Genomic DNA, 72,089 nt, shown 5'->3' with positions numbered 1-72,089 from the left:
TTTAACCTTTGTTTTCCTCCTAGAATAGGATAAAACACCTAAATTTCAAAATTTTCTACAGAATGGAAAGTCCAAAAAGTTTGTTTGGAAATAGCTAAACAAAACTTTCAACATTTTCAATCAAAATTAAACATTCCAACACTCCTGAAATCCAAATAATCAGTTTTGATTTGCTGACACGACCCAAAATGCCTTGTTTTGAGTAATTTCTACATTAAATTGCATTTTCTTATGGCGGTGCATTGTGAGTTGTAGTTCAAAAGCCTGGTACACCCATTTTACCCTATCAACCAGGCTCCCTGGCTGGACTACATCTCCCATAATGCTTTGATTCACATGACTCCCATGATGCATCCCACTGTTTGGTCTATATGAAATCACAGAACTACAACTTCCATCAGGCAATATACCACCAGGATAGGAAAATACAGTTTTTAATATTCTGTTGAACTGATTCTAAATTAAATTATCTGAAATATAATAGTTCATTTTAATGTTCCTAATGGAAAATCATAACTTTTTGGCAAAAATCAAAATTTTACCTCCAAAAATTTCAATTTTGTGGAAACTACATTTTCTATTTGGAAATTTTCCATCTGAATGATTTTTTAACCAGCTCTAGCTTTAAGGTGGTCATCTCAGCCTATAAAACCTTGCATACTCTGTTTAAAAACTACCACATCTTTCCAATTTATAAATCTACTTATATCTTCACAGAGATCATCACTATGTAGATATGCTATACTGGATGACTATTAGCACCTGCTTTAGAATTTCACACCCTTAAATATCAGGATACTTCAATCTGAAATGAGAATGAAAGGTTCTTTTCTAGTCCCTTACTTAGCATGAGTCGCAAGGTTGTAATGAATTATGGATCATTTGCTAAACATCTTGAGATGTGTTTGCATGAGAACACACCATAGCAATTGAAGTGATGGGGCCAAATTCTGCACTGCACTTACCATCCATTGATGACTTACTAAGGAAAAGCCCGAATGACCGCATGTAAATGAGCACAGAACAGAGCCTAAACTATTCTCAGTGGAATATGAGACAGAATGTGTATGCAATGTGAACTTTAATCTAGTTCTATATGGGAACAGATGCATAATGATAGCATATAAATGTTATGTTTTTTAAAAGGTCACTTTCATTAATACTGAAATGAACTGCATATAAAACTTCATATTCTTGAAGGAGTTCACAATAGTTTTCCTAAAGGTGTTAGCAAAAAGAAAAGGAGGACTTGTGGCACCTTAGAGACTAACAAATTTATTTGAGCATAAGCTTTTGTGAGCTACAGCTAGCTCATGAAAGCTTATGCTCAAATAAATTTGTCTCTAAGGTGCCACAAGTCCTCCTTTTCTTTTTGAGAATACAGACTAACACGGCTGCTACTCTGAAACCTAATGGTGTTAGTCACACTTTAAAGATTTGGATGCTGATAAATGAAACTTTTTACTTGTCTTCTCAAATTTCTGCAAGTAGGGAATGCACCTAGGTGTCCCCCAAAGCTGGGGAACAAAACATAAGATATAGAATTTCATTCGGTCACTCATTCTCTTTGGTGCTGTAATTCACTGCTGGAAAACTAGCATCTGTCTTTTGGGCATTTATTTTTCATACTAAAAGCTGTAAGTCCTATTTATAATAAAACTTCTAAAAGCATCACAGAAGGAACATAAAGGATAAGAATGGCAGTGCCATTCAAAACCCCTGTTGCAGTTGCTTATATTAAGGGACAGTCAAAATCCTGGACATGGAAATTGTATAAAATCCAGGAATTTAGATTCTGGAGAGAGAGGAATATCCATCTTCTATGGGAAGATGCTAAACTTTCATTTTAAAAACTTGGGGCCAGTTCCTCAGCTGTTGTGAATTGGCATAACTGCTTAGAGCTGTACTGACTTGAGCCAGCAGAGGCTCTGGCCCTAGAATTTTAGCTAGTTTGAAGATAACCTTCACAATATAGATCTAGACTTGCCCTTGTGTTGCTAGGAGCCACATCCATTGAAATAACTGCACTGGAGGCCTGATCCTGCAAGCTGTATGTGTACAGATCTCTCACTGAATTCCATGGGTGAAGCACTTACAGGATCAGGCCATAAAAGGATTGAGAAGTGCCCCTTTTTAATTAGTGTTAACTCTGATGCCAAATTATGACACTTTAAATGTTAATTTTGTTAAACATTTAATTGATTATCCAAGGAAAATTAAAAAGGAATAAGGCTGCAAGTTTAAATATGCCAAAAGCTTTCAGGTGTTTCTTTCTTTTTTTGGGGTATTCAATGGAGGACAGGCTCCCGCCCCCCCCTCCCGGCCGCCATCTTTACTGGAAACAGTCTATCAAAATACATGAAGGCAGACTTAAAGGTTGCTAAGGGAACCCCAACTTTTGTGACATTAAAACCTCAATCATATCATTTATGTGGCACCAACTGTGTTCCAAGCACTTTTCAGAACAAGTTATAAACATAGTCCTTGGCCCAAGGAGTTTACAATCTATGGGGGTAAGGCAGCCACTAATGCAGCACTCGCAGATTCCATCCCTGCAATGGAGCTGTCATATGGAAAAGAACACAGAGCTCCACTGAGTTTAAGATCCTTCCCCAGGGAAATCAAAGATGGGGGCTCTTTCATTGACTCCCATCTCTCACTCTGAGGTGGTAACTTGTTTCTTTAAAATTGTGTGATCCACTCCCCAATCTCACTCCAGAGGCAACTGTGTGGTGGTTACTGCAGACCTATGGTTCTAGGCCACAGAGTGCTGCAGTGAGGGGAGAAAAGGGTCTGGAAGTTGTGGACAGCTGCATGACTTCCCCATCTTCTCAATTAGCTTCACACCTTGCTCCTCAGTATGGACACAATGCTGCATCCTTCACCCTGAACTGATTGTCCTTGGCATCTGTCAGCCTAGTGTGGAGCTGTATTACATGGTGGTAAGAAACAGAGCTGTGCGAATAACTGAGTGTTTTTGTTTGCTGCCTGTAGGGGTGCCAGGTGTCCGGTTTTTGACTGAATACCCGGTCAAAAAGGGACCCTGGCGGCTCTGGTCAGCAGTGCTGACCAGGCCATTAAAAGTCTGGTTAGCAGCACAGCAGGGCTAAGGCAGGCTCCCTGCCTGCCCTGGTTCTGCGCAGCTCCCGGAAGCTGCTGGCATGTCCCTGCAGCCCCTAGGTGCAGGGGCGGCCCGGGAGGCTCCGTGCACTGTCTCCACCTCAAGCACTGGCTCCGCAGCTCCCATTGGTCAGAAACCCTGGCCAATGAGAGCTACGGGGGCAGCACGCAGAGCCACCTGGCTGCTCCTCCGCCTAGGGGCCCAGGGACATGCCAGCTGCTTTCGGGAGCTGCCTGAGGTAAGCGCTGCCCAGAGCCTACACCCCCACACACGCACCCTAGCCCAGAGTCCCCTCCTGCACCCTGAACCCCTCACTTCTGGCCCCACCCTGGAGTGCACACCCCCAGCTGGAGCCTTGACCCCCCCATACCCCTGCCCCAGCCCAGTGAAAGTGTGTGAGGGTGGGGGAGAGTGAGGGATGGAGGGATGGCGGATGGAGTGAGCGGGGATGGGGCCGTGGAATAGGGGCAGGCTCTTGGGGAAGGGGACAGGGCAAAGGTGTTCAGTTCTCTGCAATCAGAAAGTTGACAACCTTCGCTGCCTATACCGGGGAAAGTAGGGGGAGTAAAAAATTAATTTAGGTCAAACAATGTTTTATTTGACCTGAAACGAATCTTTTTGTTTGAGCTTTTTAAAATGTTTTCATTTAGAAATTTACTTCAGTTTTATTAAAAAGTCCTATTGAATTGAAAAATAGAAATGTTCTGATTTTTCTCCAATTTTGTTTTTTTTTGTTTTTAACCAAAACAATTTGTGGAAATTGACGCAAATACATGAAATGTTTCAGCTGATCTGAATTTTTTTATTGCAAAACATTTCCGCCAAAAAATTTTGCTCCTCTCTAGTAAGGCACTCCCATACCTCTTATTGTCATGTAAACAGGGGAGAGAATTTGACCTTAATGAATGTGATTTCCTCTGCTTTTTGAGATACTGTCAGTTTGCAATATTGTTTCTACCTCTTGCCATCCAAGAAATATTTTACAGTAGATTTATACTTGCGTATGTGAAATCAAAGAATGAGGCAAACAGTGGTTCCAACAGATAATTATTTTCAACACTTTAAAACGTAACGAATTCAAGTATACAGAGTACTGTACAGTCTACATGAGGGGCCAGGATGACCGAAAAAACTGTAGCCCAACAGTTAAGAACGAAGCCAGCATGCTACAGATTACAAGGAAACTGAAGTGTCTGAGTGAGTAATATACAGCCTGATCCAGCCCCTATTGAAGTCCCATTGAGGGCCTGATCCCAGTGAAGTCAACAAAGACTTCTGCTGATTTTCAGGAGGAGCTGGCTCAAGCCTTCAATGCATAAACATTTCTGAGTATTTGGATTCTTGTACACACTCTCTGAGCTTTAAGGGAAATAGAGTTGTTTAGAGCCTGCAGTTTACAAGTACAGAAAGCATATTCTTACATTTTCTTCTTTGGCATCAGGGTTATGATATCTAATCCCTCTTCTCGCGAGGTGGGTCATGGAACTAATCTATAAATCAGGTTTTAAGCCTTTCATTTCAGCAGCCCTTTTACATGGCACCTTGACTCTGTTTATGCTTTTTATCTGAGCTTAATCACTGCTTATTTAATCTTGTTCTGTGTATTTAGTAATTTTGGACCTTATTCTGTAGTGCAGAGGATGCTCAGAAAGTTTTAAAGATTTTTTTAAACAAATTATTCTATAATACCATGTTTTACAGCCCAGTGGGTATTGATGACTCTTTACAGAGCAAATAAAAAAGCCTTGAAGAGCTTGCAGTGTAAGAGCCTGATTGCATAATCACGTACTATTAAGCATATTACTCATCTCTCCATGAGAGCAGCTCTGCTTTGAGTCTCACCAGAAGCCAGTGTATTATTTATGTCTAGACACTATTGTCTGGGTCTGAACTGATCTGCAAATTCCTCAGAATGGGGACTGTATATTAATATACATTTGTACAGTGTCAAGTGTACTGCTGATGCTAAATAAAATATAAGTCGGGGGGCTCCAGCCATTTTTCAACTCTGGTAATTTACACTCTGCTCCTAGAGGCCTTGATTCAAGAAATTTCTTAAGTATGTGCTTAAGTCCCACTAACTTCAACAGGAGTTGAGCATGTGCTTGACTTTAAATTCATGCTTAACTGCTTTCTGGAATAAGTAGTATTTCCTTAATCCGTTCCAGAGTGCTAGCCCTGTAGTAAAAGTGCTAAGCACCTCTTGAAATGTGCTGTTTGCCTCAGATACCTTTGATGTCAGTGGAACTGAGGCGGTGGAGGGGTGAGCACCTTGCAGTATTAGAACAGCTGCATTAAAAATATTGCAATAGGAATGTCCAGAATAAGATTTATGACATTAACAAAACTTGACATTAATTTTTCAGATGGAAATACCAAACAAGATGAAATAAGCACCTAGCAGATTTAAATGATCAGGCATCAATTTTAATACTTGCCTTTATGATACCAAATAACATTTTTTGAGAACTCAGTGTAGAAAGGTCAGTTAACTTTTACAGGCTTATTCTCCAAGTACTTATTAGAACTCCAATTATGGTTGTGATTTTTTTATTTATTTGGATTAGAAGACCTTATTATTTATATTTACATAATTTATATAAACATGGACATAAATATTGTTAAAGTAAATACTTTAAAAAAAATCAAAGTAAATAATAGAAAGGACAAATGTAGCACATATCAAAAATAAAAACAATTGTTGTAAATATAATGGCCTTCAATGTTTGCTTTTATGTGACAGATGTTTTTAAACAAAATTTCTGAGTTGGCAGTTTGAGTACACTTATGATTTGCATTTATGTAATATTCGCTTTTAGTATTGATGTCTATTTACAACATCTGTGAGCGGTCTGTAACCTGAATTTGACAGGGGAAAGCTAACATACTGCTATTGGAATCTTCCCATGGATTCCATGTAACAGACTGTTACCAAAACTCTTAAATAACTATTCTAATCATCAACAGGGTTCTTACGCAAATTATATTAGACCCAAAGGGCCCGATTTACTTTAAAACGCCTTACAGACATGAAACATAAATTTAGCTTTCCCCGCCTTTAGAATAGGAATCGGATCATAGAGTGTATGCCCATTGCATGCACACACACAAATCAGTATGCAAGTCAGTCTTATATCAAGTAGGCAGGATTCCATTTTCATAACTGAGAAACCAAACTTGTGAGTACAAAATAAATTTAGCCCCTTTTTTCCCCAAGAAATGTAAACAAAGATTTACAACCAGAATTTGGAACTACACAACTCTTTAATCAGCTGGAGGGCAGACACATTCATAGCAAAAGGAAGTATTAATATATCAACTGGCATTGATATTAAAATTATATAGGTAGAGTCAGGATTTCTGCTGGAGTAGAGCTAAGTCCCACTGATCAAGAAGCATTGTATGAACATAGCTTACAATTATCGAAGCATGAATGAGTGAACATGAGCTCTCCTTTGCTATTCATTAGTTAATGTTTATATTGATCTTTGAATTGCTAAGTATCTATCTCCCAGAGGCCCTATCCAGAGAAGAGAGTCCTTGGCTATTTGCTTGCACTGTTCAGGGGTCATCATTTACCCTACCATATGCCACTTAGCCCTCCTTCTTCCCCCCTTGCCCCCACACATACTTTGTTTGATCCCATCTATACTATTAAAAACTAACAGTTGTTAGTCCTACTTAGGACTGCCTCCCTTGTACTTCCTGCTCTTTGACTCTGACCTTGTGGTATCCTGACCCAGCCTACCAACTGAATCTTGCTCTGCCCTCTGGCCTGAACTGGACTCTGATTTCTTGGTAACCTGCCCCTGCCTGCCGCGTCACACCTGGTTCTCAGTCTGCCCTCTGGCACTATAACAAATGATAATCCCCTGGTATCTTGCCCAGCCTGACTCTTGCTCTGACCACAAGTCAGACCGCCCACATCCTTGTTGTGACAAAAAGTGAGTTCCCACTAAACCAATTTTTTTGGTCAGGGATCAATCTCTTTGGCTAGAGTGAATACATTTCACACAAGTGGGTACTTAACAGTCAGCTACCTTCTATTGTTCTTTCGCCACCAGCCTTTGGAATTTTCAACCCAACATAGAAGCAAACAGACCACAGAGAAGGCAAAAGGCTGCACATTCATAATGGAGTGTGCAACTGGACAGAGACATGTAGCGTTCATCATCTGACAGAGCATTCATAAATTGTACAGGCATGTTCCCAATTCATCACAGCTGGGAGAAGCCCAAACAACACCTAGTTTCTAAATGAAGTGATCTTGGTAATTCAATAAAGAACACTTTTCCTTCTGAGCTAGGACTGATCCAATGCTCCAGTGTGATGTTAGAGGATCCACAGCCACTACAGATGCTGTCCTGTGATAAGAGATAAAGCCAAGCTGTGATAGGATGCTCAGAGGACTGGGTGGCCTAGCAGTTAGTGCACCTAACCTCTGGCCCCTTGCCCCTCTGTCAAGGTGGTAGAGGTGCCTAGTTCTTGTCCATCAATCAGCCATAAATCTTCTGGCCTCCACTTGCCTCTGGGTCTCACCCTTAAGGGGGTGTGGTCGTGGGACCTGGGCCCTCCCTCTCCACCAGGGCCTGTGTGAGCAACACCAGCAGGATCTTCCCTGCAGACAGTCTAAGGGCTAGTGTACACTAGAAGCACTACGTCAGCGCAGCTGCACTGATTCAGCTGCGGCATTGTAGTGAGTCTGGTAAAGGCACTCTATGCTGACGGGAGAGAGCTCTCCCATGGGCATAATTACTCCACCTCCACGAGAGGCGGTAGCTATGTCAGTGGGAGATGCTTGCCTGCCGTGGTAGCACTGTCCACACGGGTGCTTAGGTCCGTGTAACTTGTGTCAGTCAGGGGAATGACTTTTTCATACCCCTGAGCAACATAAGTTATATTGACATAAGCAGTAGTGTCTGTCTGCTGCCCTGGGCTACTTCCTACCTATAAGTCCCTTCAGGTTGGGATGTTGCCTCTATAGTCCAAACAATCAATCACTTAACAAAAGGAGTCCAAATGAGCAGGGCTCTGCAGGACCTGCTGGTTCTTAAAGTGGTTGGTGGTTTGAGAAGGCATTGCCTGTGGGCCTTACCCTCTTTATGGTCCCATCTTAGGCTCAACCTTCAATCTGGCTTCCTGGAGGATTAGTCTCTCCTATAGCCTGCCCACGACCAATAGTCTGGGCTTCTGAGCTCCTTTTTACCCACTCCTCCAGTAGTCATCTGCTCAGAAGGCCTGGAGGGGTGGTGCTACCTGGGCCCAGTATTGCCTTTTAACCCCTTTGGGCTCAGTGTGGAGTTTGTATATCACATTACAATCTATGGGACTTTTCACCAGAATAAGTATTCTGGCCAAACTGGTGCATAGAGAATATGAAATGAGTATATTAAGAATACACAGACAGATTAAGTATGGTATAGAGGATAAATATCCCATTTTTGTAGATTTCATATTTATAATCCTAGGACTGGAAGGGACCTTGAGAGGTCATCTAGTCCAGTCCCCTAAACTCATGGCAGGACTAAGTATTATCTAGACCGGGGTGAGCAAACTTTCTGGGCTGAGGGCCACATCTGGGTGTAGAAATTGTATGCAGGGCTGGGGCAGGGGGTTGGGGTGTGGGATGGAGTACGGGATGTGGGATGGGGTGCGGTGTGCAGGAACAGGCTCAAGGCAAGGAATGGGGCAGAAGAGGGGTGCGGGATGTATGAGGGGGCTCAGGGAAGGGGGTTGAGTGCAGGAGGGGTGCGGGGTGTGGCAGGGGCTCAGGGCAGGGGGTTGGGGTGCATGGGGGTGCGAGGTGCAGGCAGGGGGCTTAGGGCAGGGAGTTGGGGGGTGGAGTGCAAGGAGGGGTTCAGGCTCTGGCCCGGTGCTGCTTGCCTAAAGCGGCTCAGGGGTGGCAGCAGCGCACACCGGGGCCAGAGCAGGCTCCCTGCCTGCCTGCTCTGGCCCCATGCAGTGCTGCTCCAGGAAACGGCCGGCACCACGTCCCTGCTTGGCCCCTGGGGAAGAGGGGGGCACAGGGGTCCGCGCGCTGCCCTTGCCCTTGCCACGCCTCCAGATATAGAATCATAGACTATCAGGGTTGGAAGGGCCTCAGGAGGTCAACTAGTCCAACCCCCTGCTCAAAGCAGGGCCAATCCCCAACTAAATCATCCCAGCCAGGGCTTTCTCAAGCCTGATCTTAAAAACTTCAAAGGAAGGAGAATCCACCACCTCACTAGGTAACGCATTTCAGTGCTTCACCACCTGCCTAGTGAAAGTTTTTCCTAATATCCAACCTAAACCTCCCCCTCTGCAACTTGAGACCATTACTCCTTGTTCTGTCATCTGTCATCTGAGAACAGTCTAGATCCATCCTCTTTGGAACCCCCTTTCAGGTAGTTGAAAGCAGCTATCAAATCCCCCCTCATTCTTCTCTTCCGTAGACTAAACAATCCCAGTTCCCTCAACCTCTCCTCATAAGTCATGTGTTCCGGTCACCTAATCATTTTTGTTGCCCTCCGCTGGATGCTTTCCAATTTTTTCACATCCTTCTTGTAGTGTGGGGCCCAAAACTGGACACACTACTCCAGATGAGGCCTCACCAATGTCAAATAGAGGGGAACGATCACGTCCCTTGATCTGCTGGCAATGCCCCTACATATACAGCGCAAAATGCCATTGGCCTTCTTGGCAACAAGGGCACACTGTTGACTCATATCCAGCTTCTCGTCCACTGTAACCCCTAGGTCCTTTTCTGCAGAACTGCTGCCTAGCCATTCGGTCCCTAGTCTGTAGCGCTGCATGGGATTCTTTCGTCCTAAGTGCAGGACTCTGCACTTGTTCTTCTTGAACCTCATCAGATTTCTTTTGGCCCAATCCTCTAATTTGTCTAGGTCCCTCTGTATCCTATCCCTACCCTCGAGCGTATCTACCTCTCCTCCCAGTTTAGTGTCATCTGCAAACTTGCTGAGGGTGCAATCCATGCCATCCTCCAGATCATTAATGAAGATATTGAACAAAACTGGCCTCAGGACCAACCCTTGGGGCACTCCGCTTGATACCAGCTGCCAAGTAGACATGGAGCCATTGATCACTACCTGTTGAGCCCAACGATCTAGCCAGCTTTCTATCTACCTTATAGTCCATTCATCCAGCCCATACTACTTTAACTTGCTGGCAAGAATACTGTGGGAGACCGTGTCAAAAGTTTTGGGGGAGATCTCCCCCAAAGCTCCCATTGGCTGCAGTTCCCTGTTGCCCACCCCTGATCTAGACCATCCCTGACAGGTGTTTGTCTAACCCAGTGGTTCCCAAACTTGTTCTGCCGCTTGTGCAGGGAAAGTCTGTGGCAGGCCAGGCCAGTTTGTTTACCTGCCACATCCGCAGGTGCGGTCGATCGTGGCTCCCAGTGGCCGCAGTTCGCTGCTCCAGGCCAATGGGAGCTGCTGGAAGCGGTGGCCAGTACATCCCTCGGCCCGCACCGCTTCCAGCGGCTCCCATTGGCCTGGAGCAGCGAACTGCGGCCACTGGGAGCCGCAATCGTCCAAACCTGCGGACACGGCAGATAAACAAACCGGCCCAGCCCGCCAGGGGCTTTCCCTGCACAAGCAGTGGAACAAGTTTGGGAACCACTGGTCTAATCTGATCTTAAAAATTTCCAATGATGGAGATTCCACAACCTCCGTAGGCAATTTATTCCAGTGCTCAACCACCCTGACAGGAAGTTTTTCCCTAATGTCCAACCTAAACCTCCCTTGCTGCAATTTAAGCCCATTGCTTCTTTTCCTATCCTCAGAGGTTAAGAAGAACAATTGTTCTCCCTCCTCCTTGTAACAGCCTTTTATGTACTTGAAAACTGTTATCATGTCCCCTCTCAGTCTTCTCTTTTCCAGACTAAACAAGCCCAATTTTTTCAATCTTCCCTCATAGGTCATGTTTTCTAGACCTTTTATCATTTTTGTTGCTCTTCTCTGGACTTTCTCCAATTTGTCCACATCTTTCCTGAAATGTGGCGCCCAGAACTGGACATAATTCTCTAGCTGAGGCCTAATAAGCGCAGAGTAGAGTGGAATAATTACTTCTCGTCTGTTGCTTACAACGCTCCTGCTAATACATCCCAGAATAATGTTTGCTTTTTTTTTTTTTTTTGCAAGAGTGTTACACTGTTGACGCATATTTAGCTTGTGGTCCACTATGACCCCCAGATCCCTTTCCACAGTACTCCTTCCTAGGCAGTCATTTCCCATTTTGTATGTGTGCAACTGATTGTTCTTTCCTAAGTGGAGTACTTTACATTTGTCTTTCTTGAATTTCATCTGATTTACTTCAGACCAAAGCTTCCAAAGGTTCACTTCAGAGAAGCACTCAGAAGTTCAGATGCTTTTTCAAACTATCAAAACCTCTTAAATCAATATACCTAAGCTGGAAAGAGGCTTTCTTGTGAGATTTCCTTTACTTCCTTATTCCAGTTGAGTTAGAACTACTATGCCATTACAACAGTGGGTCTCAAACAGGGGTACATGTAATCCTGGGGTTACTTAGAGGTCTTCTGGGGGTATATCAACTCCTGTAGATATTTGCCTAGTTTTACAACAGGCTACATAAAAAGCACTAGCAAAGTCAGTACAAACTAAAATTTCATACAGACAATGACTTATTTTGCGCTATATACTATACACTGAAATATAAGTACAATATTTATATTTCCAGTTCATTTATTTTATAATTATATGCTAAAATGAGAAATAAGCAATTTTTCAGTAATAGTGCGCTGTGACATTTTTGTATTTTTATGTCTGATTTTGTAAGCAAGTAGTTTTTAAGTGAGATGAAATTTGGGGTATGCAAGACAAATCAGATTCCTGAAAGAGGTACAGTAGTCTGGAAATTTACAGAGTCACTGCATTAGTACATCCTCTCTGAGTATTTGATCACTACAGCTTCTTGTGCCAGCCAGAACCTTAAACTGGAAAGGGGCACAAAAACAGAATGAAAAATTCAACATTTGTTCAAACATTAACTGAACTCAAACTGAAACTTTTATAGAGGTTTGGGTGATAGTTCAAGTTGCTTCTTATTTTATTCAAACTAATTTTTTGCCCTCTAATTTCAAACTCTCTTGATAGAGACAAGGAAGGTAAGCGAACATTATTTCTTGGACCAACATCATTTCTTTGTACAAGCCTTCAAACTATACAGAGTTCTTCTTCAGGTCATCTGTGTAGTTGAAAAGCTTGTACCTTTCACCAACAAAAGGTGGTCCAATAAAGATGTTACCTTCCTTACTTTGTCTCTGTCATATCCTGGGACTAACACAGCTACAACAACATTGCAAACAAATTCTCTTGATGTCGTTTTGAACTAGCTGTTCTCCAACTTTCTTCTTTTAATAATAGATGTATCCCTCCCAAAACAATTGAGCACTTTTAAATCATATAACCATGCATCTCTGCTGATCTTGTGCATTTAGCCAAAATTAAACACATAATTCTGAGAGAGGCTGAGAAATTACGACTCACCAGTCTGGGTATGTTGAGATGATTTAGAAACAGAATAATAAAAGTGCTGACTTCAACTGGTATGCATCATTTTTTTCCAGCAGCTCCTGTTCAAAAAGGCTTTGATCTGTTCAACAGATTTGTGGTGTATGGAGCAGATTTTGTTCCCACAACCAAATAGAATTTTTTTGGGCATACTTCAAACTCCTATGTTTTTTGAACTACATTGTTTTCAGGTAAAGACAATATTAGATTGTTTCTAATTTGTTCACAAAATGTTTTAACATGAACTATATGAGAATTTCTTATATTTCCGGTCAGTGTCTTCTTCGCATTATCAGTGATGAAATTAAAACAGATCCCCTGTTTAAATAAAAATGTCTACTAATTTCTTTTTTTTAAACTGTAGTAATTACCTACATTTAATGTTTCTAAGTATATTCCCAATATAACAATGCCCAGAATAATCTGTATACCTGTCCTTACCCTACCATTACATTTTCCTGGAAATTGAATGCAAATCCTATATAGTTTTAATATATATATTGCTATAGGATCTGATGGCATTAGAGTCCAAATACTTAACTGTTACAGCAAGCACTATTGCACTGCCTCATGCTTACATTTTTAATCTCTCTTTGACCCAAGGTCATACTCCAAATAAATGAAACATGCCTCGATTTTTCCCATCCAGAAGACAGAGGATAACATGTCTGTTTCAGACTATAGGCATATTACTCTTCAGGCAGCCATTTCTAAAGATATGGAACAAGTTCTTTAGTCTTTAAGTTTAATATTACCCTTTCATATTTTAATCAATTTACAGTGTTTCTTTGTAATCAGTTTGGTTTCTTCCCAAGCCCAGTACAGGGGATGCTTTATTGCCAAATCTGTGTCTCTGGTATGGTTTTCTGGATAAGGGCTATATCAAAGACAACACTTCTTGATCTGTCTAGAGCGTCTCACACAGCCCCTTTGTTTAAACAAATATATATATATTGTAAATATACCTTAACACGGCAACTCTCTGGTTATCTGCATTCAAGGTACAAAGTATTGTTAAAGGTGTTTCAAACAGCAAGGACCCTTTGTCATCTAGAATTCATCTATAGACTGTTCTTGGCTGGAATCTGTTTTTATATATATTCATAATATAATCTCTTAGCAGCTCTCAATAAATAGTAGGCTAATTTGCATTAGTGAAGACACAACACTTCATAAGTCAATGTTTAATTCAACTGATCTTTCTGATGTAGAAGTAACATTAGAATATAGCTGGTTCCAATACCATTTATAGATTCAATAATACAGATAGGGTGACCAGACAGCAAATGTGAAAAATCGGGATGGGGTAGAGGGTAATAGGAGCCTTTTTAGGAAAAAGACCCAAAAATCGGGACTGTCCCTACAAAATCGGGACATCTGGTCACCCTAAATACAAATACCATTCTGAATTAAGAGTTAACATTTGAAAGTCAGTAACTGAAGAAAAGACATAAATACATAGCATTTAAAAAGGAATACTGATTACTATGGGCCAGATGCTGCCATCCAAGTGGCATTCCAATGGGACTAACTGGAATAAGGTGCTACTCAATACAAGTAAAGGCAGCATAATCTGGCTCCTTTGGTTGAAAGAAAATTTAATTTGTAATAAAGATAAAAACATTAGGTTAAAGAGTGGAATGACAGTTTCTTAAAGATGCATGTCAAGGTCACAATGCACCTCTGGTTTCTCTGAATGTACCCCATCAGGTTTCAGGCCTCAGAACTTTGGCTTTCCTGGGATGGAATTCTACAATTCTCCCCCTCCTAGACCAGGCCATAGGCTAGAGTACCTTGTTGTTGGCTGACTCATAGAATCAGATTTTAAGGTCAGAAGGGACCATAATGATCAGATTCTAGTCTGACCTCCTGCATATTACAAGCCATAGAACCACCCCCTCCCTCCCAGCCACTCCTGTAATAGACCCCTAACCTCTGATTGAGTTACTGAAGTTGTCAAATCATGGTTTAAAGACTTCAAAGACCCATGCTGCAAACAAGATCCACTCCAATTTAGGCTCAGGCTTTATTTTGTATGTTTTAAGACAATGGTATTACCACCTGTGAATTACATGTACAAGCAAACACAGATAAGGCAAGAAACTTTTCAAATGACTCTTTTCAAATCTCTGTTCTTTCCTGTGTCTTCTTCACCACTTTCCTATTACCAATCACCTATTTTTACCTCCTGTTCTGCAACTTCAGGCAGACTCAGTTTAATCAGTTACCTAATCTCTACACATGTCCTTTCTAAACCCCAATTAAAACATTCTTATACATAAATCCCAATAACTAATGCAAACTTATCCATTTTTGCTTATCCTGCTAAAAACCTACTTTAATCTGCCTACTTCTGTCATCTATTCTTTGTTCTTAACCCCACTGGCTCCCTCCAGTTGTTTCTATCTTACTGGTCTGTGTAGGTTTTAGTTTGTTTGTTTGTTTGTTTTTGTTTTTTGGTGGCCTTGGGTATGTGCTTGTTAGCATGTTCAGGGCACAACTGAGTTTAACAATTCCCTCATGACACTCTGTTTCACCCTATTTCCACAGATCAAGATTTTACAACTAACACACATACACACACACACCAGCTTTCATGGTTTACACAACACAACCCTGAAGATGTTTCAGCTAACTTCTGAAATGCTGCATCAGCAGGAACACATACAAAAAGCAAAACATTCTTTATATTTTCCTATAATACTATAATAATATTCATTTCTCTAGTGTATATTTAGGATTTAGTGTATATTTGACTAACACAATTCATTACCCAGTTTCCCAACACTGTGCATCAACCGTGTTTATCCAGGTTTGGCACCTCCAGTTCTTCCGTTCAGAAGTCTGTGACCAGTGGTGTAGTGATGAGACAGTCCTGTTGAACCAATGTATTGTTTATTTTAACAGTAGGAACAAAGCATCAGAGAAAAAGGAGTTTAAAACAGTCTCCCCACGTCTATCTTACCGATAGCTTACCATTCCCGATGATAATGTTGGCAAGCCTAGCTTCTTCAGACACTCCAGTGGATGTCTGTATGTAAGTCTGGTTTCCCAGAGCAGCTCCCCAACTGCTGCCTCCCTCTCTCTTGAGTCCCATAGTCCTTTTGATCTCATGTTCCCAGGTCTTTTCTAATCCGGCAAGGTCTCCTAACAACCCTTAAGTGTTTACCAAGGTTGGCTTATTGTGAGTCATTGTTTCCCTTCCTATTTATTTTTCACACCCCTGTTACTAAACCAACATATTCATATAACCAATAACCTGGTCAACACAGAGTCTTCGGAATTCTTTACAAAGCAGCTCCAGTTCCCTCACAGTGCACTGTGAAAATCACTTGCATGCTGAATTCTGAGATCAGGACTCAGTGTTTTCCCTTTAAGAGCTACAGTTTCACAGTCCACTAAAACTTGAGGGGATTGCTTGCCTGTTGTACTTTAGGTGTTTGTTTTTGCATCAACTGTTTCACTGGAAACATGGATTCCTGGACTGAGGACACTGTCCCTAAACCTGTTCCACTGAAGTCAGTGTGGATTTTGCCAGTTGGGTCCATAGTAAGCAAGACGTTTCAGAGTAAGAAGACACTCAATCTTCAAATAGTCTGTTTTAACTGTATTTATAGTTTTTAATCTAAATATATTCTATTGATGGCCTCAGACCAGCTTTGCATTTAACTTTAAAAAGTGTTCTGATCATCCATGTGCAAAACCTTTGTATCCATTTATAAAATTGAACTGTGCACTATCATAGGCAGTGGGACAAATGCAAGGGTGCTCTTGGGTGATTATTCTGTCTCTTGGTCTGGCAGTACAAAGGTTGTCTGTACAATAAATGGGGATGGATATTTCACTCTACGGATGTATCCCACTTAGGAAAAGAGGAAGGAGGCCCTTTCTAATAGTCACCAAACAGCTTACACATAAGGGCCATTAAGAGGATATGCTAGCGCAAGTAGCCTTAATGACTCTAGCCAGCTCTCCAGGGGGAGAACGGTAACCAGCCTGAACAGGGTTGGTCAAACTGGGGGAAGCAGATTGAGAGTCCCAAAGAGGCAAAGTAGGGAAGATTGGGATTTGCTAGTAGAATATAAGTTGATTCTGCTCTGTTCCAGTAACTTAAGACAAAAGCTGATCTAATTTTGTGTGTAATGATGTGTAAGATTAAGTGAAACTAACTACAAGCATAGGCTGTTTGTTGTTTTAAAATCTTTATTTCTCTAATGCTTTGTTCCAACTCACTAATAAAAAAGCTGTATTTCAAGAAGTCTGTTGGTCGATATCACTGGTCACAGGTTCCTGAAATGCAGGTGCCCGAAACCCAGTCAAACCAACAGGTTGATAAATGGTTGGTATACACGGAGCAGTCAACCCATGTCTCCATTTAAGAGTGGAAGAATCATGAGGCCAGTCACCTGAAGGGTACATTAAAAGAGGGTCAGAGGTGCAGGGGTCAGGGGTGCAGCTAGCCCTGGAACTATGACAGGCAGTCTGACTCGATGTGCATTACTCCAGGGGGGGAGCAAAGGTTATGGTTGAAATTGATCCTGGTATACAACACTCAAAGATGTCGGAGTATCACTGGGGGAAGACTAAGAGAAGAGTTTTGAAGGAAAGTAATTTAAATAATTCTCTTTAGGTGTTTTAAACTGTTTCATTTATATCTCATCTGTATCACAATTCACTCATATTTGGACATAATTTGAGGAGGAGGAATTTGGCTTGGGGCAGAACACTAGCATTATGGCTGGGACTTGCCTACCAGTAGCTCTTTGCACTATGACAGCATGAATGGGGAGAAATTTCAGTGATGAGAATGTAATGAAGATTAACTTTCCTTTAGCTCCCTCTGGCAGGTTGGGGTAATCAGGTGGGCCTTTTATATACAGTCTCTGTTATCTGCTCTCACGTGACACAACTCTTACTGTAGAGAAAAATTGCCTGAGAAGAGTAATTTGAGACATGCCAACATCCTCCCACTCAAAATGGACAAGAGAAAGCTTGGAAGAAAAGTGAAGAATGACCACAGGAATGTTAGGAATCAGGGAGAGTTTTTATTAAAGTGCCTGGCCCTCAAGAGCTGCTACTAAGTGTCCGCCACCAATAAACTTGTGGGTGGAACTTTGGACAACACCCGCAGTGAGCAGCATTCTATGATGTGGAAGAAAATGCATCCCAGCTCATATTTCTTTGGAAGACATTCCTTTAAAATTAATAGAATTATTTATTTGAATTTGTAATCTGCTTTAACAATATATATTCACCAGGAGTTACAAGATAACCTTTAATTCCCTCCTTACGGGCCTGAGTTTCTCTGTCATATGGGTGGAAAATGCCTTAAAAATGTATTTTTTTCTAAATTTGAAGTATAATATAATTATAATACAGACTTTTGTAATGGGGTTACTGACTGGCACTATTATAGATCCCTCATTACAGAAGAGCAGCAAATTTGATACTTCTCTCATAGCTTATCTGTCCAAGAATTTGCAGGATATAAATTCTTTGTGTGTGTGTGTGCTAGCCATATGGGGTATGAGGCTTTCAGTTTGTAGAAATTAAGGTCACTGGTTCTATTTACCAGATTTTTAGGCAAAAAAATTGTTGAAGGCAAGAGAGCACTCTGTAGGTGACTACATTGATAGCCAAATCTGTCCAAGAAGCTGTTGTCTGCTAATAATAATGACTAATAATAATGCATCACTTACTTTATGAGAATAAAGACAATAATTAAACTCAAGAATTGTCCATATCTGTTCTCAGAGTAGCAGCCGTGTTAGTCTGTATTCGCAAAAAGAAAAGGAATACTTGTGGCACCTTAGAGACTAACTAATTTATTTGAGCATAAGCTTTCATGAGCTACAGCTCACTTCATCAGATGCATAAAAGTGGAAAATGCAGTGAGGATGTTTTTATACACACAGACCATGAAAAAATGGGTGTTTTTCACTTCAAAAGATTTTCTCTCCCCCCACTCCACTCTCCTGCTGGTAACAGCTTATCTAAAGTGATCACTCTCCTTACAATGTGTATGATAATCAAGGTGGGCCATTTCCAGCACAAATCCAGGGTTTAACAAGAATGTCTGAGGAACAGGGTGGGGGGGGGTCGGGGGGGGGGAGGAAAAAGCAAGGGGAAATTGGTTACCTTGCATAATGACTTAGCCACTCCCAGTCTCTATTCAAGCCTAAGTTAATTGTATCCAATTTGCAAATGAATTCCAATTCAACAGTCTCTCAGTGGAGTCTGGTTTTGAAGGTTTTCTGTTGTAATATCGCAACTTTCATGTCTGTAATTGTGTGACCAGAGAGATTGAAGTGTTCTCCGACTGGTTTATGAATGTTATAATTCTTGACATCTGATTTGTGTTCATTGATTCTTTTACGTAGAGACTGTCCAGTTTGACCAATGTACATGGCAGAGGGGCATTGCTTGCACATGATGGCATATATCACATTGGTAGATGTGCAGGTGAACGAGCCTCTGATAGTGTGGCTGATGTTATTAGGCCCTGTGATGGTGTCCCCTGAATAGATATGTGGGCACAGTTGGCAATGGGCTTTGTTGCAGGGATAGGTTCCTGGGTTAGTGGTTCTGTTGTGTGGTATGTAGTTACTGGTGAGTATTTGCTTCAGGTTGGGGGGCTGTCTGTAGGCAAGGACTGGCCTGTCTCCCCAGATTTGTGAGAGTGATGGGTCGTCCTTCAGGATAGGTTGTAGATCCTTAATAATGCGTTGGAGAGGTTTTAGTTGGGGGCTGAAAGTGACGGCTAGTGGTGTTCTGTTATTTTCTTTATTAGGCCTGTCCTATAGTAGGTGACTTCTGGGTACTCTTCTGGCTCTGTCAATCTGTTTCTTTACTTCAGCAGGTGGGTATTGTAGTTGTAAGAATGCTTGATAGAGATCTTGTAGGTGTTTGTCTCTGTCTGAGGGGTTGGAGCAAATGCAGTTGTATCATAGAGCTTGGCTGTAGACAATGGATCGTGTGGTGTGGTCTGGGTGAAAGCTGAGGCATATAGGTAGGAATAGCGTTCAGTAGGTTTCTGGTATAGGGTGGTGTTTATGTGACCATCATTTATTAGCACCGTAGTGTCCAGGAAGTGGATCTCTTGTGTGGACTGGTCCAGGCTGAGGTTGATGGTGGGATGGAAATTGTTGAAATCATGGTGGAATTCCTCAAGGGCTTCTTTTCCATGGGTCCAGATGATGAAGATGTCATCAATATAGCGCAAGTAGAGTAGGGGCGTTAGGGGATGAGAGCTGAGGAAGCATTGTTCTAAGTCAGCCATAAAAATGTTGGCATACTGTGGGGCCATGCGGGTACCCATAGCAGTGCCGCTGATTTGAAGGTATACATTGTCTCCAAATGTGAAATAGTTATGGGTGAGGACAAAGTCACAAAGTTCAGCCACCAGGTTTGCCATGACATTATCGGGGATAGTGTTCCTGACGGCTTGTAGTCCATCTTTGTGTGGAATGTTGGTGTAGAGGGCTTCTACATCCATAGTGGCCAGGATGGTATTTTCAGGAAGATCACCGATGGATTGTAGTTTCCTTAGGAAGTTAGTGGTGTCTCGAAGACAGCTGGGAGTGCTGGTAGCGTAGGGCCTGAGGAGGGAGTCTACATAGCCAGACAATCCTGCTGTCAGGGTGCCAATGCCTGAGATGATGGGGCACCCAGGATTTCCAGGTTTATGGATCTTGGGTAGTAGATAGAATATCCCAGGTCGGGGTTTCAGGGGTGTGTCTGTGCGGATTTGATCTTGTGCTTTTTCAGGGAGTTTCTTGAGCAAATTCAGTAGTTTCTTTTGGTAACCCTCAGTGGGATCAGAGGGTAATGGCTTGTAGAAAGTGATGTTGGAGAGCTGCCGAGTAGCCTCTTGTTCATAGTCCGACCTATTCATGATGACAACAGCACCTCCTTTGTCAGCCTTTTTGATTATGATGTCAGAGTTGTTTCTGAGGCTGTGGATGGCATTGTGTTCTGCACGGCTGAGGTTGTGGAGCAAGTGATGCTGCTTTTCCACAATTTCAGCCCGTGCACGTCGACGGAAGCACTCTATGTAGAAGTCCAGTCTGCTGTCTCGGCCTTCAGGAGGAGTCCACCTAGAATCCTTCTTTTTGTAGTGTTGGTAGGAAGGTCTCTGTGGATTAGTATGTTATTCAGAGGAGTGTTGGAAATATTCCTTGAGTCGGAGACGTCGAAAATAGGATTCTAGGTCACCACAGAACTGTATCATGTTCGTGGGAGTGGAGGGGCAGGAGAGGCCCCGAGATAGGACAGCTTCTTCTGCTGGGCTGAGAGTATAGTTGGACAGGTTAACAATATTGCTGGGTGGGTTGAGGGAACCATTGCTGTGGCCCCTTGTGGCATGTAGTAGTTTAGAAAGTTTAGTGTCCTTTTTCTTTTGTAGAGAAGCAAAGTGTGTGTTATAAATGGCTTGTCTAGTTTTAGTAAAGTCCAGCCACGAGGAAGTTTGTGTGGAAGGTTGGTTTTTTATGAGAGTATCCAGTTTTGAGAGCTCATTCTTAATCTTTCCCTGTTTGCATATCTGTTCTATTCAGTGTAATTTTTTGGCTGCTGTATCTGTGAGGTCTGGGCCACCAAAAGGCATTGCATTTTTAAAGCACTCCTCAGGATGGTAGGGGTCTGAGAAATCCCCTGAAATCCTGAAGATAAGGCTAAGGTAACCATATTTTCAGAATAAAAACCGGACACTTTTGTGGCTATATCTTTTAGGTTGGTGGAAACACTCATGCAAGAGGCAAAAGTACATTCTTAACCATGTGTGCTGGTGCCCCCTGCAGCCAGCTTCTGACTCAAGTTGCTCATATTTCTTGGAGCAGAGGAAATTCTTGCAGTAATTTAGTGTTGAGAATAAATTTATCATGAAGTATTGAACAAGTGTTAACATTCACTTTGAGCAAAATAACAGCCTTGACAGAGTTTACACTCATTCAACTTTTCTCTCCAAACGCTATGCATTACAAAGAACGCTTTCCATTAGACTGTTGCTGGTAACCAGAACAAATTCTACCTTTGATACAAATACATTTAAAAAAATGAGCATGTTCATTGATGAAATGAAAAACAAGGACATTTCAAGTGCCCCAAAAGAAGGTCCTGGGATCCTAGGACATTATACAAAAAATCAGGATTGCTTTGGTAAAACTGGATATATGGTTTCTTTAGATATTCTTGAGCACAGCTTACGTTTTTCCAGGATCAAGGCCCAAGTTATTATTGTTGCCAATATTTACAGAGAATATTTTCCAAATGAAAAACTTTCGCTGTAGACAGGTTTCAACACAGTAACCAATTCTGTTTGAGATATAGATGCTCTGGCAGAGATAACAAACACAGCCAGCTCCAGTGGATTTTATAATCACGGCAAACACAAACAGCGGGATTTATAAACTCTGCTGGTGAATTCTGCAAATCCGGTAGCGTGGGTAGTTTGTAAGGTCCTAAAGAGAATAACTGTGGAACCATATCAGGCCATCAGTTTATAAGCATAACTTTCCAGTGATTTCTGCTTTGCAGCACATGCCGTAATACGGCCCGTGGCTTTTCCTATGTCCCTGTCCCTCCTTAGGTTAAAAAAAAATCACGGAAAATTAAAATGAACGTAGGTTAACATAATTTTAAGGGTATAAATATATATAGCCAAACATCAGGGAATTGTTTTCTGTAACATGAACTTAGCCATTTGGCATGTCCAGGCCTTGTCTTGACCTGCCGCTGTTTGGTTGTTTGGGTTTCTAGGATGGCAAACACCGTGCGCTGCGCTGCTATTTAATGCCCGCCTTAACAGATGCGAGTAACAGTGGTCTGGACCGGCTCTTTGGGGCGGGAATGGTCTTTGGGTTGTGGGTGGGCAGCACAGTGCGGCCCCGCCGCAGGCCTGGCGCCCCTGCAATAGCGGGCACCGGCAGCCTGCGAGACGAATTTAACGCCACCCCCCTGTCACGCCCCTGGGGCTGGCGGGTAGGAGGGGAAGGCCGGGTGTGTGGGGAGCGGAGCGGGGGGAGGGGTTAGGGGACGTCAGTCCGTCCCTCAGCTCAAGGCGGGGCCCGGCACCGAGCGGAGGGCTCAGGGGAGGGGGCCCGGCCTCGCCGCGCCAAGCTCGGGCCGAGCAGAGGGAGCCAGCGCGAGGCGCTGCAGTGTGTCAGGCCCCGCCTCCCCCGGGCTCGTACCATTTGGCGGCGCTGGTAGGGGGGGTGCGTGGCAAACCCCAGCCAGGGGTTCCCTGGCTGCCGCGCGAGCGACTGGACTCCCCTGTGATCCCCGCGCGCAGACCGCGCGGCCCCCGCCTTCCCCCGGGCTCTCGGGCCCGCGCCGGGCCCGGGGCAGCCCTGGCGGGAGGGCGCGGCGCCCGCGGCTCCCCCGCCCCGCGCGCCCGCCCGGGCCCCGCCGTTATTCGGACGCGGAGGCCGAGACGGGCAGCGCCAAGAGCGCGGGGGACCCGGACCATGCTGGGTAGCGGGCGGCGGCGCCCGGCGGACTCGCGCCCCGACCAGTGGGTGCTGGTTGCACCAGGTAACCCCCCCCCACTCCCGGGCCCCGCGGAGCAGCTCGGAGCCCCGGCGCCCCGTCTCCCCACCAGCGCCCCCGGGGGAGATTGGGCCTCCCTCAGCGCCCCAGGGCCCCCCCCCCGCCACTGGGGCCCCTGGGGAGACTTGAGCCCCCTGCCCCCACGAGCTGCCCCCTGGGGAGACTGGAGCCCCGTGCCCCATCTCGGCAAGGAGGGGCACGATCTCAGTGCAGTGAGATTTGACCCCCCCCTGATCCACACCAGCTTCCCTTGTTGTGCCCCATCGAGTCTCCGGGAGCAGCACCCAGCGGGGTTGAGGGGCTGCTCTTTGTAGAAGGTTAAATTCTTTGCAGCTGTATTACAGTCAAGGCAGGGGGCAGGAGGCGTATTTAAGGCAGGATTTGATGGTCTATATCTGCTGCCCCTTCCCTCTCACGAGTGAGCTAGATGCATCTCACAGGCTACTGATGCTGCAGAAAGAGAGAGATCTTCCCTTATCAAATACTTAGATTTCCTTGGCTGATTTGCACCCTAGTCATGACCTCTCTGTATATCCAGCCAACCCCTATCGTGCTAAGAAGCAGGATCATCTACCGGACCTTCCTGTGTGTAACCTTAAGCAAAGTCTTACAGAGTTCACCATTCTGCTTCTCAGTCCATACTCAATATTTTCCTACATCACTGGGATGTCATAAGGCCTAACTCATTAGAATTAGTAAATTGCTGTGAGATCCTTGGAGAGAAGGTGCTGTGCAAGTGCAAAATATCATTTCTAGAGTACTCTCACAGGTGCTTGATCTCACCTGTTTTTGATGATCTCTCGTGAAGGAGCCTTACTTACTTCACAGTTTATTCTGTCTTCTGTTTTCTAAAGGGAATGGCGTAGAGACATAAACATCAGATTCGAAACACTTAGACCCCTCTGAATCACAAAGTTCTAAACCTGGTGGGGTCTACTCAACCCTTCATCCTTATAGGATAAAACAGAATTCCCTGTATCTGATGGAAGAATGTTTCAGATGAGGGCCTTAAAAACTGAAATCATCTCTGGCCTGTATTTCCCTCCACTCCACAACTGTCATTCACTATGATTTGTAAATGTAAAATTGCATTACTGCTAATTTTTTGCAGTGTCTGGATTTAAAATGTCATCTGATTCTTAGGTTTCAGAGTAGCAGCCGTGTTAGTCTGTATCCGTAAAAAGAAAAGGAGTACTTCTGGCACCTTGGAGACTAACACATTTATTAGAGCATAGGCTTTTGTGAGCTACCGTATGGTAACACCCATTGTTTCATGTTCTCTGTGTATATAAAATCTCCCCACTATATTTTCCACTGTATGCATCCGATGAAGTGAGCTGTAGCTCACGAAAGCTTATGCTCTAATAAATGTGTTAGTTTCTAAGGTGCCACAAGTACATCTGATTCTTACCTTCAGTTATCTCCAAACAAAAGATTGGTTAATTTTTAAATGAAGGTGGCTGAGTGAGAGAGAATGTGCACAAACTGTAGGAAACGGAGAAAAGATGCATTTCTCAACCCTATTTTCTTCTGGATTTGCTGATTCCTGCCTGTCTGTTCCACACTTGGATCTGAGATACAGAGTGTACAAGATGCTGCTGCTGATAGTAATAATAACTAGGGCTATCAATGAATCACAGTTAACTCATGCGATTAACTCAAAAAAATGAATCACGGTTCAAAAATGAATTGCGATTAATCACACTAATAACAATAGAATACCAATTGAAATTTACTAAATATTTTTGGATGTTTTTCTACATTTTCAGTATTGATTTCAGTTACAACACAGAATACAAAGTGCACAGTGCTCACTTTATATTATTATTTTTGATTACCAATATATGTGCTGTAAAAATGATAAACGAAAGAAATATTGTATTTCAATTCACATCATACAAGTACTGAAGTGTAATGTCTTTATCATGAAAGTGTAATTTACAAATGCAGATTTTTTTTTTTTTTGGTTACATAACTGCACTCAAAAACAAAAGTGTAAAACTTCAGAGCCAAGTCCACTTGATCCTACTTCTTATTCTGCCAATAGCTAAGACAAACAAGTTTGTTTATATTGACGGGAGATACTGCTGCCTGCTCCTTATTTACAACGTCACCTGAAAGTGAGAACAAGCGTTCGCATGGCACTTTTGTAGCTGGTGTTGCAAGGTATTTACATGCTAATATGCTAAACATTCGTATACCCCTTCCATGCTTCAGCCGCCATTCCAGAGGACATGCTGATGATGCTCATTAAAAAAAATAATGGGTCAATTAAATTTGTGACTGTACTCCTTGCGGGGAGAATTATATGTCTCCTACTCTGTTTTGTCTGCATTCTGCATATGTTTCATGTTATAGCAGTCTTGGATGATGATGACCCAGCACATGTTTGTTTTAAGAACACTTTCACAGCAGATTTGACAAAATACAAAGAAGGTACCGATGTGAGATTTCTAAAACTAGCTACAGCACTCAACCTAAGGTTTAAGAATCTGAAGTGCTGTCTAAAATCTGAGAGGGATGAGATGTGGAGCATGCTTTTAGAAGTCTTAAAAGTGCAACACTCTGATGCAGAAACTACAGAACCCAAACCACCAAAAAGAGAATCAACCTTCTGCTGGTGGCATCTGACACAGATGATGAAAATGAACATGTGTTGGTCTGCACTGCTTTGGATCGTTATCAAGCAGAACCCATCATCAGCATGGAACCATGTCCTCTGGAATGGTGGTTGAAGCATAAAGGGACATATGAACTTTTAACGCATCTTATACATAAATATCTTGCAATGCCAGCTACAACAGTGCCATGCAAATGCCTGTTCTCACTTTCAGGTGACGTTGTAAATAAGAAGCAGGCAGCACTATCTCCTGCAAATTGTAACCAACTTTGTCTGCGTGATTGGCTGACCAAGAAGTAGGACTGAGTGGACTTGTTGGCTTTAAAGTTTATATTGTTTCATTTTTAAATGTAGTTGTTTGGTTTTTTTCTACATAATTCTACATTTGTAAGTTCAACTTTCATGGTAAAGAGATTGCACTACGGTACTTGTATGAGGTGAATTGAAAAATACAATTATTTTGTTTTTTACAGTGCAAATATTTGTAATATAAAAGTGAGCACTATACACTTTGTATTGTTGTAATTGAAATTAATATATTTGAAAATGTAGTAAACATCCAAAAATATTTTAAATAAATGGTATTCTATTGTTGTTTAACAGCACAATGAATCGTGATTAACTTTTTTAATCGCTTGACAGCCCTAATAATAACTGCTAGCTCTTATATCATGCATTTCATCTGCAGATCTCAAAGCAGTTTACAATAGAGGTCAGTATCATTCTCCTCATTTTACAGATGGGAAAACTGAGGTACCAGGTGAGGTGAAGTGAGGTCACCTACCAGCCTAGTGACAAAACCAGGAATAGAACCCAGATTTCCTGAATTCCAGTATAGGATGAGGCATCCGATGAAGTGGGTATTCACCCACGAAAGCTTATGCTCCAATACGTCTGTTAGTCTATAAGGTGCCACAGGACTCTTCGCCACTTCTTACTTTGACATCTATGCAAACTTCAGTTTAAAGTTAAGTACTGTATTCAAACAGCTGACTTGGCCAACAAATGCCTCTTTCCTATTAATTTTAACACACTTAACTTTATGCATGTGAGCAGTCAGTTCTGTGCAAAATGTTAATCTCTCACATCAGCATTTTCAGAAGTGGAGCCAGAGCTTGTAAATTCCAGGAACTCAGGTTTCCTTACAGAGGCTATGTGTACACTAGGGGAGCTTTACTGGTATAGTATAGGTATAATATACCAGCAGAGTGCTCCTGGTGTGGGAACAGCTGCACTGGCAAAGCTGCCAACTTTGCCAGCAAAGTTTATAAAGTTCATCAAATGTATAGGAAAGTTTATTAAATTCAGTAGAACCTGAAAGCACATATGGAGTTTCAAAAGTCCACAGCAAACAGCTCCAAGGTTTTGCTGCTGACATAATCAGAAATAGTCCTATGGTTGAGGTCTAATTGAAGACCACTGAATATAATAAATGTAATGTTTTTTGATTAAGTGTTTTTGAGAAATTACAAGAAGTTGAATACCATTTTTTGAAGTCCCATATTTCAGAAGTGTTTTGTCATAATTTCCGTAAATTCTCTTGTGGCTATACTTGCAAAACTTGACTTTGCTTTCCAAATTTCCAATAGAATAGTCTGTTTTTTGAGGAAGTTAAGTGGGCAAAATGGGGCTTATAACAAAAGTTTGTTACAATTTTAGGGCCTGATCATGATAACTCTTACTTATACGAGTAGTCCTTACTCATGATAATAGTTCCATGGTCTTCAGTGGGACTACTTATGTGGGTAAGGGGGTTACTCAGATGAATAATTATTTACAGGATCTGGTCCTTAATTGTGGAGTCTCTATCTTGTCTCTCTAGTTCTTGCAACTCCTTTGTGGGGTAGGTTAGTAACAAGTTTCTGATCTTATGCAGGGAAACATTGAATTATGGAGAGAAAAGATTTGTTTTAATGTTACAACAAGAAGCACAAAAGAGCTAATTGTTACTTTTTCTTCTTGGAAAGTAGGTACATCCAAAGGGTCCAATCCTAGAAACACTAAGGCACACCTGTAGCTGCTCACATGAGTAATCTTAGCATTAGAATATCTCACATGGGTGTTGATATCATGTACCACCCTATATATTCAGTAGCATTATTTTCACCTGGACATGAATAGTTCATCTTGCTTTGATTATGCCTTATTTTAACATTAATGGAGAGGATGGGCTAATTCTGCAAAGAAGCAGATGTCTTGGAATCAGTCCAGATAGAGAAGGGAAACTGAAATTAGGGGACTTGTCAGCAAGTATTCAGAAGTGAAACTGAAACTCTACCTAAATCATGTGTATCTTGATATCTGTCAAGCCCCAAGCAGCATGACAGCAGCTTGCTATATTGAAAACGGTGTGAAATAGAGTGCTACAAAGTTAGGGCCTGACCCTGCAAACCCTTAACCACATGCACAACTTTTCTCATGTGAATAGTCCCATTGTACTGAGAATTATTATTGTATTAATGTCACAGAGACCATTGAACAGCCCTAGCATGATTTTTAGTTGCTCATGGCAGATTGGATTGAAAACAGTTAGCTAGAAATAAAAAGCTCTGTTATTCCATTATCCAACTCCTGAGTCATCATTCAGACTGATAGTAAATCTTAATATGAAACTTTTGCACTTCAGTTAATGGTGACATGCTTTTCCCCAGCTGATCACTGTGATGCAGCATTGGAAATGGCAAGATATTGTGAGTACTTGCAACAGAAATCAGTGGAATGCCAAATAGTTAAATTGGAAGGTTGAGTGGTGCAATTTCTAAGTCTTCAGTTGAAGTAATCACATGAGCAAAGAAAAAGCCTGTTTTCATCGTTTAATAATGAAAGGAACCGTTATTTTGTGGTTTACTTTTTCGTCTGCAGGATACTTGGCATGTTTCCTGAGCAAATGTTGTTTACCAAATTATCAGATTGAGACTGTGCTATCAACCCATAGGGCATCAGCAAGCATAACGGAATATGTGGGGCTTTCATATTAGCCTAAGGAATAAGAGAAGAAGAGTGACCAACTTGAAAACTCTGGATCATATTGGAAAAGTAGTCATATTAAAATAAGTTCTAGGACACATAGTATGTAAAATATAATTTATATTAACAACTTAGACAGATTATATTTATTTTTTTACATGTCATTACTCCTGGGGGCATTTAAAAATTTAAAAATTCTGTGCACAATATTTTAAAATTCTGCACAATTCTGCAAATTTTATTTGTCAAAATAACACTACAAGTTAATCACGCCAATTCCAATTATTTTGGTAATTTATTTCAAAATACCTGTCAGCAAATATATCTGTAACAATTCAGACATGCACAAAAATTCCCCCGGGAGTAGAGAGTTAAAGAAACCCCTATGACAACCCAGTTCCTGTTTCTCTGTCCCCTTTGCCCCCCCTCCGGATCCCAGCCAGGGGGCCAGACACCCACAACCCCTCGCCCCCAAGCCTACCTGTGGGGCCCCCCCCACGGCCAATACATCCAAACCCCCTCCTCCCCAGAGTCCAGCATCAAGGCCCCCCCAACCCAGATAGCCCGGTCTGCTCCCAGAGCCCAGCTGCAGGGGCCCCCCATGCCCAAACACACTTCCTCCCTCAGAGCCCAGGGATCCAGACGGAGAAACAGCCTGATGCTTGGTCCCAGGCTTGCACAGAGTTTCCTGCATACTGCCCTCTCTTTCCCTCAGGGAATGCTGGGAACTGCAGCTTCCAGGAACCTTCTAGCTCTCTCTCCCTCCCCCCAAGCAGTGTCTTCTATGTGCAAGCTGGTCTCTGCCGAGTCCATTGGTTCCTAGTGGCAGCTAGCAGCAGTAGAGCCCATTTCTGTGGGGGAAAGGAAATTCTGTGTGCAAAACATTAATTTCTGCAAAATTCTGCATTACGCAGTGGTACAGAATTCCCCCAGGAGCAGCATGTTAAGATCCTGCCTTTTAAAACATTTGGTTTTGTTCATTTCTGTTTAACCTAAAATAAAAGCTGTTTAGCCCAATTTGTTCATCTGCCAAAGAGCAAAACACAGTAGTAGAGTTATAAAACAGGATCCAGGAATTGCTTAGAATTTGAAATTCAGAGAGACATTTGGACTTTTATATTTATCTGTCTCTTCAACAACATTCCCTGAACAAGTAGGTTTAAAAAAAATCCAATAAGAACTTTGTACATATTACATAAAAACACTGCAGAATATATATTAATATTAAAGTCATCTTAAAAAGTTAGTGGATTAAGTGTCCAGGCCAAATTCAGTGGTGAGTTTAGAGAGCGGCTTTGTTGGCATAATTTACCTGTGCTTCCCCCAATGTGTACATTATATCAGCTTAGATTCCCTTACACTTAAGACATTTTACCAACAGGTAATTTGCACCCATTCTAATATGTCATCTCTGAATATGGTCCACTAAGTATAAGGAAGACTACTTTGATGTAACTCATAAGCTGAGGGGCCAGAAGAGAGGAGTATAGCAAGTAAAATAACCGAAAAGAGATGAGACCCTCCCCTCCTTCTGTTCCTATCTTCTGGCTCCTGAGTGAGCAAGTTACATCAATTTAGGCATTGTCTACACTCAGGAATAATGCTGATTCAGCAGTTGGTGTACCTGCACCAATGCTGACACTTAAGCATAGACAAGAGGAAGCTGGGGTTTGCATCAGTTAAGCTAGTCAGGATTTAACCTTGCTTACGCTAATCAGAGTTTACCCATACTTCAGTGGGTGCAAACTCTGGCATGCCCTTATCTACACCTAGGGTTCAGCATGGTTACAGCTACACCGATTGCTGAATTAGTGCTATTTCTCTGTAGGCAAGTCTTAGACTTGCTCCTTGTTAGTTGCTTTAAAAAAGGTGAATTATGCCTGAACGGGGTGAAGCCAGAGGAGGGTTATAGTGGTCCTCATAGGCAAAATCAGTCATTCCATTTGGGAATAGGGGCAAAAGACTAACCAAACCATCTGGTAGTTTTTTCTCTGAAGTTTCACTCAAGATAACTCATGTTTGTCCGTGACTGCACCTTACAATTCACAGGTGATACATAAGGTGGTGTGAGTTTGAGGAGTGCAACTTGTACCACCTTAAACATCATTTCTGAATTTAGACCTTTGCTGGAGAGTACCAATCAATGTTTCAGCGATTGCCAGACTGATAACCATTAGCGCATTGACAGTAAGCATTGGAGAAGTCCTCGCTCAATTTTTGAAGATAGTATTACAGATTTGTTATGAAGAAAGCCAGAAATGTAAGCTCTCCAGCACTTTCTGATGTTTGAACATAGTTGAGAAATCGAATGCAAAAGCAAAATTTTCAAAGAACATACAATGGATGCTCCTACAGAATGTGTCTATGCAAAAATGCCTGTTTTCTAAAGTAGTTGAGGTTTTTCTGAAGATGAAGTATCGGACTGGGAGTCAAGAAATCAAGTTTATAGTCCTGTCTTTGATACTTGACTGACTTTCTGATCTCTACCAAGTCACTTATCCTCTGTGTAACTGAGTTGATTCCTCTGTTGATTGGAACTAATACATTCCTCATATTGATTATTAGTTAAACTTTGTAAAACTCTTGGATGATGTAAAGTGTCATAAATCCTATGTAATCTTATTCAGTCCTTCTAAAAGGTCTGTATTACTTATAAGCCTGGGTTGCAGAGTCGTAGGGCATCACACTTATGTACCATAGAGTTGTTGGTACTGAGCTAAAGCCATGTACTTCAGAGTTCCTTGACTCCACGAGGTACACAGATGAAGCGAGATTATTAGATCTAAAATATCGGCAGTATTAGTATGTCACTTTGTCTTTATTTAAAGCTTTTATTAAAATATCTATCAAAAGGACTTCATCAAAATGTTCCCATGTTGTAAACAATGTGCAAAGGCTGCATGGGCTGGCAGTACTGCTGGGAATGGAAGAAAATACAGTTATGTAGATGACTTTAAACTAGATAAATCCATATGTTTTAATATCTGTTTTTAAATGAAATCTTAACTTTGTAGTTCCAGACTTTTTAATGAGCCTTTCTTTTTGAAAAAAAGCCCTCAATGTTCTTTTAAGGCTAACCTTAATGGCATCTCTTTGCCTGAGAATTCCATATCCTTTGATACCAGTCTGTTAAACAGAGTATTCATTTCTAAAATTTGCTTATAAAAATAGATTTTGGGTCATCCATTATTGCTTCATGTAGCTTGGTGGGGTTGTATGCTCCTTCATGTAGTAGAAGTATAACGCAGAACTGCATTGGGCCTGGTGTTGGCACAGAGAGAAACTGGCCTGCCAGGGGGATTCAAGGGCTGTGATGAAATGAAAGGTGGAGCTAGCGATTAGCAGCTGTCAGAACATCAAGGGTCAATTTCACCAGTCTGAATTAAAGAAAAATAAAAATAAAATGCACTTCCAATTTAGTCATGTAACAATAACCATTATATAATATGGAATTTGGTTGTATGTCTGACCTCCAGGAAATGTGATAAGGTTTCCCGCAAGATTTTAGGAATGAGTCGGGCAAGTGAAAGTCATCAGATGACCTGAGCGTTTTCATTAAATGTGAAAGAAGTCTGGACACTTTTAAAAAGCTTTAATTGTTTATTCTGGTATTATTTTAGACTTGGCCTGTGTTAAACTTAGAGAGGCTTTCATGTGAGGGAATGCATGACGATAGAAAGTAAGGGTGCTGGGATTACCGTTTAGTGTACCTGCTGTGCTGCACATTTTCAAAGCTTTTATAGCCTCTCTTAAATCAGGTTCAGGATAGAGTAAGTTGTGAAATTCACTTTGTAGACTTCAGTGAAAATGACGTGTCCATCTCAAAGCATTTTTTTAAAACTGTTTAGTGTTACTTGATGAATACTGCAAAGATTACCGTAGCATATATCTTAAATGATTTATAGCAAAACCAATTTTAGAGAGACACAAGGTGGATGAGGTAATATAAAAAAGGTAATAAAAAAAGCTCAAAAGCTTTTCTCTCTCTCTCTCTCCAGTAGAAGTTGGTCCAATAAGACAGTGGTTCTCAACCGAGGGTACGTGTATCCCTGGGGGTACACAGAGGTCTTCCAGGGGGTACATCAATTTATCTAGATATTTGCCTAGTTTTACAACAGGCTGCATAAAAAGCACTAGCAAAGTCAGTACCAACTAAAATTTCATACAGACAATGACTTGTTTATACTGCTCTATATACTATACACTGAAATGTAAGTACAGTATTTATATTTCAGTTGATTTATAATTATATGGTAAAACTGAAAAAGTAAGCAATTTTTCAGTAACAGTGTACTGTGACACTTTTGTATTTATGTCTGATTTTTGTAAGCAAGTAGTTTTTAAGAGAGGTGAAACTTTGGGGTACATAAGACAAATCAGACTCCTGAAAGGGGTACAGTAGTCTGGAAAGGTTGAGAGCCACTGCAGTGAATGATATGACCTCACCCACCTTGTCTCTCTAATACCTTGGGACTAACACAGCTACAACAATGCTGCATAAAACCAGTTTTAACATTTATTTAAACAGCCCCATAAACACATTATGCTTACTTCTTAATTACCTTGTTAGGGTTATAAAGGCACTATATATTTGAGTGAATCTGTGTAATGTAGTCATATTCTAAATGCTGTGCTGGATGAACAGTTGTCTAGTTTATCTGTTGCTAATACACCCACCTTTACTGGGTGAGCAGTTTTGTCTACCTGCCTCCATCTTGGTACAGTGTCTAGGTGCAGTATAATTAATTGAAAGGCATAATTTCTAATCAAAAGACCTTGCATACACTCACTAACTTGTTTTTTGCTCATATAAAAGCAACCCTTTGGGGCAGAGTTTATAAAAACTATTCTTGTATATTGTGGCAAATAATCCATCTTCCTTTAGGATTTAACAAGAGACCTCTTGCATCTCTGGTTTGGTTTTTAGTTATATTCTCCAATTTTTTTAACCAATTATGGGTCTTAGACCTTAAGACAAAAGACACATTTTAATTCTTAGTTTTCCTGGAAACAACAAAGCTGCTTTGATACTTCTTTTTAAGAAAGCCCATTAACTTAGCAACAACATTATCTTTTTCACTGAATATGGAGCTGAAAACCTCAAAAAAAAAAAAAAAAAAAAAAGGGCAATCCAGTTACCTTTGTAAGTAAAGATCTCTGTGCCTTTTATAGGGCTTGCAAAATGTGGTCTTTTTCTCTTATATCTGATGCCCTTTCCACAAAAGTAATGCTTTCTTACCCTGACTTCTTATTCTTGAGTATTCTCTCCTGTATGTGTTCCATTTAAATAGGGGGTTCTTAATATTTCAAGGCCAAGTTGGTTTGGTATCTATTTCTGCAAGACAGCACCATTGCAATGTTTTCCCCGTCTGCATGCCAACCTGATTTTCAAGCATAACTGATTTCTAATGAAAATTACTTCTAGTCAATGGAAGAAATGACAGAGTAGGTCTGGTGGGGACATGGCATTGTATGTGAAAGAAAGCCTAGAGTCACATAAAGTAAACATCTTAAACGAATCGAAGTGTACCATAGAATCTCTATGGATAGAAATTCAGTGCTTGGACAATCAGAGTATAGTAGTAGGAATTTACTACTGGCTCCCTGACCAGGATGGTGATAGTGATTGTGAAATCCTCAGGGAGATTAGACAGGCTACAAAGACAGAAAACAAATTAATGATTGGGGGATTTCAGGTATCCTCATATTGACTGGGTATATGTCACCTCAGGAAGGGACACAGAGATAAAATTTCTAGACATCATAAATAACTGCTTGTTGGAACAGCTTGTCCTGGAATCCACAAAGGGAGAGCCAATTCTTGTTTTAATTCTAAGTGATACACAGGATCTGGTCCAACAGGTGGAAGTTGGGTCCTAGTGAGGAAAATAGAAAGGAGCATAAACTCTGGCAAGTCAAGCGTAAACTAGGGCAGGCCAAGAAAAAATTTGAAGAGCAACTAGAAAAAGACACACTAACAGAAAATATTTTTTTAAGTGCATCAGAAGCACGAAGCCTACCAAACAGTCAGCGGGGCCACTGGACAATCAAGGTGCTAAAGGTGCACTGTAGGAAGACAAGTCCGTTATGGAGATGTTAAATGAATTCTTTGTATTGGTCTTCACTGTATTGGATGTGAGGGACATCCCTGCATCTGAGCCATTTTTTTAGGTGACAAATCTGAGGAACTTTCACAGCTTGAGAAGTCAATAGAGGAGGTTTTGGAACAAATAGATAAATTAAACAGTAATATGCCACCAGGACCACTTGGTATTCACCCAGGAGTTCTGAAGAAACTCAGATATGAAAATACAGAACTACTACCTGTGATATACCTATCACTTACATCAGCCTCCGTATCAGATAACTGAAGGGTAGCTAATGGAACACCAATTTTTAACAAAGTCCCCAGAGGTGATCCTGGCAATTACAGGCCAGTAAGCCTAACTTGAGTACCAGGAAATTGGTTGAATCTCTAGGTAACAAAAAAATTATCAGGTACATAGATGAACACAATGCATTGGCTTTTATAAAGGCAAATGCTGCCTCACCAATCTAGTAGAATTCTTTGAAGGTGCCGACAAACATGGACAAGGGTGATCCAATGGATATAGTGTAATTGGACTTTCAGAAAGCCTTTGACAAGGTCCCTCACCAAAGGCTTTTAAGCAGAGTATGCAGTCATGGGATAAGAGGGAAGGTCCTCTCATGAATCGGTAACTGGTTTCAAGCTAGGAAACAAGGGGTATCTCTACAGTGCAATTAGACACTCGTGGCTGGCCCATGCCAGCTGACTCTGACTCCCAGGACTCAGGTTAAGGGGCTATTTAATTGTGGTGTAGATGTTCAGGCTCAGGCCTGAATGTCTGCACCACAATTAAACAGCCCTTTAATCCAAGCACCCTGAGCTTGAGTCAGCTGGTACTGGCCTGCTGTGGGTTTTTAATGACAGTATAGGCATACCCAAAGGGTAGGAATAAATGGAGAGAGGTAAATAGGAGGGTCCCCAAAGGATCTGTGCTGGGACCAGACTGTTCAACATACTTATAAATGGTCTGGGAAAGGGGGTAAATGATGAGGTGGCAAAATTTGCAGATGATACAAAATTACTTAAGATAGTTAGGTCCAAAGCTGACTTTGAAGAGTTACAAAGGGATCTCACAGAGCTGTGTGACTGTGACAAAATGGCAAATGAAATTCAGTGTTGATGAGGGCAAAGTAGTGCGTTTTTGAAAACATAATTCCAACTATACATACAAAACCATGATGTCTAAAGGAGTTGTTACTGCATAAGAAAGAGATTGTGGAGGCACTGTGGATAGTTCTCTGAAAACCTCCACTGAGTGTGCAGCAGCAATCAAAGGAGTGGAAAAAAAGCTAACTGAATGTTAGGACCATTAGGAAAGGGATAGAAAACAAAACTGAAAATATCATAACACCACTGTATAAATCCATGGAACACCCACACCCGCAGTACTATGTGCAGTTTTTGTCACCCCATCTCTAAAAAGATATATGAGCATATATAAGAGATATTAGGGATGCAATCTCATGCTCTGGGTGTCCCTAAACCTCCAATTTCCAAAAGCCGGGCGTGGATGGCGGGGGGATGGATGATTGGAAATTGCCCTGTGCTGTCCATTTTCTCTGAAACACTGGCACTTGCCACTGTCATAAGACAGGATACTGGGCTAGGTGGCCATTGTTCTTGTCCAGCATGGCCATTTGTGTGTTCTGATGTAATGGACATACTGGGTGGCTTTCAGGGGGAAATTACCAGTACCTGAAAGGTAAATCCAATTAATACAGACAAGTATGTTGGTGAAGTATGATGGGGTGGGAAAGATCTCTCAATTTATAATTTTATAATTCTTTTCAGAGCCTGTTACTGATCTTCCTATGAAACCTGATGGTGGACCTTTATTTACAAGACTGCGTAATCCAAGTACAGGCAAGTTTGCAACAGTTAAGGACATTGTTAATATTATGGTTAATTCTCTCCTTATCTCTACCAGAGAATTAATATTTTGCAAGCTGAAATGATGATAGGGTTAATCTCATGTGCCAGAGATTTTGTTGAGGATGCCATGTAGTTAATTGAGTTAAAACATTTAGGATTTGTTTTATAATTTTAATTGGTTGAACTGTTCATCAGAAATATTGGCAGCACAAAAAAGTGGTATATTTCAAGTGTGTCTTTTAAATGCATTAGTTTTTTTGGGGATCCACAGGCCTTTCTTATAAATCCAAATTTAGATTCTTCAGCTAGTCACCTATAAAATAAACATTCAGCTAGGAGAGGCTTTTATTACACTTGCCAAACTTTTGAGCCTTTTCATTTTTAACTATGATTTTCTTTTTACTCAGTCCAAAGTGTGGTATCTCTTTTCTTGACAGTAGATGATGATTTACCTTTAATTAGAAACATATTAGAAAAACAGATATGTAGAAAATTTAATGAACCTCCCTCCAATCTCCAAAACAATCATTTTCTTCTTTGGTTGTATAGCTAGTGTATCTTAAAGCTGCCTTTGTCTAAGACTTTCTTTTCATTAAAGTATACAGTACTAAACCCTGTTTAGTTTATTTAAACAGAAAATCTTCACATTTAAAGTAGTTTGTTTGAAAAAATCTGGTTCAGGTTATTTCTTCAATCCATAAATTCATTTGCTTTTGGTAGGATCATTGGGTTTTTTAAAATGTCACCACTCATGTTTATAACATTAAAACACATCTGAGAACCTTAATTACAGGTGCAGATAATCTGCTAGTTTCTGCTTTGTGCCTAAGGGAAGAGATCAGTGAAAGACAAGAGATGCAGAATGGGAAGAGAGTTTATTAATTCTGTTTAAAAATATTCAGAACTTAGCTTCAGAATATAAAGCAATGCACAACTTCCATCTGCTGTACTGAATTGGCTTTCCAATTTGTCACCAGAATTGAAAAAAAAAGTAGATAAGAATTTATATTTTACCAAGGAGGGAAGTGATCTCTTTAATTTGTAGAATGAAAAGTGTGGGGGAAGGCTTTTAGAGAAAACCTTTAAGTGTAGTTGTTGACACTGAAGCTGGGTAACTTATTATAGAATTACTAGAAGCCTATTTAAAGATCTGTAATGTGCAAACCTTTGGTTATGTAACCTTATGTATGAGTGCAGGGTGTGAAATAGAGAAGAAAACACCCTTTTAGCATCTTTTTAGAATATTTATGTTTTAATAAATAAGTTGTTGTCTCCAAATATTGTATAAACACCCATGCAATGTGTGCTCTTGAGAGATCAGCCAGAACTAACCAAGTCTGCAAAATCATACAACTTCTAAAGCAAAGTCTTAGTGACTTTCCATTATAGTAATGGAGATTGTCAGCCTTGTTCATAATGTATTTGGCATTTGGAAATCAAAACTAATATGGGAGGCATAAGAATGATCCATTCCACTTTGTCCACGTGAAGCAATGACAAGCAGGGGGATTTTGTGAAGGGGCCTAAAACAAAGCAATTTCTGTCATCTCCAAGATTTCAAGTTTCTAATGAAACCCACTTGTTCAGCTCCCTCAGTCACCTAATTCATTTAACCCATAATCTCCCTACATCTGTACCAACACACAAAAATAAATGACAAACAACAAAATGACGCTTAAAAGAGTTGGGACTCTCATTCCCTATCCCTGAGTCAGATAACTCCGAGACAGACACAAAGAAAGAAGAGATTCTCACTATCACCAACCCCTCCTGTACAGACAAAAGCTAATTTCTTGTGTGATCTGATTTGGGTTTGAATCAAAGGCTTTGCATTGTAAGATGAACTATTCACACTTCTTATTTATTGATTCAAAATTGAGTAGGGATTATAGAGCTGGTAAACGAACATCTGTATATAATAGTTTTCTTTGTCTAAGCTTTCTTTGTAGTTACAGTGTGTGTAGAATGTATGTATGTTTATGTATATATTAGGCAAGTTCTTCAGACATATTGGATGGTCTTTTGATTTTCATGAAAGCTTACAAATACAAACCAGATTTCTTTTAACAGGAGAAGCTGCCCTCTACTTATTCAATAGCAGTGCACAGCAGCTGTTTGAAGTAAAAGCTTTTCATGAAGAATATCGTTCTTGGTTTATAGGTCAGGCTGTTCAGCATGGTGAGTGTTTCCTTTCCCTTACCCCTAAGTGTAACTAATATTCATACATTTCCCCCCCATAAATGTACTGGTGTATCTCCAGTAAATTTTAGAGTCCAGTCACACAGTATCTCCACCTTCTGAGGCACTCACATGCCATCTGGATTTAACCAGGGGTGGGGCTTTGTGGTTTCTTAGAAGACTGCATTTGGCAGCCTCAATTAGACAGATGTTCGTGTGTCTTGAAAAAAATCAAATTGTCGTAAACTCAAGTGCCACAAAATATTTAGCTTTCCTTGTCAATCAACCTGACAAGCCCTCAGGGAACATATGTATATTTTAATTTTAGGGAAGAAAGCATAAATGGACCCACTTATTTTAGCAATGAAATATAGTTTCAGACATTGAAACATTTGGTCCCTCTTCCTTTAACCTACCATTCTGGTTCCCAGAAAAGCTTTGGGATCTCAAGCTGATGGTTCTTTTCCTGAGGCTGGTATTTAGGAATTTCATGACCTGGAGCAAGTTCCCCTATTTATTCATAGCTCTCTCATCATCCTAGCCTATCTTTTTAAATAGAAGGCAGACAACTTTCTGTAGCTTCTCACCAAGGATCTAACAATGTTTTTATCCATGAGGTTGTCACTAGAGAAATGTTTCTTGCCCAGTCAATTATTGCATCCTATTTTATTTGATTTTTTTTCCCTAGAAAAAGTATCATTTAATGATAGGGGAACACACAATTTTTCTAAAAACTGTGTATCTTCTTTAATTGTATTATCCCTAGCTGTGTGTTTAATTCTAAATTTCCTTTGCACAGGTGCATATAGGAATAACCAGACTGCAAGTAATGCTGCTGTAAGCTTTGATTTGTTGTGGGTGGGTGTTGAGCTGAGGGAGTGTGCATGCTTCATGCTGTTGATTATATTGAATTTTCTATGTCCCTTCTCCTCCCACCTTCTGCCTTGGCCCCTGAGAAATAGCTGTCCTCAGGAACCATCACCTGCATTTTGTTTAGAAGCCTGGAAAGATGTTCCTAATTTCTTTGAGTGCTGCAGGGGCATGTATAAAATTAACTCCTGTATCTCTGAAAAGGTTATTCTTCTGAAGATAATTCTCCAGCTTTTTGTTTTTGTTTGAGTATTCTAACTATGTATAAGTCTGAAATTCATTAGTTTTTCAGTTCCTGTAAAATGGGTCCATGTTAAACCTAGTTTTGTTAGTGAGCCTTTCAGGTTCCTGAGTGGAGTTTCCCTGTCTTTTCTCCCATTTGTCTGACATATCGGTGGCATGGAATCTCTGATTCTTGATTTCTTGCATCCCCTGAAAGAGGAGCTTACTCCAATTCCCTGTAATTCATGTTATCTTCTCTTGTTTGGCTTTTTTTTTCTTTATATCCCACTGCTCATGCAAATGCATTACCTGGAAGGTGGGTTGAACTGCCTCTCAAGCAGAAACATATTTGTTGTGGCTCTTAATGATCTAGACTACAGAAACTGCTGTGTGAAAAGCATAACATTACCTCCCTTTGATAGCCGGCATGTCATCTTCACAGCATGCTCCATCTTCAGCTGTTCCAGAAACTTAGACCTGATCTAGACCTAAAACATAGGTTGACTTAGCTACGTTGCTCAGGAGTGTGAAAAATTAAGCCTACCAAAGCCCCGGTTTAGACTGATAGGTTGACAGAAGAATTCTGTCAACCTAGCTAGTGGCTCTCAAGGGAGTGGATTAACTACACCACTGCAGCTCTGCCATTGTAGCACTTGTAGTGTAGACATATCCTGCGTTCCCTGCTGGCTTCCAAAGGCCTGTCTTTCTTTCTGCCTTTTTATAATTTATTTTTAAATATTTAATGATGATCTCATTGTTTGGATTTTTCTCATATTTTCCAAGTGACAATAACGCATTACTAGATTCATTGCTACTGAAAATGTTGTTTTTCCGGGAACAAAAGAGTGTGTAGAGAAATAGAAATACATTCAGAATTCTGTGTCCCCAAAATACAAAAAAGCGTCTTTAAAAATAAAATTGCTTTCTCAGTGGTGTGGTGGTACTTTCCAGCTGTCAGATTAAAAAGTACCAATGACAAGGAATAGATGACTGTAAGACAGAACTTGGGGAATGAGGTTTCTTACTTATTTAGCGGTCTTACTCTAAAATGGAGAAGATTTGGAAATAAATATGCAAATTAATTAAAGACATCACAAATTATAATTTACCATTGGGACTGTTAGTTCTGTTGTTAAGTCTTCCATTGGAAAATCAACACTTTTTGAAATATGAAGAATAAATTATTAGTTGTAAGCCAAATGATTCTCCAATAACCTGATCTTGATTTAGCAAGATTTAGGAAATGCAAAATGGGAAAAGTACATTAAAATTTCATTCCCTCTTAGTGAATTAAAACAAAAACCTCCCTCTAGCTGTCAAGTCCACATATCTACACTCATTTTTGGTTTTCTAATGTCAAATGGTTATCAATTATTAGATCTTATCTAATGAATTTCTAATGAATGTTACATTGTTGTTTCCAATTCTCTATACTGAAGGCTCTGTTAATTGAAGGTCCCATCCTGCAATTGGTATATATTATTAAACATACGCACTGGGCCATATTCTCTGGTCTACTAAGTTCACTTTGTGTCACATAAGAAACCAACAGAGAATTCCCCCATGCAGAGGGAATCTCTGGCCTTTGTAAAACACGCAGAATTCAGCTACAACTCCTCTTCTGCTTCCTACTGCAGAGCTTTCTGCCTGATGTAAGTGGGGAAGGGGCCACAGCAGAGCGAGGTCTCATTATGCCTGATTCTCTGCTGATGGAAGGGATTTCCTCTGCACCGTGCATTGGAGCTAGCCCCCTGCAGCTTTAAGTTACTCGAGGACTAGGGGGAGAGCAGAATCATTAAGCTATAGTCAGCTTCCTATCAAGACACATGTCCCACTGTATTTTAATGTGGCTTAGGCACAATTAAGAATTAAGCCCTCTTATATTAAGGCATTTGTAAAACAAAATAACAGAATATACTTAACTGCTCCATGAAAACGCTGCAACCCCATCAGTAAAATTAAAAGGAAATAATCAATCTGCCTATGTTATGCTTCTGAGGATAAAATGTTCTTTCATCTTTCTCTCCATAGATGGACGCCTATTGTTTGCAACACCAATGGATCCTTTATTTCTGGTGCTTTTCTACCTCATAAAGGCAGAGAAAGAGGTAAGTGTCCTAGATTCTGGCATTAGAAATTTTAGGGGAAACAGCTGTTTATTGCTTTATTTTCTCTAAAAGTTATTTTAATTCTTTCAAGTGGGACTCCCACACTAAATGAATATTGCATTATATATCACTGAAGCATAAATACATGTCCCAGACAGGTTGTTGTCATCTTTGCCACTGTTGTTTGGTGATCAGAGATGTAGTGTGTTGTCAGTAAAGGATGTTATAGTTAAGGTTACATTTTGACTTTGATATAAGCCTTATATTTTTCTCTCTGCTCATAATTATCTAAAAAATTTTCCATTTCATCTGAAATGTTCCATTCTTGGTCTCATTCCAAAGGTGAATATTTTGGAAAGTTTGAGATGAATTCATTCATCCATTTTTGATTATGGAAGGTGAGGGAAATAAAAATACTTTTACCACTCTAGGAAAATGTGAAGGTGCTGCTTTGCTTGTTCATGAGTTTAAAAATGGCTGACCTTCACAAGTTGAAATTTCCGTATGTCTAGTCCTTACTGAGGACTAATCTCTAAGCCAGTTTGCTTAACTAAATATAAAAATTAACAAAACAAGTTGAATTATAATCATTGGAAAAATTCATTTTGTGACTGCTCAGCACAAGGTTTCCCCCTAAAATTTGAGTTAAGTTTTTTTTGGCTTCAGTCGAACAAAGCACTTAAATACATGCTTAAGTACTTTGCTGGATTGGGGCCGGTTGCTTAGTACTTTGCGGGATTCATAGATTCCAAGGTCAGACGGAACCATTGTGATCGTCTAGTCCACCTCTTATATAACATGGGCCATAGAAGATCCCTGAAAAAATTTCTAGAGCATATCTTTTAGAAAATATCCATTCTTTGATTTAAAAATTTTCAGTGATGAAGAATCCACCATGACCTTTCGTAAATTGTTCCAATGGTTAATTACTCTCACTGTTAAAAATGTACACCTTATTTCCAGTCTGAATTTGTATAGCTTCAACTTTGAGCCACTGGGTAGTGTTATACCTTTCTCTGATAGATTGAAGAGATCATTATCAAATATTTGTTCCTGTGAAGGCACTTGTAGACTTAATCAAGTCACCCGTTAACTTTTTATTTAAACTAAATAGATTGACATCCTTGACTCTATTGCTGTAAGGCATGTTTTATAATCCTCTAATTATTCCTTTGGCTCTTTTCTGAATCTTCTCCAGTTTACCAACATCCTTCTTGAATTGATGGCACCAGAACTGGATATAGTATTCCAGCAGCAGTCACACCAGTGCCAAATACATAGGTAAAATAGCCTCTCTACACTTATTCAAGATTCCCCTGTTTATGCATCCAAGGATTGCATTAGCCCTTTTTTGCCACAGGGTTGTACTGGGAGCTCATGATCAGCTGATTTTCCAGCATAACTCCCAAATCTTTTTCAGAGTCACTGCTTCCCTGGGTAGATTCCCCCCATCCTATAAGGATGGTCTACATTCTTTGTTCCTAGAAATTGATTCCTATGAGTCCCTGTGACTGTGGTACCTGGAGGAACTACACTGAGAATGCTTATTCAGGGCAAACTGCAAAGGATAGGGCAGACAATCCCCAAAACTGGTGGTTTATTCTATATTTAGATTTCACCAAACCAGTAACCAAACAACTTCTGTAATACTTTACTCGTTACCAAGAAACCAAAATACGGTCCCCTTTAAGCAATCCAGCCTTTGGCTCCCACCCAGACAGCCAAGTCTAATATAGTGACAGTTACTAAAACCTTATTCACCATATATAAAGTTCTACCAATCGCAAGAGACCAGACGTATTGCCCACCAGGTCAATGAATATTTCATATCTCACCCACACTTACAGCCAGTTCTTATTAACTAAATCTAAGATTTATTAATAAAAAGAAAAAAAAGAATTGTTACTGTTAAAAAGAAAGAAGAGAATTGTTATGGTTAAAAGATCAATATACATACGGATATGAGTAAAGTTCTTATGTCTGTTTCATTGCAGAGATGGTGAGGCTGCTGATCTGCAAAAGTTCTTCTAGAATCAGTTCAATAGCTTATAGTCCCATAGGCAGTCCATGTGCAGAGCTTGTTCAAATTCTTCCATTAGAATTTCAGGATGGATCCAGAGTAACTTGGAGACCTCAGTCCTGTGCGCTTAGACTTACCTTGTCAAAGTTTAAGCAGATCTGAAATAAGATAAGGATCAGGCCCAGGTCTTTTCTTGTAGCTGAACCAGCCATGGTCACAGCAGGGCCTTTCTTGGATGACGAATAGCTAATGTATATTGTTGCTTTGAAGCTAATCTCTGTTTCCTGGTTACTAGTTGTATTCATTTACATAAGGCAATTAACTATTCAAACAGTTCACAGCTAATTTACTTATGTGGAATTTACAAGTTTCAAAGAAAAATGAAGCCAATAATATTTATTAAACTGCAAGTCCCATCTAGATGATAATATACCTTTTTGATCTCTGAATCAATAGAATACAGTAATGAATCATTACAGATAGAAACAGAATTTTAGCATCTACAAGCAAATTAGATCAGAGGGGTAGCTGACAAAGTGGGTATTTACCCACGAAAGCTTATGCTTCAATACGTCTGTTAGTCTATAAGGTTCCTTAGATCACATTGTTTAACTTCTAACAAGATATAGATAAACACAGACCAATACAGTTATTATCTATTCTTGTTCTCTAATAGTATAAGCAAACATATCAGAGTTTCTAGTCTACTTAACATGGCTTTGATAACTATCTACAGGGAATGACCCTGTTCATCATTTCAGTACCTTCTGTTGAGTTGTTACGGGTTATCCACCAGTCAATCGGTCTGTCAGTGTCACACTGCACTGCACAGGGCTCAAAGAGGGAGAAAAATTAAAATGAATATATATGAAACACCTCCAAACATGACCTAAAATAACTTTAAAATACTACCATTTTAAAGTAATTGTCACCCTGCAGGGCCAGAAGTGAATGCTAGTTCCCATTTGGAAACAGAGAATCTCCTCTTTCCTGTCATTATAGAACACCTGAGTCTAGGCCTGTAGAGCTGAGAGGTATTGGAGTTTGAACTGATAAGCAGCTGTTTGTGTAGGACTGAATAGTGCCTTTCCTGAGCCAGGGGTAGATGCAACGTTTGTGGGGAGGAGGAGGAAACATTTCTATGGCAGGTTGAACTTAAAGGGAAAAGGTGGCTATTTGAAGTAGTTACAGGGGTTAGAATGTAGATAAATCCTGGAATTTGCAGATTATGGGCAAAGGGATGGTTAAGTAATCCAAGGCAGATAATAAATGAATTGATCACATGGCTCTGCAAATTCTCACGTGTAATTTAAAAGTACAATACATCAGGAAGAATAGAAAAATGCACTTAATTAGTTAATGTAATCTCTTGTCCATGAGCCAAAGGACACTAGCTTATCTAACTGGAAGAATTTAAATGCCACTCTTCATTCATGCCAAATGGAGGCAGTAAATTAGGTTTACTTATCTGAAAGGCTTCTCTTTCCTTCAGTACCTGTTTCTTGTTTCTCCCTCCAAGATTCCCTGCTACTGTGTCATGGAAGAAAAAGTATATGGAGAGAGATAATTATTTTCTTTGTGCTTTTAAGTAGTGGATTCAGGATACAAAATCTTACTTTTATGCATTTTCTTCTAGCAGTGAACACCTGCTTGATATTTCTAACCAGTAATTTAACCTATATTGTTTTGGAAATGTTTCATCATTTTATGATAAAGGGTAACCATAAACATGTTTGCTTTATAGCATTGTAGTCCATCCCAATCTTATAGTAGTCCACATTCTTATAAACAATTACAGAAGAATACTTTCAATGGCTTTCCATGAACCACACTTCATTCAGATTTGGTTGCCCTTTGAAAACCTTATCCACAGATTAATTTTAATATACATTTATTTTTTTACTCTTGTAATCGTTTTCTTCTTTTGATTTTTACCTCTACTTTTTTCTGCGCTAGAAACAAATATGAAATCCTTTGTTTTGTTTTGTACCTTGTAAATTTCAGTTGGTTGTTTTATGAATTCTCTGATTGCTCCAATGAGATTATTCTCTAATAATGAATGTGGTTTACCGAAGTGTTTTATTATCACCCTGACCAGCATAATGACTTCAGTTTTGGCCCCCAGAGACCATTCACTCTAAGGATGGAGAGCTAACTGAGCCTTTGTACTGATGTGCTCAGGGAGGTTTCCAAAGGGAAAGCTGTCAATTGTGCCAAACTGTGCTGAATAATTATGCATTGTAATGCCTGGCAAAGGCAAGATTTGTTTGATGGTGCTGTCGTGTACAGTGCTATTTAAGCTGTGCCAAAACCACTTTATATAAGACTTCAGGCCAAACTGGAACTCACTTTCCAGAGGTGAAAGGTTAGTACTATGTTCCTTAAGATGCACTGCTCCTCTGAGATTCTTCTTTATGGAAGGGAAAAAAGCAAAATTTTAATGAAAATTATGATGCTAAATTTAATCCAGCAGGTTGTGTCTAGAAAAACTATTGGCACACATTAACTACTGTAACATGCTGTCATCTTCCAAAGTAAACCCTCTGTACTTTGCATTTGTTTGTCTCCATGATATTTTAAAACTGGACCTTTTAAAGTACACTAATTGAAAAGTTCAGTGCTTTGTAAGTATTTACGGTTTTGAAATCTTTCTTCATAGTTTGTTGCTCTATAAACAGTTTATGAATATGATGTTGTACTACTTGCAATCCAGTCTTTGTAATCCTTGGTTTAAGGCTCTAGCCTTAAAAAAGTTTAATGGCTTATTATATTTTTGCTGTTGTTGACAGTAATGTTTCTATAATCCCCTTTGATTTTTTTTCAGCAAGGAAAATTCCAACCACTGGATCAAGTTGTGGTTGATTCAGAATTTTCTAGCTGTACGATGTTGCTACAGTGTGCAAGAGTGATGGACTCACTACATCATGTTATAGAAGAAAAAGGTACACGATTTTGGATATCAGTTTAGCTAACAGACTAATACTTCAGCTAATATTGGGTTCTGAAGGGTGTATTTATTTGTTTCCGTTGACCTCTGCACAGTGGGACTAGAAGCCACTCTGCTGCTAAGCCTACAGCACTAGGCACTGGCTTTTACGTCTTGTTTCACCAAGCATCTTTGCTGTGCCAATGTAATCTGCCACATGTCCTGCTGCATTTTATTATTGGAGTCCATTCATGTAGTTGATCAGTCTCCTAAATTTGCAAAAAGTTTTCCCTCAATAAAGTAACTTCCATGTTTGGCAAATTAAGCCTTTCTCTTTTGTTTATACCTTGTATCTCAGTTACAGCTCTATTTTTTAATTTTTTTTTTTTTTTTACTGTGTATGTATGTATATACGTGCGTTTCTGTGATTGCAACTGTAACCACCACAACTACAGTAAAATCAGGGATCAGCAAAAGAGTGCTCTCTCAGTAGAGGAGGGGTCTAAAGGTTAATCAAAACTGTACTCTACTGGAAGACTTGAAGACTTTCAAAAGTGCGAGTTTATGCTGAAAAGTGACTATGTGATAATAGCACCACCAGGCTCATCATTTTGTGTGTTTAGAGTTGTATCTGCTGATTTTAGCAATAAATTTTTTTTATTGCTTTTATTCCAGTTAGTTGGGCTGTTTTTGCCAAGTTATGAGTGAATGAGCTGGATTTTATTCCTTCTTTTGCATCAGCAACAGAATTGTTTACTCAGTTACACTTGAATATTGCAGTTGCACAGGTATTGCTGAAGGCCTAATTGAGCATGTAGAGGCTCTGTTACTTTGGGTGATACGTGTGATAGAAAGAACCTAGCTTGTGTTTACATCCCAGGCTTAGTGTGCAGGGTTGGCAAGTAGAACACCAGCTTTTCACTTATAAATGTTTGGTCTGAAAAACATTGAGACAATAAACATGTAACCCCCTCAATGTCATTGGCTCCGAGTAGAACTGTACTTTAGTGATTGTTTAAGTTTAAGTAATGATGTTAGAAGTGGTCTTTATTTCAGTATTTTAAAAGGTGTTGCACTTGGCTGAAATTATATACTGCAGCTCTAAATTAGTAGCATACAGTTCCACCATTTGATATTAAAAATGATATATCATTAAAGTTGTAAAAGGAATCCGAGTGGTTCCCTTATCCTGTGAGCAATATCTCTTTTTTTCTGTTGGTGAGTATCCCATGGGTCTTGGAGTGACTCTTTTGCCAGGTGGACGGTCCACTAAGGAGCAGTGGCACCAGCGTTCCCTGTGAATTACCAGTACGGTATATGGAGAGTAAGCAGGCCCAAGCTGGGATGGGGAAAAGGGAGAATGAATGGCTGTGAGAGGCATTTCAGGAAAGGAGAAGAGACAACACAAGTTCCTGCAGTTTTCCATAAGCTTATAGTGTAGTGTTAAAATTAAGTAAAAAGAAAAATTTATTTTAAAAAAGTCAGCAATTGTCTGCCATTGTAAGCTTTGTTCTGAAAGGGGCGTTTGGTGATAAACTGTATTAAAGAAAACCTGAAACAACTCCATCTGTCAAGGGTATACACATACTATCCTTGATCTTTACACAGAATTCCCATTGATATTATTGGGCGTTTATGTGGCAGTTGAGGACAACATATGGCCCTAAATGTTTGTTAGATACATTTAAATGCATGGCTTTTTTCATAGCACAGCTTGACAGACATGGAAAAGAGGCTTCATAATTCATAGCAATATCATCTGAAAATGTAAGACTTGTAAAAATCCCGAAATGTCCTGCACTGACCTCCTGACTGAATGGAGAGGGTAATCATTCAAGAAGGATACAGAAGTTAGAGAAAACAGAATCTTCCACATTGGCCTTCTTTTTCCATTAAAAAAAATCAACCAGTTTTTCGATTTCTGTACTGTGTAGAGCACCTACAAGGCACTAAGGTATGCGAACAAGAAGGTTTGTTTGAACCAATTCCTGCTAGCCATGGCAGGCTGCAGTTGTCACTGACACCTTTGGGAGGGAAGATTTAGGCAGTGTTACAAGGATAACTACCAAAGAATTGAAAAGTAACAATGGAACAATAAGCACCACAAACAGAAGAAAACTAAAAACTTATTGTTTCATGGAATTTAACAGTAACCTGGAGAGACATGTTGAACTTTTAGGGAACCGGATATATTCTCACAATATGAGATGATGTTGTGTCCTGTATGGGTAAGGGGTGTGTTGCATGTGTTCGGCCATTTCTTCGTAAAAAGCTTCATTTGAACATAAAGTAGGACTTGCTTCCATTGAAAATAGTCACGTTTATTGCAGTGAGCAAGCAGGAGAACATATTGATAACACAGTTACTACCTATGTGTTGAGACCAGGAATGCTGAATGGATACTGACTGTAGCCAGAAATGAGGGGATTTAATTATAAAGCAAGGTGGAAGGAGATTAGATTTCTATCTTCCTTAGCCTCAGCCTGGCAACGAAGATGAAAGAAATCTGGGACACAAAGTAAACTTTCATTAAGAAAGGAGAAAGTGTCCTTACTATTCCCAGTTACATGTACAACGAATAGAGTAACCCAGCTGTGGGCCTGACCAGAAACCTGTGCTTAGCTTGCGAAAGAGGGTAAATGACTAAAGAAATGATACACATGTCAAAGGATGAAAGCAGGAAGCCTTGTCTGTAGAGGCCTTTCAGTGGTAGTTGAAGGTGCACAGCATCTCACAGGATTGGGTCCCAGGTCAGCATTCAGATTTACCGTTCTGAGTTGCAGATTATTTTGTTTGGTTTCAAAACTAACTCTTCAGAAAGGCTCACGTTGCACATAGTTTTAGCAGATATGAATGACTGTTTACGTTAGAGCTAGAGTGTGAGTTTGGGCACAGCCTAGACAAAGGGGTGGCGCAAAATCTGCACTGCCCCATGAGTAACCCTAGAAGGCACTGTGTGACACACACATATGCCTCCAGGTCACTGTTTCTCCCTGCTTGCTCTGGAGTGGTAGTAATTTTACTGCTGGTTTGTACCAAAAGTAAATTACAGTCCCCTCAGCCCCACCCCCATGCTGGTCAGCAAGTGAAGGAGGAGAAGCCAATGTTCTATCCACCTGCTCCACTGAGGGAATAATGTGGTTTACTCCGGAGCCACCCAGACTAGGAAGTCTGTGTAGGGGTAATTAAGGGTGGGTGGGTTACTCCCTTGCATGGATGCCTAGTACAAATCGCAATGTAGCCCTTAGGAAATCGTTGTTTTTTTTTAATTCCGTAGCAAAAATATAATAGTGGTTACCATAAAAAGTTCTTCTTTCTTAACCTTATCTCAGTGCTAGTTCTGTAAATAATAATCCAGTTATAGTACAACAGAGCAACCTCTAGGAAGCTCCTTTATTCCTTTAGACAAATGGAAATTATTTACTTTTGTTTATATATAAAATATATATGTATATAATTTTATATAATATATAGCCTTTTCAGCAACTGGCACAAATTCTGAAAGCCAGCATCTTTATATTTTGTTTTGAAATATGTAAAAATATGATTGACTTTAACTCAGTGTTTTTTATACACCGTTCTTAGTCATAACCATTTCTGGGTCTCCAAGTGCTGCTTGTCCCATTTGTGTCTGTTCTATGGATTGTATCTTGGAGCAAGGACTTTAGCTATTTTTTCTCTTTTACAGCACCACACACATTAATATGTAACAAATACACTTGGGGCTATTAATCACGTCTCACGTTTCCTTTCCACCAACCCACTACTCGCTTGTCATTCAAATCACTCTTAAAGACTTACTTTGTCTAGTGTTCACAAGGACTACTGGTATTATGACTAATGCATTTCTAAAAGAACCTAGTACTTCTCTACTACGGCCTCTCATTGCTCTGTGTACTCTGCCTTATTTGAGAGTAAGCTTCTTGGGGCAAGAAGTATTTGTGTCATAGATGGCACTGAACATGGTAGTGGTGTTTAACAAATAAAAAAAAAAAAGCATAACTGGCACTGGGAATCTGGGTAGTAAATTCTGAACCTAGAGCACTGATAGTTTACACTTGCTGGGCTAACAGTAAGAAGTCCCCCTGCCTGGCACCCAGCAGCCAGGGCACTGAAGCAGTCAGAGTTCTGTTCCTGTGTAAAAATCACACTGAACTTGCATTCACCTGCTTCGTTGGTAGAGGAAATTACTTCTTTCTGTTCACTAGATCTGGGTGAGGAGGATTGTTTCAAAATAAGTTCATGTATGAGGGAGACACTATGATAGAAAAGGATTAATAAAGGGTTCTGAACTTCAGTTTGTGAGTGTTACTCTTTGTTTCATTTTGCAAGGCAAAAGTTGCACTGTGATCTTGTCTGATGTGATTAATATGAAAAGCCAAGAAAACTTACCTGATTAGAATAACTAAGTAATATTGCCAAGCTTATATTCCCAGAAGGTAGGGAAAAAAGGGGCCATATGAGTTTCTGAGTTATGGAAAGTACTGAGAAAATAGATGTTAAAATGTGCTTTAGGCAGTTTGCTCAACAATACATCAGGGAAACTTCCAAGTCTACATAGCGATTACCCAATTGCTGAACATATTATTTAATTGTAGAACCACTTATATTCCATTTGTATTTCTCAAACCCAATCTTTCCAGATGTCTCAGACCAGTTTTATAGGCACCAGACACATTAGGGAAAAAAAGTCTTTCCAATATATTCTCATATTATCAAACATAGTTGTTAACTCTCACCAATATCAAATGTGGATTACACGTAAAATCCATGTTCCAGTATTGAATCCTTTTGTCAGCAGTTTGTGACTTTCACAACTCATTTCAATTCTTCAGAGGTCTCAGATATTGTCAGTTCCTAGTATGTAATAGTACAAACTGTCAAGTGCATAAAATACTTTCAAACAAAGTGATCTCTGAAGGGTTCAGTGTAATTATTTTTCATGTTTTAATGAAAATGGCTTCACATTCTATATTTCCTTCCCTAACTGAGTCACTCTGTTTCATGCTGTTTGGAGATTCTGCCTGGAAATCTGGACTTGAACTATTTTTCAACATGGATTTGGGGAGGATGGCAAGAGGGTGTCCTCTGCTCGAACTTTCTCAGATAAGGGAAATCCAAAAATTGTACATAATATTCTTGGACCCAAATCATGTTAGTTTCTTTGAGCAACAAACAGGTTCATGTATCCCTTTTGTGCTTTTTTTCTTTTAAGAACCATTTTAAAGCTTTTTTTTGAGTCCCAAAAGGCTGTATCCAACAATATCGCAACTAACTACTTAATCTGCAACAGGTCAGTTATAAAATGAAGCATAGTATTTGGAGTTTTCTTTTCTTTTTTCAGAGTAACAGCCGTGTTAGTCTGTATTCGCAAAAAGAAAAGGAGTACTTGTGGCACCTTAGAGACTAACCAATTTATTTGAGCATAAGCTTTCGTGAGCTACAGCTCACTTCATCGGATGCATACTGTGAGCATAAGCTTTCGTGAGCTACTGTTACCAGCAGGAGAGTAAGTTTGTGTGGGGGGGGGGCGGAGGGTGAGAAAACCTGGATTTGTGCTGGAAATGGCCCAACTTGATTATCATACACGTTGTAAGGAGAGTGATCACTTTAGATAAGCTATTACCAGCAGGAGAGTGGGGTGGGAGGAGGTATTGTTTCATGGTCTCTGTGTATATAATGTCTTCTGCAGTTTCCACAGTATGCATCCGATAAAGTGAGCTGTAGCTCATGAAAGCTTATGCTCAAATAAATTGGTTAGTCTCTAAGGTGCCACTAAGGTGCCTTTTCTTTTCTTTTTTGCTATGTAAAAATATTTACTTTTTTACTCTTCTACCATGGTTGAGATGAAATTAAACTATATCTTGTATGTAACATTCCCCAACCCCTCACCGTCCCCTGCTATGCACACACAAAAAGTACATAACAATTAGATATTTGTATGCAGTTTGAAAGAGCCAAAATAAACCTCAAAGAAGGAAATGCCGAAGGAACCATAAATAAACCGTTGTTGGTTGTTTGCAGGGAGAGAAAGAAACTCCATGAGCCTAGTGCTGGAGTATGGTATCAGACCTTTTAAATTACATAAAACAGATGTAAGTATTAATGGTAATGTTATATAGGTTATTAAACCCTATTGAAATACCTGTTAAAGAGCAAGATTGAAATGTGGTGTGTTCTAAAGTCTCCTATATCATCTTTCACATTCACATCTTTCACATTTCATTCAATTTCCGGACTTTATGCACTATTAATTTAGTGTGCAGTTCTATGCTGAAATTTTCCTGAAATCTTTGTAATTTCCTCTTCCATTTGCCCCAGCACACACAGATAACTAATCATTCAGCAGCAATGAATGTTTATGCTCTCATAGTTGCAGATATGGAAAATATTTTAATACATATATCATAATTAATTTATATTGTGCTTAACAAATAATAGATAAGACATATTACCATCCCCAAATAATTTGCATGTTTCACTTTTTTTTTTTTTTAAGAACTACAACTTGTTTGCTTTGACATTTATGTTAAATTATTTAGAAGCAGGAGGAGGAGATGAAAAAGAAAATGTTGCTATCCACCATCCTATGAGTCTTTGGGGGAGAATGCTTGGAAGAGCAGTGAAATATTTTTTATAAACTATTCTTTTTTTCTGCCTTTGGTGCCAGATGCATCTGTTTACAAAGTCCAGGTTTAAGACATGAGGCTTAACAACAAATTGACTAGGAACTGAACCTGAGATGAAAAAAACAGCTGTGACCATATCACTTATAAATGTAACCGTCTGTTGGCATGTGTCAAAAGGGATTCAGCAAAGCACTTAAGCATGTGCTCAACTTTGATCATGTAAATAGTCTCATTGACACCACTTTTGAAACCATTGGACTGAGACTATTCATATACTTAAATAACACATGTGCTTTCCTGAATCAGGGTTAATTAGAGACAATTGTCAAGTTGCATGGTCTTGTGAACATCAGCTTGCTGTGTTGTTTTTCCACATTTCCAATATTTTTCAGTATTATTACCCTGATGACATGTGCAAACTATGAAATAACTTCCATGCCTTATGTGCATCTTTTGAGTTTTTAATGTATTGAAAATGAAAACCAATTATGACTTTATTCCTTGTTTTGTTTTATCCTAGAAATTGGCAATAAGAAATTTTATAAATACAGCCAAGAGAAGACATTGAAGTGGTTAAAGAAAAAGGTATTATGTTTCTCTTTTGCTTTCAAAGAGCTTTTATGTGCAAAATTTAAAATAGTAAGAAGTTTTCTTCACATTATATTTGAATCACAAAACGTGAGTATATTCGAAGTCCATATCCCGTTGAACAAGAGTAAACACATCAGTAAAGCTGTCATACTTTAGAATGTGACAAATATAAAGTGTTAAGGAAATAGCAGATTTTTAGCAGATTCCCTCTTAGACAGAACCAGACTGTGGTTAGTCCCTGCACAGGCGCAGAAAGGTCCAGAGTAGGCTACAGTTGCTATTTCTATGCTGTCCCTGAGCTCAGGGACTGCTCTTTGCCTTAAAGCATGGGAAGGAAGCAAGGCTATGACCATTTCTCGCTCCCTAGCCCATAGCAGCCGGCCAAACATGGAGGGAAGCATACCTTGAACACTGCTGTGATTTGATGCAACTGTGTTCCTCATGAGCTCTCTACATTGTCTCCCCTAATTCTGGTGGGGCGTGCAAAAATGTATCACCCGTGAAGCAAGCCTGCCCACACTCTCTATGCCTAAAAGAAATTGTACTGTGTCAGGTAAGCTGTTGTCCAAGCTGCTGTACTTGTCCAAGCTGTTGTACACAAAGAAGCAGATCCTTTCAATCAGAATAGATCTACTGCAACAGCATCCATCTGAGAAAATGATTAAATCTATGTCAATCACAAGATGTAAGGGAGCCTTGAAAAATTGCCATTAACGTTTACCATCCCAAACACAAAAACTACTTCCCACCTTTTGCCATGATCATGGGCGGGGTGGGGGGGATAACAATAATGTTCTTGCCTGTTAAAGGAAGTACTGGTCTGGGTTAAGTGGAATTTTTCCAAGGCTGGTATAAGGGAAAAATATCACTGGAAGAGCCCATATAGTTTCACATCTCTGATATTAATTTTCACATCCATGGCTGAATATTTATGTTTTTGCAGGTGCCTGTTATATAATTATAATGTTCTTGATCTATTGATAAGGTTAAGATTTTATCAAGGTATTTTTAGTAAAAGTCATGGACAATAAACAAAAATTCACAGAAGCCTGTGACCTGTCTGTGACTTTTACTAAAAATACCTGAGGGGGCGGGAACTAACAGTCGGAGCCCCGCCGGGGGCTGGCCTCTGCTCCAACCCTGCCTCTGCTTCTCGGTTGGAGCTGATAGCTTCTCCAGCCCCGGGGGCTGACTCAGTCCCGCTGCTGCTCCTGTGGCAGGGGCTGACCACCGACCACTACTCCAGCCCCACTGCTGCTCCTGGGCAGGGGCTGACAGCTTCTCCAGCCCCAAGAGCTGAAGCAGAAGAAGTCATGGAGGTCCATTAAAGTCACGGATTCTGTGACCTTCAAAACAAAATTGGATCCTTCTCTGTTGACAATCTCTCTCTTATATTGAATCTGACAATGCCCTGGCCTACAGAATCCTGATGATTACATTCCATTCCTGTTCAGGACTCCATTCCCATTCCAATAGAAATGGAAAAACCCTTACTTTTCTGAGCAGGTGCATGAATCATCTGTAAAATCCATAGCTGCTCCAACTGTAAATTCCAGCCCGTCTCAGCGGAGCTGCAAATCTAGCTGCCATGTCTCAAAGGCAGCAGGCCGAAACACTGGATCCTTAATTTTTTGAGATCATATGCTAGTCATTACAGATGTATATTAAGTTTCATCACAGTTCATAACTTGAGCATTTTATGTGCTTTAAACCAAATTACAAGGGCTTTGTCACCGTATTAACACACGTGTATAACAACATTGATTTAGACATTTCAATCTGTGGCTCCTTACAGGTCAGCCAGACAGTGAAAGTACTTAAAAGCAGCAATGTATGTGTGGGTGGAAGGGTGCAATCAGCTACATTTATCAGCGGCAAACAAATCACAGATGTTAAAGAAGGTAAGAAAACGAAGTGTAGTTCTAACTAAATATATCTTTATGTGATAAGATACCTGCAGCTTAGATGCTCAGCTAGAATCTAGCAATAATTTTAAATGGTTTGTAAACATTTAAAAATATTTCTTGCCCAAAATGTTTTTCGTGTAGTTACTGTAGTGGTGCCATGACTGTTTTGAGTTCTGTGGTGCCTGAAATGTGGTAATTGTATAATGCACCAAATATACCGGGAGAAGGGTTCTGAATAGCTTCTAGTGAGATCTAATTGAGGCGCCAATTCAGCAAACCATCACTATTCATTGATGTGCTCGGAGAACAAATACTCAAGTTGGGATTGTACTCCTGTGCAATGATTATGCAGAGGGAGAGAGAGAGAATATGCATCTTGTGTAATCTTAGTATAATAGATATGAATTATCTCTATACAGTATGTTCATGTCATGCTCAAATAAATTGGTTAGTCTCTAAGGTGCCACAAGTACTCCTTTTCTCTATACAGTATGTATAGGCATAGTTATGTTATGTATACTCACATAATATAAATTATGATTTAATAATATATTGAATACACACAATATAAAGGGGGATTTTCAAAAGTGCCTTTGTGCGCACAAGTCCTACTGAAAGTCACTACGACTTGTGTTCCTAAATCATTTAGATGATTTTGAAAATTCCACCCAAAGTGTTAGAGTTATTACCATAATCATTAAGTTATAAGGTTTCACCATTATTTTGATCACCTTTTTTCCTGAGGACAAGGTCAATGAGGGGTTGGATTATGAAATATCCTAGATATGCCCTTCAGAATATGCACTATGATGAAGAAAAAGATCAAAATTTTAAGAGAAGAAATTCAAATTCAGAAAGTAATTAGAGCAAATTAAGCAAAGTAAATTATTCACTTTACTAAGAGGTTCAGAAGCCAGCATGCAATCTAAAAATGAGGAAACAATGAACAGGTAATCGTGGCAGGCTTCTTGAACTCTGAGTACTGAGTATGTGGAAAACCAGTTATCAAGTAATGATATGAAGGAAAAAGCATAAATGAGATTTAAGAGATATCTAGACAGTTTTATAGGGGGTGCATTATAATATATAGTTTCAAAAAGGAGGTGGTGCTGAGAGACTTGCGTGCCTTTAACTTTACAGTAACTTTTTATTACTTCCAAAAAGATTAAATAAATAAAAGGAAATTGGAACTGTCAGATCAGGTCCATCTTTACTATATTTAACCGTTATCTTTGGTAAATTTATTGTTAGTCTCAATCTACAATGTTTTCTCTTGTATCCTCCCACCTTACAGGAAGGTGTGTATATTCTTTATTATAGATTTGCCATTGAAAGGGGTCTAGATTTTAAAGAACAACATTGAAGGAGGGAATATTGTGGGTTAAAGTTAGGTCAGTTTTGGAGGAGGTTCTGAAGTGTCTCTAACTACTGTATGTAGCAAAGGGATTGGCAGAAAGTCAAAGGGAACTTACTCAACACTTATTTTTAATCATCATTCAATGATAAGAGAGTGCAATTGATTTTTGCATACAGTTGCTGATTCAAGAGTATGGCAGTAATCTTCACAGTCTACCTGTAAATGCAGCTGTGTAGATTACAGTAATAACCACCAGGTAGCATCTGTTGGTGTGGTAAGACAGAAGTGTTGTAGGGCATCCAATGGGAGAATGAGTACAAGGGAAACAAGGAAGGATTAGCGTGTGGGATCTGAATGTTTTATTAGAGAGGAAGGTTGGGAGTCTTATAACCCAGGGAGAAGAGATGGATCTTGAGATGAGATTTGCTATTAGGGAGGCTATTTCATATGGTGAGAGCAGTGTGGGAGAAGCCCACTGAGAAAAGACAAGGAAGGGAGATACAAAATTCTCTGACATTTGAGAAGAGAAGCAAATAGCCTGAATAAATGGAAAAGCTGGCGGCAGGTTAAGAGTTAGGGTATGGGTTAGGGTGGCAGTAGGAACTCCTTGGAAAACTCTGTACTGGATTTTTAAATAAGGAAGCCAGTGAAGATTTCTGGAGGACAGGGGTGATGCAGCTTCATATCTGAGTCTGAGAGAAGTGAAGAATTGCTGTAGTAATTGACTTGACCTAACAATTCAGTGCCATAAAAAGAAGAGCAAGATAACAAGAACATCTCTATTTAGGTATAGATGGGATATAAGGGTGAAGTTCAGAATCAGTGTGTTGGATCTGGACCACTCTTTTATGGTTTTGGATGCCAAAGGGGGTTAAGGAAGGAGGAAATACGTGAGAAACAAATCTGCTTTTTGTTGTTGTAAAGCACACAGGAAAGTGGTGCCAGTAGAGCTAAAATGTGCACACTGGGGCCAGTTTATTAATTATATCTGTTTTGGCGCCAATTTGCTTTGTGCTATTACAAAACTTCACGTAATCGTGTGTGGCAAACCATCTCTGACCCAGGAGAAATATATCTTTTCTACTCTGTGGGCTGGTTTACCATATGCTTCCATATAGTTCGGGGGAGGGGGTTGAAGTGCTTGGCTGTTTTAAGGCTAATTAAGAGGCAAGGTATTGGCTTGGGGTCTGCTTGTGCAAACATTTATGCATGTGAGTAAAGTTACTCTCTAATAGCCCCATTGACATCAAGTTATTCACATACAGAAGAGTTTGCAGGAGCTAAGCCTTGTTTTGCCGTTTTGTGGGGAGGGGGACAGAAAAAGAGATGTTTTAGGACTTCATGTTGCCAAAGGTTTGATTTCCAGAAAAACTTTTATAGCAAGAGTTTCCTGTCCTGAAAACAGCTTCTAGTAGTTCATATTTCCACAGATAATTATCCTGTCTTGCCAGTGATGTTTAGATATGCCTTGGCATTTTTCATAAAATACTGACATTAAGTACAAGGCTTTGAAATAGACTCATTGTCTCATCTAATTGTTTTCAGTTGAAGCCAGAAATATATTTTAGTACTGAAACTGTTGCCAAATAATTGTAGGATCCAGATGCTTTAAAATTAATGATTACACATTTTGTTGAGTCAGCTTTTTACTTCTGCAGCATTTTTTAAAAATTAATTGTGCAGAAAAAATACATTATATTTAGAGTTCTCAGAAAGCAAACAGATTTTATAAAGTACATGCCACAGAGATTAATAACATCTGTGCTGACAAAGTAAGCATAGTAACTCCTTGCTTTTTAATTAAACCTACAAGTGTCATGTAACATAAACTACTCAACAAAGAGAAACATCACGTGTCTGTTAGTAGTTTCTTAGCATTAGCTCATCATAATGGGTTATAGTGACATACAAGAGCATGGATTGAAAAGCAGTCCTGTGACTGTATAACATGGATCACACACTCTTTCCCCGAATCATGTTTGTTTGTTTTTAACTTTCAGATGACTATGTACGATATGCCCATGGTTTAATATCAGAATATATTTCTGAAGATCTGAGTGTTGAGCTATCTAAGTACTTACAGTAAGTATTTTAATTATTTGTTAGCTTTATATGACACACATTGCTCTGCAGATGACCTTTTCTACTGAATACTGTAACTTTGACCATCAAGTTACAGGGACTGATAGAGATATTTTTGTCACTTATTAAATATCCGAGGAGGGTAGGAATTGGAGGAGGAAGTCAAATCCTACTGAAGAAAATAGAAAGGAACATAAATTCTGGCAAGTCAAATGTAAAAGTATAATTAGGCAGGCCAAAAAAGAATTTGAAAACCAATTTGCAAAAGACACACAAAGTAACAGCAAAACTTTTTTTTTAAGTACATCAGAAACAGGAAGCCTGCCAAACAATTGGGGGGGCCAATGAGTTATCAAGGTGCTAAAGAAGCACCTAAGGAAGACAAAGCCATTGCAGAGAACCTAAATTGATTCTTTGCATCAGTCTTTATCGTGTAGATGTGAGGGAGATTCCCACACCTGAGCCGTTCTTTTTAGGTGACAAATCTGAGGAACTTTTCCAAATTGAGGTGTCAGTAGAGGAAGTTCTGGAACAAATTGATAAACTAAACAGTAATAAGCCACAGGACCAAATGGTATTCACCCAAGAGCTCTGAATGAACTCAGTTATGAAATTGTGGAACAACTAACTATGGAATGTACCTATCACTTAACAGCCTCTGTACCAGATGACTGGAGGACAGCTAATGTAATGTCAGTATTTTTTTTTTTAAAGCTCCAGAGGCAATCATGGCAACTACAGGCCAGTAAGCCTAACTTCAGTGCCAACAATAGCAAAGAACAGAATTATCAGACACATAGATGAACATGATATATTGGGGAAGAATCAGCACAGCTTTTGTAAAGAGAAATCATGCCTATTAGAATTCTTTGAAAGTATCGACAAATGTAGACAAAGGTGATCCAGTGGATTAGTGTATTTGGACTTTCAGAAAGCCTTTGACAAGGTCCCTCTGCAAAGGTTCTTCAGTCATGGGATAAGAGGAAAGTTCTTCAATGGATTAGTAACTAGTTAAAAGATAGGAAACAAAGGGTACAAATAAATGGTCAGCTTTCACTATGGTGAGAATTAGTCCCCCAAGTATCTATACTGGCACCAGTGTAGTTCAACATATTCATAAATGATCAGGAAATGAAGGTAAACAGTGATATGGCAAAATTTGCAGACAATACAAAATTACTTAAGACAGTTAAGCTCAAAGCTGGCTGAGAAGAGTTACAAAAGGATCTCAGAAAACTAGGTGTGTGGGCAACCAAATAGCAGATGAAATTCATTGTTGATAGTGCACAGTAAGGCATATTGGAAAACATAATCCCAGCTATACGTACAAAATGATGGGGTCTAAATTAGCTGTTGCTATTCAGAAAGTGATCTTGGCGTCATCATGGATAGTGCTATGAAAACATCTGCTGAAGTGCTGCAGCAGTCAAAAAGCTAACAGTATTAGGAACCATTAGGAAAGGGATAGAAAATACCATGTCACTGTCTAAATCTGTGGTATTCCCATATCTTGAACACTACGTGCAGTTCTGGTCACTTTATCTCAAAAAAGATATTAGAACTGGAAAAAAGTACAGGGAAGGGCAATAAAATTGATTAGGGGTATGGAAGAGCTTCCATATGAGGAGAGATTAAAGAAGACCGGGACTGTTCAGCTTAGAAGAGAGATGACTCAAGGGGATATGACAGAGGTCTATAAAACCATGAATGGTTTGGAGAAAGTGAATAAGTGTTATTTACCCCTTCACATGAACTCAGGGTCATCCAATGAAATTAATAGGCAGCAGGTTTAAAACAAACAAAAGGAAGTTCTTCATGCAACGCACAGTCAACCTTTGGAATTGTTTGCAATGTGATTTTTTTGAATGCCAAAGCTATAACCAGGTTCAAAAAAGAATTAGGTAAGTTCATGGGGAATAGGTCCATCAATAGTTACTTACCAAGATGGTTAAGGATGCCTCCCCACGCTCTGGGTGCCTCTAAACCTCTGACTGCCAGAAGCCAGGACTGGGTGATGAGATGGATCACTCAGTAATTGCCCTGTTCTGTCTGAAGCATCTATCGCTGGCCACTGTCAAAAAACAGGATACTGGGCTAGATGGACCATTGTTCTAACCCAGTATGGCCATTCTTAGGAAGAGTGGAACTTTCTTTATTAAGTCTAGGTTGGCATTGTGAATGTAAACAGCATGTTTTGCAAGTAGAAATATACTAATAATTATAATAATAATACCTAGCCCTTCATAGCACTTTTAATCCATTCATCTCAAAGTGCTTTACAAAGGTCGATGTTGTTATCACCATTTTATAGAGCGAGGTGAAGTTACTTTCCCAAGTCACCCAGTAGGCTAGTTGCAGTGCCAGGAATAGGACCCAGAACTCCTGGGTTCCACTGCAGTGGTCTGGCGATTAAGCTACACTGCCTCTCCATTCTCACTCAATCAGCTGCTATATATATATAAAATATCCTTTCACAGCTTATAGCCAGGCTTTTCAGAAGTAACTAGTGATTTGGGTTTTCCTCTGTTTTAGGTATCTGACTTGACACCATTAAAAGGGACTGATTTTCAGAGGGTGTTTGCTCAGCACTTTCTGAAACTCAGGCCTCTTTCAGTTGTCACCTAAGATGATTAAACCTAATGATTAAACCCACTAGCCACTTCTTTCGAAAACTTGGCTCTCATCGTTAGTGTGTCATAAAAGTAATATGAAATGAAGTGAAAAATATTTTGAGGGTGATTGATGGGATTAGCATTGATGCCCTCTTTGTGGGAGAGGAATGTAATTTCAGGTTAACATATTCAAAAGTTATATTCCAATATATTGATTTGTTTCTATATGAAAACTGTAACTTAAAATCTTTTATTCTGAAGGCTTCCAGAACTTACAAGTCCAGAAGCAGACCCCCCGCTAAAGGTAGGAAAATAGGAAAAATTTTAAGGTAGAAAACTAATAAAACTTCTTGATGGATGTCTGTTTTGTTGTGGATTAGTCTCTCTCAAATGTTTGAGGCAATTAAAACTAGACTGGACAAAGCATTAAATAATATGCAGTAAGGAGCAAACCTGCATTGTAGTAGCACTGATCAGAAATATAGGGGGAGGCGGATCCCAAAAATTTTTCCAAATATTTTTCTATTTTTTATTCATCAAAATTTCAGTCATCTTTGTCAATAATTTTTTCCTGTTTTTATAATGAAAAATCAAAAAAAATGAGCATCTCTTGTTGGTAGATTGATGGGACTATATGACCTCATGTCTTTTTCATAAAAGTTACACCTGTCCAACCACATGGAAGTAACTGTGGCCACAATTTATTGCTTTGATTCTGTCTTGAGCCAAGTGATATTCATTAGGTGTTACACTAACTCTGCTGAGCGTTCTTGTGATGTAGATTATACAATGTGTATGAATGTCTATTTTGCTGTTTGGATAGTGCTGAGAATCTGTTTTTAGAAAGGTCTAGTGACTTCTAAAAATAATCAGCAGTGTGATTACAACTCAAGCCATTTTTAGAATTTTGTTCAATAGTTTGACTGTGAAATAATGTCTGCGGTCCCATTGACTTCCACATGGCTGCTCACGGTGTGTTGAGCACATGTGTAAATCTTTGTAGGTTCAGGGCCTAAAATGCTACTTTAATATGTTTTATCTCACTGCTTTACAGGATCAAGGCATAAATTAGGTGAAATTTGATTTGCTTTAAACCTTCTGTTTTAGCTTATTTTAAAATTTCTCTTATGTGAAACCAAGGTGGTTGTTAGGACAAAATGTATGGTTCCTACAAATCAAGACAGATCTGATGTATGTCTCTTACTAATACAAAGTAATTGCTTCTTAAATAATAATCTGAAATAAATTTCTGAAGGGAGAGAGACGCAGGAGCCTTAGAGTATAGCTACAAATGTCCACTAGCTGGAGCATATTACCAAGCTTACTCTTCTATTACAAGACTTTTTGAGGAAGTCTGAACTCTTCATGTGACACATGCCAACCATCCCATTAATTGTAACCACCAATCTTGCATTGTAATCACTATATCTTCTTAGAGTATGAAGTGTGGTGCTGTCAGATCATAATACATAGCCACGCAAAATACTTGAGATCACTTAAAGCTGAACTACAAAAGTTTTACTGAAAGTTAAAAACATGAAGATTCCAAAAGAGGGACATCATAATTTATTGTTAGGCTGTCATTTAAAAATGTTCTTATAGTGTAGCATTTAAGAAAACTACCTCCCAAAGGGCCTGCTCCAACTTGGATTGAACTAAAAAAACGGCTGCTGTTGGATCTGTTCCTAAGGGCCTGAGAAATCTAAGATGCAGACCTGGTTTTTGTGCCAGTGAGAGAGATCACAAGTGCCAATAAATAGAGTGAAAAATAAGGATTTAAAATAGAACGGTTACCATTCAGGTTACTTTCACTATCACTCACTCTGGCAAAGAAACTAGAAAGGCTGCAGCTCAGATTTCACAGGATATTAAGGCAATGGTAATTGTCTCTGAAAATTAAAAAAAAAAAAAAAAAAAAGAAAAGCACTCATTACATTTGTGAAATGCCAAATGCACACAGCTTAGGGAAAGAAACATGCATTCTTAAGGCCTGATCATATCAAGTGCTGAACTCCCTTGAGTTCGATTGACTTCAATAGTAGTTAAGGATAGCTAGCAACTTGAACAGTTAGGCTCTTAGATTGTCACTGAACTGAAATTAGAGAGCATTGAGCAAAAACAAGTCAATGTATGTCAAACAAGTCAACATATGAACATTACCAGATTGTGGAAAGTAGCGATCCCAGGAGAGGTTGTATGCAACACACAGATTAGACATTGTTCCAAATGTAGGATTGCTTTGTGCTTTCCGGTCCCAAGAGACCACAAGGACCTGAATTTTGTCCCCTGTTCCTTGGCCAGTAGATAATACTTTTCAGCACTAATCCATAAAGATGAGTCAAATAGTCTCTGAATTAAAAACTAAAGGCAAAGGATGGAAATTGAAATGTATATGTAAGTGATTCTATAAATCAGTCTTCTGTGGGCAAAAGAGAAGAAAATGTGTTTCCTACAAAACTAACCAAACTTCTCCGAATAGTGAAGAGATACTGTTTATCTTCCTGTTTCTTGAGGAGACTGTTATGAAAAGAGACCTACCAGTACTCCATTGCATATTACTTGTTTGGTTGCCTGTGCCATTTCAGTGTCTAGCTTACACCAGAAAGCCCGAGGGCCTTTTCAGCTTTAACGTTCAATGTGTGTACATCACAGTAGTGGTTGACAGAGCGACTTCATCACTCTTAACATTTCAGAAAAGGAAATTCTCAGATGCACCTGTGGAAGCAGAAGAAGACTACACTAAGTTTAACAGCAGTGATCTCAAGAAGAAAAAGGTACGTGTGCTTTATGTGTGTGCATGCCCACATTTTGTTAAAGTGTGTTTTAATGCTGGTCAAATAGTTACCCAGGGTGCCCATTTTTTGCAATGTGCCTCTTAGTCAGAAAAGCAAATGTAAAATGGATGTTTTCGGAAAGTATATTCAACATGTTCTGAATTAGAATCAATGTACTGTATTGTAGGTGGGTTCACCTTGATAAGAACCAAACTAAAAGTGACTTTCTGGGTCATTGAGTCCAGTTCCCTGCTATCTCAGGCAACCCCATCATATAATCCTGTTCATAAACTTATCAAACTCCATCTTGAGACCAGTTAGGTTCCTTGTTTCCGCTACTCCAGTTGGACGGCTGTTCCCCAACCTCACTCCTCTGATGGTTAGAAACCTTCTTCTAATTTCCAGCCTAAATTTACTCTTGGTCAGTTTATATCCATTTGTTCTCATGTCAGCACTGTCTTTTTACTCTTCCTGGTATTTTACCCCCTGAATATATTGATCCTGCCAAGTCTTCTAAAGCAGTCAGTATTCTTTTGAGGTACTTAATTGTTTGTGAATAAGGCAGGTCAGAAATTTTTGAAGCAATCAAAAAGGTTTGACATGAAGGTCGTGACCATATATTATCACCATTTATCATGGCACATTTCATAAGAGGTACCATAGAAGTGTTGATTCCAGAGTCCTGGAAAAAATGTAGTGAAAGCAATTGCATTCTCCTTCTTTAAACTCTACCTGCAGTTTCCATTTGACATGATAGTCTTAATTTCCCATCCTAAACTGTTGTGTAGTGTTTGTGTAGTGTTGCAGTGTAATGTTAAATAACTGCAAAGGTGACTGTGTTTTAGTGGTGGGCCTTAGATAGCCACTTACTTAACTAATGTTATATGGCTTAGTGAATGTTTATAAAGCTTTCTGATCCCCTTGGATGAAAGCTACTACAGCAGTGTAAAGGATTATTATTTATTTATTATGGAAAATGGGAGTGCAATTAGTTTGCTGTTGTATTATTTTTAAAAAAGGGGCAAGGGAGGCAACATTGATTTAAATTCCCAGGTATTTTCAAACAGGTCTTAATTTGCCCACAGATGTTGTATTGTGCAGTTGTTTGTGTGGGTTAATAAAGTAAATCAATACCAGCTGCCTAATTTGCCAACTTCAATGTAAGTTTTCAGGGAAGTCCAGTGGAGTCTACCATTTTGTCACTCCAAGGGGAGAAGCAGAGATATGAAAATAAATAGATCCTCTGTCTGCACCAAGCCTAAGGAGCCAGGCTTGGTGTTGAGTGGTTCTGTGGATGCTGAAGAAGAAGGAATTCTCCAGTCCATAGGGAGGCAATAGAGCCCCACTCCATGCTGTTATTGTAATAGCTACTGCTCTTTGCACCTCTACTCTTCCAGGAGCCGTGGGTCCTCCTAGTGCAGGGGTGGGCAAACTTTTTGGCCCAAGGGCCACATCGGGGTTACAAAACTATATGGAGGGCTGGGTAGGGAAGGCTGTGCCTCCCCAAACAGCCTGGCTCCACCCCCTATCCGCCCCCTCCCACTTCCCACCCCCTGACTGCCCCCCTCACAACCCCAACCCATCCAACCCCCCCGCTCCTTGTCCCTGACCGCCTTGCTCCTGGGGCCTCCGCAACCCCACCCCCTATCCAACCACCCCTTCTCCCTGTCCCCTGACTGCCCCAACCCCTGTCCACACCACTGCCCCCCAGGACTTCACCCGCAATCCAACCTCCCCTGCTACCCGTTCCCTGACTGCTCCCCGCCCCCTTACCATGCAGGAGCAAGCCATGCCGCCGCATTGCCCCGCAGGAGTGGCGTGTCAGAGCATGGGCGGCACAGTGAACTCAGACTGCGGGGGAAGGGGATCAGCAGGGGAGGGGCCAGGGGCTAGCCTCCCCGATCAAGAGCTCAGGGGCTGGGCAGGACGGTCCCGCAGGCCGTAGTTTGCCCACCTCTGTCCTAGTGGTTGTTCCATTCCCCCCCACCACCACCACCCTTTCCCACAAACCCTCTTCCATTAGGGGCATTCCACAGCCTTAAAAGACGGTACAGGAGTTCCCCTATGTTCTTGTGATAAATGACTCAAAAGCTCCATTTTTTCCCCACTCCCATACCATGTACATGCAGTTTTTGAATCTTGGCACAAAAAGGACTGAAGAAAGCTTTAATATTAAATTTGATTTACTTCTGAAATAACAAAATATGTAGTTAAGAGCATCTGGGAAGGATGAATTGGCTCGTGGGTTCTGTTCAGTGTACTGCACTTTTAAAATATTTTGGCAGTGTTTTTGTTTGCACTGTAAGTAATGCAGATAATCTTACTGTTGGTTGCATATCATTATCCTGTCCATAACATCATAGCTAAACCCAAATTGAGTGAAATTGTGAAGTCCTACAGTAGGAGGATTAACAGAAGGAAAGGTCAATGCAAAGATTTCTTAATAGGGAAAATGGCTAGAGATGTGAAGCATGCTAATTTAAAATGTAAGAAGGGAAGGAGGTCAGCTCTATAAAATGTGGCACATAAAATGTGTTTTAGGTGTAACAGTCTCTAGGAAGCTGTCCCAGTGGCCTCAACATGCTTTTCAAACCTTGGTTACCTCTTTCATCGTTAGTGTCCTTTCTTCTCTTTCCCTTTATTTCACTGTTCTAAAAGATTTTGATAGTAAATCAGTGTGAATTATTCATCATCTGTAATGCAAGGCTGTAATCCAGCCGGCTGACAACATAATCATGAGACTGAGTCACAGGGTACAGTATACGTCTGCTGTATTGCGTGCATTATTCCTGTTAATGTACACTCCAGGATTATCCAAAGTAAGCATTTGAGTTAGGGTACTTCATTCTGCAGGAGGGAGAGATATTTTGCTTCCTTATCCTCTTAACAGATTCTCTGTCTTTGAGGTTAAATAATTCATGACAACTATTTTCTGTTGAAAAATCTCAAAATTGTAAGGTTTTTTCCTTCAGTTTTATCCCACATCATCTTTCCCTGCTGTATACTGTAGACTAAGAAACCAAGCAAACCTTTAACTGATTTCAGTATGTGTGAGTTTGTAGATTAGCATCCCCTCCTGCAGATTTGCTCAGTAATTTTTCTTTTTTTCTCTTTTTACCTCATTTCGTTAACAGACAACTAGCAAGATGTCTGCTGCTCAGAAAGCTCTGGCCAAAGTTGACAAAACTGGAATGAAAACCATTTCTGCTTTCTTTAGCGCAAAACCTAAAGCAACAAAATAAAGATTTGAAACTAAAACATATTTTTGATACATAATTATTTTTGTAGTTACTATTGTTCTAAAGCTAACTCCTTTCCTCTGTTTTTGTTGTTGGTTTATTTAGTCTGTCAGCTAATGAGGATTTTAAAGCAGGATTTCTGGATCTAGTGAGTGTGTTACATTTCTGAGATTTACATGTTGTATAAAATCAGACTGGAGCAGCTTCTTAAGGTTTCCTTATTAGCCCAGGTCAAAACACGTGATGTGAGAGCTGCTTAGGGTAGGTTATCTTTGCACCCAGAATTCCTGCATTGTTTTTGTTGTAATTGCAATAAATAACAAAACTAATATAGCATAATAAATTGATGTATGAAACAAATGTTTGTTGTGTTTTCTGTATTCATAGAAGTATGCTGAGTTTTAGATAAGCTGTGGCACTTGGGATATGTCTATCCAGAGATAAAAAATCCTAACAGGATCCCAGAGCTTGGACTCCAACCTGAGCCCGAACATCTACACAGCAATTTTTAGCCCGCAAGCTTGAGTCAGCTGACCTGGGCCAGCCGTGGCTGGCCCGTGGGTCTTTTATCGCTGTGTAGACGTACCCTCATAGTGCTTCCCTGCGTATACACCTCTACACCATCTTTAAAAATTATGACATCACTGAAAAGTTTGCTAATTTTTTTTAGCAGTATAAATCTGCTAAAAAAAATTATGTATCTTTCACTGTTTGTTTCCAAGAATCATGGCTTCTTACCAAAATAAGTTGCCAAATGTTTGTTTAAAGACAAAGACTGAGATTTTCAAAGAAGCCTAATGACCAAATCTCAATAAATCCAAATAAGCAAAAGGTGGGTGCCCTAACCACCAGCCAATAGTCACTTTATCTCTCTGGCTCACTGATTATTCATGTAGTTTATAAACAGTGGAATAGCTTCATCAGGAGAAACTGAGGAAGCTGCAGACCAGAACATCCCATAACCTAGTGGCTAGGGTGCTCTCCTGTAATGGAGGAGACTCAAGGTCACCATATCAGGCACAGAAGGAAATTGAACCCAGTCTCCCATGTGAGCCACTTGGCTAAAGCGTCCAAGTCAGGCAGAAACACCTTCTCCTCCCCAGCCATTTTGTGGATCCAGCTCTTTGCTGCAATGCCTAAAATCAAAACAGAATTTTTCAAGTGGAAATGAAACATTTTGTTTTGACATTACCAAAATGTTTTTGATTTTTTCAGTTCAGTCAAAAGTGTTCAGCAAACTTGACACACACACACACACACATTTTGATGGACCCATAACTGCATTTTTCAGTAAATAAACTTCCCCCAGTCCTAATCTAGGAGCACAAATCCCACTGATTTTTAATTGAAATTGTGCTCCTAAATCATTTAGATGCTTTTTAAAAATTCCACTCTTGGGTGCCTCAACTTTTGTTTTCTTGTGTAAGGAAGTTGGGACGGAAGGACTGACATGACAATGAAATAAAGAAATAATGCATAGACATGTATAATATAATCCATGTTAATCTGATCATAGTTCATATTCACTGCTTTACAAATAAGTTGTAGGAAACAAGGCAAAAGATAAATCTCAGAACATGGTGGGTTTGAATGAAAGAAAGAAAACCATGCAGAGCCATGACATTCTGATCACTCTGATCTATAATTGTCTTTAGCCCTTTTTCACCAGACCCATCAGCAGAGGTTCCTGTACCATTCTGAAATCAATATCTGTCAGCTAAACAACTCTTAACAATTAAGACCGGATGTCGTCACATCTGTGTTCTTCCAGTTGGTTATAAGCAATTCTTTTGAGACCTCCCTTGTCACTTTGTTGCTGTACTAATTTTTTATCCTGGGAGTGTAAGTAATTTCCAGCATTGTGGCACCATATGGAATACTAAAGATCATCTTGTAGGAAACATTCTTGTGAATTGGTAAGAGTTTCAAACATAAACAATTGTGCCCTAGAGTCTAAGGATGTTGTTTTCAAAACCACTCAGCATTACCCTAACTGCTCCCATTGAAGTCAATGCTAAAATTCCAATTAACTACAGTGGGAGTAGAGTTAGGCCAATGACGAGTGCTTTGGGAAAACCCCACCCTTGAGTTCCAAATGGGAAAAGCAAACTTTTATGGCTGTTATGACTGGAATGCTGCATGCAATCTGTGGTGGTTTAGAAGTATTTTGGAAGACCGTGACGGAAATTGGTTTATGTTAACTGGAAGTCTGCTTCAGGCATTGAAAAGGCAGTGAGGAAGAAGGCACAGAGTTGGGAGTGAATGAAGAGAATGGTCGGGAGGAAGGCTTGAATGGAACACAGAGATAGGAAGGTGTTATAGGAGAAGCTGAGGATAGAGATGTAAGGGCAGAAGCATGGAGAATGGATTTCTAAAGCAAACACTGATTCTGGGTTTTACACTTTGAAGTTTTAAAAGTCAGAGCACCAATAAAATTCAGTTTTAAAAGCAAACCTTTACATGAGTTAAATGAGTTGTGAACTTTGCTCTTAAAAAACAGGTCAAATTAACTCTTCTGAATGGGTGGGGGATAGGTCACAGACAGAACAAGTCTGGTACAGATGGAAAGTATCTATCTTGACTTCTTATCTAGTGCACCAATTTTCTATACATGAATTCTACATTCATCCCTGCTCACCAGGGCAAGTCTGGAGTTCTTCCTGTGAGCACAGATGCATTCTGCATTAGTATGTCACATCTCAACTTCAGCTGTCAGCCATGCAGTAACTTATAACAATAGTAATTTTATTAGTGAATGTCTTTTGGTCCAGCAGAAACTCATGCATGACAAAAACCCAAGCTGTTTCCAAAAGCAGTAGAGCTTTCAGGTTAAAAAAAAAAGACAATTTTTTTTTAAAATATCCTTTCCCTTCAGGAAAGAATAAAATACATTTAGCAACTTTGAAACTTCCTTAACATGAAGCTGTAAGAAATACATAAAATAATGTTTCCGACCACAATGAGGATTTAAATATAGTAACAATGAAAGGCCAGCAGTAGCAGAATGGTCATTATGAAGTGTTGCTGTGACATTTTTTGCTTGGTTAGTTTAATACTAAACAATATGCCAGCACTGTTACAGAAACGTGGTTTCCCTTTTTTTTTTTACCCCTGGATTAACATGTCTTTGCTAAATTTGCATGTAAGTATCTGATATTTCCCCCCGTTTTTATAGCTGTTGTTTGGGATAGACGATTTTTTAAGAATGCATATCACAAATGGAGTGACCTCACTGAGTGTGGAAAATCTCCTGTGGATGGAAACGATAGCTCTTAGGGACCTTTCAGGGTTGGACTTTCACATTATCTTCAGTCTAAAATAATAAAACTAGCTCTAATTTGGGAAGTGACTATTTGATTATTGGTTTCAGAGTAACAGCCATGTTAGTCTGTATTCGCAAAAAGAAAAGGAGTACTTGTGGCACCTTAGAGACTAGCATGAAGTGAGCTGTAGCTCACGAAAGCTTATGCTCAAATAAATTGGTTAGTCTCTAAGGTGCCACAAGTACTCCTTTTCTTATTTGATTATTTTATTTTCCATGGAAAAGAACGTTTAAACAGCAAAGCTTGGATCTGGATCTGAAATTTAAGAAACTTCAGTGCTGTTTGTATACAGGCGTTTGATTGTGGCTTTCTCCAGCTTTTTTTAAGAGAGAAAATAAAATGCATTGATTCTTATTTGAATAGATTGATGCTTGGTTTTTGTTCTTTTCTCTCTAGATGTCAGTAAAGAGATGTCAGAGGAGGAAATGAAGAACATAATGAGGCTTGGTTATATCACTTTTCATACTCTCAAAGCAGCTTTTAAAACTTTTTCTTTTGTGCTTTCTAA

At 39.8% G+C, this 72,089-nt stretch overlaps 1 protein-coding gene across 3 annotated transcripts; it reads left to right on the top strand.

Moving 5' to 3' along the window:
* The first annotated feature begins 22,770 nt into the window (after positions 1-22,770).
* Positions 22,771-71,646, top strand: RNASEH2B (ribonuclease H2 subunit B). 3 transcript variants are annotated; one of them, XM_073343337.2, is made up of 11 exons: positions 22,771-22,853; positions 36,663-36,734; positions 38,814-38,921; positions 42,045-42,121; positions 46,966-47,083; positions 54,217-54,281; positions 56,083-56,188; positions 59,552-59,633; positions 62,507-62,549; positions 64,939-65,019; positions 68,154-71,646. In XM_073343337.2, exons 2-11 carry the CDS (start codon positions 36,683-36,685, stop codon positions 68,259-68,261), a joined length of 840 nt encoding a protein of 279 aa, XP_073199438.1. In that variant the 5' UTR covers positions 22,771-22,853; positions 36,663-36,682; the 3' UTR covers positions 68,262-71,646. The 3 variants fall into 3 exon arrangements, with proteins under 3 accessions (XP_073199438.1, XP_073199445.1, XP_073199427.1); XM_073343344.2 differs by having other exon boundaries at positions 22,841-22,862; XM_073343326.2 differs by lacking the exon at positions 22,771-22,853 and adding an exon at positions 22,972-23,181.
* Positions 71,647-72,089: the final 443 nt, after the last annotated feature.

This window comes from Lepidochelys kempii, chromosome 1, assembly GCF_965140285.1.
Source record: "Lepidochelys kempii isolate rLepKem1 chromosome 1, rLepKem1.hap1, whole genome shotgun sequence".
In the NCBI taxonomy this organism is placed as follows: Eukaryota; Metazoa; Chordata; order Testudines; family Cheloniidae; genus Lepidochelys; species Lepidochelys kempii.
Note: the sequence above shows the minus strand (reverse complement) of the source record. Positions and strands in the feature narration are given on the sequence as shown.

Coding starts and splice junctions, on each gene's coding strand:
- RNASEH2B (XM_073343326.2), top strand. CDS start 23,115: ATGCTGGGTAGCGGGCGGCGGCGCCCGGCGGACTCGCGCCCCGACCAG. Junction 23,182..36,662: donor GTGGGTGCTGGTTGCACCAG/GTAACCCCCCCC, acceptor AATTCTTTTCAG/AGCCTGTTACTGATCTTCCT. Junction 36,735..38,813: donor ACTGCGTAATCCAAGTACAG/GCAAGTTTGCAA, acceptor TTCTTTTAACAG/GAGAAGCTGCCCTCTACTTA.